Source organism: Periophthalmus magnuspinnatus, chromosome 8 (assembly GCF_009829125.3).
Source record: "Periophthalmus magnuspinnatus isolate fPerMag1 chromosome 8, fPerMag1.2.pri, whole genome shotgun sequence".
Lineage (NCBI taxonomy): Eukaryota > Metazoa > Chordata > Actinopteri > Gobiiformes > Gobiidae > Periophthalmus > Periophthalmus magnuspinnatus.
Window position 1 is genome coordinate 8,410,897 of NC_047133.1, and position 64,150 is coordinate 8,475,046.

Sequence of the window (64,150 nt, forward strand, 5' to 3'; positions counted from 1 at the left end):
TCTCTTTTCTCCTCTTTCTCTCTCTATGTCCTCCTCTTGTTCTTCCTTTCTCTCATCTCCTTCTCTCCTTTCTCTCCATCTTGTTCTCTCTCCCCTCTCTCTTTCTCTCTCTCTCATACCCCTCCCTCCCTCTCTCCCTCTCCCTCTTCTCTCTGTCTCTTGTACCCCCCTCTTCTCTCTCTCGTACCTCTCCCTCTCTCCTCCCCTCTCTTCTTTCTCTTGTACTCCCCTCTCTTTTGTACCCCTCCCTCTCTCCTCCCCTCTTCTCTCTCTCTCTTGTACCCCTTCCTCTCCTCTCTTCACTCTCTCTCATACCCCTCCCACTGTCCTCCCCTCTTTCTTCTAGCTCTCTCTCTCTCACACTCCTCCCTCTCTCCTCCCCTCTTTTTTCTCACTCTTTCACACCTCTCCTCTCTTCTCTCTCTCATACCCCTCCCTTCCTCCCTCCTCCTCTCTCTTATCCTTTCTCTCTTTCCCTTTTATCTGTTCTGGTTCATGCTTTTGTTTATAGGTTCAGGGTTTTAGGTTCTAGTTTTCCTCTGTTCTCTCCCTCTCTCCTCCCCTCTCTTCGCTCTCTCTCTCTCTCATACCTCTCCCTCTCTCCTCCCCTTTCTCCTCTCTCTTCCCTCCCTCCTTCCCTCTCTCTTATCCTCCCTCTCTTTCTCTTTTATCTGTTCTGGTTCATGCTTTTGTTTATAGGTTCAGGGTTTTAGGTTCTAGTTTTCTTCTCTTCTCTCCCTCTCTCCTACCCTTTCTTCTCTCTCTTCCCTCTCTCTCATACCCCTCCCTGTCTCTCTCCTCTCTCCCTCCTCTCTCTCTTTCCCTTTTATCTGTTCTGGTCCATGCTTTTGTTTATAGGTTCAGGGTTTTAGGTTCTAGTTTTCCTCTGTTCTCTCCCTCTCTCCTCCCCTCTCTTCTCTCTTCCCTCCCTCCTCGCTGTTATCCTCCCTCTCTTTCCCTTTTATCTGTTCTGGTCCATGCTTTTGTTTATAGGTTCAGGGTTTTAGGTTCTACTTTTTTGCTCCATTCACTTGAACTGATGAAAAACATACAGAGCTGTGAATGTCACTGTGTGCATCCACGTGTCAAATGAAAACCAATCTTTTCAGTTTTTTTTTTTAATACCTTCTTCCTGTGACTCAGATTTGCAGGTCTGAAAATTGCAGGACACGTGCAGCATTGAGGAAGAAACTATTTTACATTTCATTTCTATTTCCTCAAGGCCGTACAGGCTGATACATTCTAGAGTCCTTCATATTAGTGTTTTGAACAAGGCAACACTTTATCAGGTGAGATTTTTGTTTCATTTTCATACACCTGGAATGTAAAACCTTTTGCATATAACAAACAACGAAGTTAAATCTGTCAACTGGACAAATCTTGTAGGAGTGAAGACGTTTCGCTGCTCATCCATCCATTCTTCAGTTCTGGTCAGATTACTGGTGGCCACTGCCTTTTAAATCTAACTGAGGGGAGGGGCTAACTACACTGAAACTGTAAACAGCTATTGTCTCCAGTTTCTGCTGAACCTACCCTGTTCATCCCTTAATGACCCTGATATTGTTCTCATTTCTCATTGTTCTGGGTCTGAGGATGGAGTTGTAGATGGGGGAGAGATTATGTCTCAGGCCCCCATTTCTGTTTAAGGAAGGATTCTCTTTCCTAACAAAAATAGCTTCCTTATCTCCTCTCTCAAACCATTTCTTTTCTCTGGCTAAGATCTGAACTTCACTATCTTCAAAGGAGTGGTTAGTGGCTTTAAGATGGAGATGCATGGCGGACTGGGGTCCAGAGGAATCTCCCGCCGGTGTTGGTACATCCTCTTATGGAGCAGCTGTTTAGTTTCTCCAGTGTAACTCTCACTGCACTCTTCACTACACTGAATGGAGTAGACTACATTACTTTGTTTATGGCTCGGAGTTTTGTCCTTAGGGTGAACCAATTTTTGCCTTAAAGTGTTTGTGGGTTTGAAAAAGACAGGAATCTCATACTGTGTGAAGATTCTCTGAAGTTTTTCAGACACACCCGCAGTGTAAGGGATGGTAACACCTCTCCTTCTAGGTTCAGATTCCCTGTTGTCCTGTTTTTTAGCTCTTAGATCTATTGAAGGCCCATTTTGGATGTCCACAAGCAGAGAGGGCTTTCTCCACATGTTGCTCCTCCTTTACTTTTCCCTCTGTGTTTGTAGGCACCACTAGAGCTCTGTGGTGTAGTGTCCGGATCACTCCGAGTTTGTGCTGCAGTGGATGGTGTGAGTCAAACAGCAGGTATTGGTCCGTATGAGTAGGCTTCCTGTAAACTTCTACCTGGAGACGCCTGTCCTCTCCTATTGTTAATGCACAATATAAAAAGGCCAGTTTGTTCTCCTTGGCTTCTTCCCGTGTGAACTTGTTAGGATCCACAGCATTAATATGTGCAGCTGTCATCCACATATCGAAACCGATGTGTGGGGGACGTACCTGGAAATGAGGCCAAAGCCTCCAGTTCAAATTGTTCCATGTATAAATTAGCCGTGATAGGAGAGACAGGTGAGCCCATGGCACAGCCGTGGATTTGCTTGTAGAAGGTTCCTCTAAACTGGAAATATGTGGTATTGAGACAAATTTCCAGCAGTCTGCAGATATGGTCTGGTATCAGTTTAGTTCTCTTCTAGCTTAGTATCCTGCAGTAGCCTCCTCTTTGCTGCCTCCACCGCTACTGATGTGGGGATACAAGTGAAAAGAGAGGTCACATCAAATGAAACCATGGTCTCATCTGAATCAAATTGAAGATGCTTGATTTTGCTCACAAATTCAGCTGCGTTTTCAATATGGTGCTTCGTGTTGCCCACCAGAGGAGCCAGGATGGTCTTCAGATGTTTGGCCACATTGTATGTGATGGAATCAACACTACATACACTGGGTCTGAGAGGTACTCCTTCTTTGTGGATCTTAGGGAGGCCATAGATACAAGGAATGGAATCACCAGGATAGAGTCTGTAATACAGCTGTCTATCAATGGCTTCCTCCTTCTCCAGCTTCTGCAAGCAGTCTATGATTTTCTTCCTGTACCCACTGGTAGGGTCTCGTTTCAGCAGTTCATAGGTGGCGGTGTCACTGAGGAGGCTGTTCACTTTAGCCTCGTAATCAGCTGAGTTCAGGATCAGGGTGCATCTCCCTTTGTCAGCTGGCAAAATGTTGATGCTGTGGTCCTTTTCTAGTGCAGTGAGAGCCTTCCTTTCCTCTGATGTTATGTTGGAGGGAGGAGGTTTGGCGCTGCTCAGTGCGGCTGTTACTTTCAGTCTCAGGTCACCAGCTTCTGCCTCTGTAAGCTTATTGTTTCTAATGGCTGTTTCTGCTGCTGTAATGTAGTCCACTGTGGGGATCTGATTGGAAGTTACAGAGAAGTTCAGTCCTTTGGAAAGTACCTCTCTCTCTGACTGGGTACGGTCACGGTCTGACAAATTCTTCACCCAGTATTCCCTGTTTCCAGGATGGCTGAGTCCATCCCTTTTCCTCCTGTCGCTCTGATTCCTTTGTTCCTGTAGTAGCCTAAACGTCCTAATGTGCCGTTCCTTGGTTTCCTCATGTCGTTTCAACTGCCCTATGGCTATGAAATTGTAGATCCTCTGAGCTATTTCTTCTGGGACTAAGGTGGCTATTCTGCTTTTAAGCTTTCTATTTTAGACTTCAAGTTATCAATAAGAAAAAGCAGACGGCTGATTCTGACGCTGAGTTAAGCTGGCTGCTCTCTGCCCTGGTTCAGGCGCTTTCTTCTGTAATACCTTGGCTATGGATCAGACCTGGACGACTGAGGGTCTACACAGAGATCTTTTGCATATAACTTTTCTTGCTTGCTTTGCCCTGTGGAAACTTTGCTGCTTGGCTGAAAATGTTCCACAGTATGGCATTAAAAAGGGGGTGTTAGGTAAAAAAAGATTTGGAGCTTTCTACCATATTATAACGTTGTTCCCTGATTAAAAACATGCCTGAAGAGGTTTTAGATGTCATTTATGCTTGTTTGAGTAATTTAGTGATCCCACCATATGGTTAGCTGTAAGATTCTGTACAAGGCTCCACCCACAAGCCTACGTCACCCATGCTCCCACGTGACAATTTTCCATAAATATACAAAAACATGATACAAAACTGTACACAGCAACTTGACAAACCTGATGTGATGTGCAGTAGTTTCATTAGTGAGATGCAGCTGATTGTGTTTGTGATAGCGCTCTGAAGGGGGAGTGACTTAGCGTGGAGAACAAAGGAAGGGGGAGGGACTCATAAAACATGTTAATATACCAGTGGATATAGCATTTTCAAAACAATAAAAGGTAACATGGTTATCTAAATATGTACTTCCTGGTTCTAGTCAGGATCTGAGCAGCAGCCATTAAAAATATCACCAAAAGTATTCAAACCAAATTGTATCAAGGTGCACCACAGTGGAATAAAACCAAGAAGTGATCTGTTTCAAAACAAGACCTGCCCCTGATTTGAGACCTGTCATTACAATAAACTCCTATTATTAAGTTTCACATGACGCAAGAACATTCCACAGGCCAATAAGATTTCATACAGATGGAAGTAGCTACAATGAATATCACTAAAGGGCCCATATTACACTATTTTCTGACCTTGTGATGTCATGTGATAATACAGGAAGTGCCCACTGTGTTTTTAAACTCCATACACCTTCACTAGAATCTTTCGGATGATTTCAGCTCTGGAGTTGCCCATCTCTACTGAACAAAAGGTGAAAGGCAAATAATAATAATAATAAAATGTTACTCGAACATGTGTGAGGGAAACAAAACACAACTCCAGGTCTGTTTTTGAGGAGATAAAAACATTATAACATCACTTCTAGAATCTGAGATCGTCCAATTACCGTAGCTCGCGCACTCCGTCGGCTCTGTGCGGTTTCCAGGGGAGAGCGGGACGTCCTTAGGAGCAGATGTGAGTGACTCTGCTCCAGTCGGGACATTGGTGTGGGAGCCCGGTATGACCTGCTCTGAAAAAAAAACTATGAACTTTCTTTCTCTTATCTATTTTTAATGAGAACAGCATGGGGCCCTCTGCTGGCACCGTCACCTCACAGCATCACACCTTTGTGTCACATACGGGCCGTACTGTACGAGGTAGAGGTAAGAAATACTGTACTATTATCTTTATTTTTACTATTAAAGGTCCTATATTACGCAAACGTGAGTCTTGTGCGATTTAAGCCATGTTAAAATGCTGTTACCTCCGCAAAAACATAGCTGTAGTTGTGTTTTGTTTCATTATTTTTAGTCTGTGTACATCGCCAAACCTCAAAATGCTCTGTTCCACCTTGTGATGTCATAAAGTGGTAGTGTTGGTTTCTGTTTGAGAGAAGAACGTCACATCTGCTAACGTAATAGTGTGTGAGGGCTGTTGTTGTGTCCTTAGGCAAGACACTGCACTGGCTATAGTACGAATATGGGGTTCAGATTGGTAGCCTCGCTTCTGTCAATCTGTCCCAGGGCAGCTGTGGCTTCAATAGTAGCACTTGCCATCACTTAGTATACAGTGAATGGATAATGCATACAAAATTTTACTTTACTTTACAACTTTGGGCATCTGGACTGTTTAAGAAAAAAGCCTTTTTATTATTTTTTTCCTGCTGTTATTTCGTCTACTTCAGATAAACACCCTGTAAAACACGCAGCATGTTTTAAAAGCAACTAAAGCAGCCTATGCTTTTTATTAGAGGCTTTATTGGATTAGAAGCACAAAGTGACAGCCAGGTGTGAGGCCCGATTCTACGCACGGTTTAGGATGAGAACTATGTGGAAGCAACTATCCACGGCAGTGTGTTGTGTCATGGAATGAAGTGACAGTGGTTGGAGTTACTACTACTAATATTACTATTACTACTACTCCTGCTGATACTATTACTGCAGCTGCTGCAACTACTACTACCACTATGACTACAGCTACTACTACTACTGTGACTACAGCTACTACTACTACTACTGTGACTACAGCTACTATTACTACTATGACTTCAGCTACTACTACTATTACTGTTACAACTACTGGTGCTGCTACTACTACAACTACTACAACTACTAATGCTGCTGCAACTACTGCTATTCAGCTACTACTACTGCTACTTCTTCTACTACTACTATTACTGCTTCTGGTGCTGCTACTACTACTACTACTACTACTATGACTTTAGCTACTACTACTACTACTACTACTATTACTACCGTTACTACTACTGTTACTACTATGACTTCAGCTACTACTACTCCCGCTACTTCTACTACTACTACTATTACTATTACAGGTCTCTAACAGATCAACCTTCCCATTTTCTCACCTAAGTTTCTCTAAAATCTCTGTGCACTTTTTAACTCGTCCCATTGGAAATCAGCTTATATAGATTTCCGGGTTACTAACGAACCCTAAATGATCAAGAACGACCAGGAAGTGAGGGGGATTGCGGGTGAAACGAGGTCATCTTGTTTATTTGGCACTGGGCGGCGGCCATATTGGATCTCCATGGGTCACAGGGGACGTTTGCTAATGCCTTTTTAGCGTGACGTACTTAGAGTTGTCTTTTTCAGACGCAGCACTGGAAACAGAGCCGCGTGGAGGGTCCCTGGTGTGAGCTTGTCTCGTGAGAGCGGAAATAACAATAAAGGAATCAATTAAAATCGATGAGAGACATGAGGGACGTCTCAGCCGCTTTTGTCCTAGAATCGCTGTTACCGCCCCCTGTCTGTTTCTTTTTGCTACTGAGCCGCTTACCTGATTATCAATGACTCCACAGCATGACAAACAAAAGTAGAAGAACAACAGTTACGTGATTGATCGCTTTAAAGGTGCATAATGTGACTTTTTCATCCCTATGGAGATGTCATTGCTTTCTTTTCCTGTAATGTTCCGCAATACATCATTAAACTATCTCCAACAAAGCGGAGTTGTTATGCAAAATCGACTTTTCAATAAGAAAAACTACTGTACACTGAAATGAAGTAAATACTGCAGAAGTTTAATGACTTACTGTGAAATTGCTTTCCAGATGAAGTAATTAAATCGTCATGGATACGAGCAGGTGGTGTACGCTACAAGAAAAATTACACAATGTACCTTTTAATGCCCAGAGGGTGGCTTGGCTTTTGTAAATAACCGATGCTGGTAAATTTTGAATCCAGAGCGGCTGATGGGCCCTGAGCTCTGCCAATGTTTTGGGCCCAATATTGATGAGTTTTACCAAATCACATGGAATGAAATGACCGTTTACTCACTTGTACCGAGGAAGTGCAAGAAATACTGTGGATGTGGCAATGACTTTTAACATCCTGCAAACTTATTAGAGCTTTTAGACCTAGTTAGACTTTTGGAGCTGATTGCTAATTCTTATGGTGCACTATGTAACAGGTTTAATGCTATACCATGGAACATGCATAATGCTACATGGAGACCATAGACTGTATAAAGAAATGGATTGAGCAAGTATGACGTCACTCGTAGCGTCCAGCTCCAGAATTTGGAGGTCCAAGTTCCATATTTGGAATTCTGACCACGAGTATCATAGCAACCAAAGAGCCACGAGTATCATAGCAACCAAAGAGCCAATCCAGGGCGAGGTTGTTGAAGGTAACACCCTTTGCTAAGTGCCCGCTCCGTGCTAAATCAGCAATGTGGGCGCTTAGCAATGCTGTCACTCAAACTTGTTGCTAACTCTAGGAAAGAAGGCGCCTGATGTGTCTGTTATTAATGTTCATATCTTGATTAATGGACAAAATAGTGAAATAAAAACACCAGGATCATATAGAGTGGGTTAATACAAACATTTTTAAGACCAAAATGATGAGTCTGACAGCAGCGGTTACAGAGAGAGGGGCGACAGGTTTTCAATAGAAAGTGAATTGGAGCCAGAGTCAATGAAGCTGGAAAAGCGCCCGTGCTCATTTTCTGTGTGGAAATGTTTTTGGCTAGCAGGTTAGCTATGTGCATATATATATATATATATATATATATATATATATATATACATATATATATATATATATATATATATATACACATATATATATATATATATACACATATATATATATATACATACACATATATATATATATATATATATATATATATATATATACACACATATATATATATATATATATATATATATATATATATACACATATATATATATATATATGTGTATATATATGTATGTATGTGTGTCTTTGATAGAGACAAAAAGGTAGCAGTACCTTCAGCAGAAAAGTTACACAGTGCACTTTAAAAATACATATACTGTTTCAATCAGAAGATACATTTCATTGTTGTTAGCTAATGTTTTATAGTCGCAGTTGCCTTGAGACATTCTAATAGAAACGTGTTTGCCTTTCCAATCACGCATTATTTCATACACAGATGTATTCACAGGTTTCAGAATGATTAAGAATTTGGACTGTTGCCATAGCGATTAAAAACTCAAACTAAATACTGTATCGTTTGGATGGAAAAAGTCCTCAAGATAAAGCCCATAAAATGCCACTCCTCGCCCTCGCTCTGACCTGGCATCTTGGTACTGCCCCTCCCTCCCGCCTCATTTGAACTCACTCAGAAAAATGGGGTTTGATTCCTGTTTGGTCCAAAGTGCTCCGCTGGCATCGAACACGGATCCATACACGAGGAACGCATCGAAATGGGACGCAAACAACTCTCCAGACAGCGGCTCAGAGCGACGTGAAATATGGTCCAGGCTCTGTCACTGAAGGATAACTGAAGATCTGGACATTGGCACAAGTGCTGTGTAAAGGCAACAGGATCAGCGAGATGGATGGTTTGGACGGGTTTGAAAAGTGCTTGTGTCTCGATGTTCAGAATTTGCATCTGTAGAGCAAATTCTTCGACAAGATGTTATTTGACCTTAAACAATACTGTATATATCCTCTTAAAGTCCTTCCAACTCTGGTCATTATAGGCGCGGTATTCTGACAGACATTGACTGAGAAAATTGCAAGTCACTCAAAGCGCTTTATCAAGGAACTACTCGCACATACTTTCATGTATACAGACACTGGAGGTGGGTAAAGTGTCTTGCCCAAGAGCACAATAGGTAAAGTGTCTTGCCCAAGGACACACAGACGGCATTCATCTGTGGGAGCTGGAATCACACCGCCAATCTGACTGGTGTTTATGTTGATAGTGGGACTTGGATCGCCAACCTTCGAATCAGTGGACAAACGCTCTACCAACTGAGCCACGGAGCTGAGCTAGGAAAACACTTTTGATTTTCCATCGGTTTCATTTCATACACGTTTAATTCTAACTACGCAGGTGTTCACTTAGGGCATTTTACAAGTCTTATTTTGGTCAAATTCTCCAATATTTAAGAGGTACTTTTTGTGGTAGAGGGTGCACCACATTGTCTCTTGTCTCCACAACGACATTACTGTTCCATATTATTGCATTAAATTTATCAAAAACAGGTGAAGTTACAGGCAGATCTGTGGAGAGGCGCCCCAGCACAGAAACAATGCTTATACATGATAACATGCACTGTATAATCAAAAACATCCTTCATCCTCAGACCCAAAGCAAACAAAGAAAACAAAGTGAACAATAGAGCTAGCCAGTGAGCCCATTATGGCTGAAACTGTAAACAATAGATGTTTACAAATTAAGTGTAGTTAGCTCCTCCCTTCAGACAGATATAAGGCAGCGTCCGCCAGTAATCTGACCAGAACTGAAGAAGCGGCTTGGACGAGCAGCGAAACATCGTCATTCCTTAAAACTTTTTGTCCACTCGACAGATTTATCTTTGGCTTTTACTATTCCAGGTAAAGCGATAACAAGCAAGCGGTTGACATTTCATCAGAAAAGTTACACAGTGCACATTTAAACTTGGGCCAAGAGATGGATTCTGTTACTAAGATAGATAAGTAATCCCTCAGTGGGTCAAGTCTGATCCATAGCAAAAGAGAAATAAAATCTGTCAACTGGACCAAAGGTTGTACGAGTGAAGACGTTTCGCTGCTCAACCAAGCTGCTTCTTCAGTTCTGGTCAGATTAAAGCAAAAAGCAAAACAAAGCGAACAAAGAAAACAATAGGGCTAGCCAGGATGCTAATAGGTGTGAAATCACTCATTGGGGGCTTGAATGACTGTGCTAAGTAGGACTCAGGCACAGTGCACACTTAGGGTAGCACCATATTTAATTCAGTTCAATTCATTCTTATTCCGGACTCATGGTCCATTTTTTAAAACAGATAAGGACAGTGACAATACAAACAGTAAACATTTAAGTTAAGTTTTAAAAAGAACCGTAGCAGTGTCTCCACATCTTGCACTGATAGCGTATTGCATTTAATCTTATGTTTGTGAGTGACATTATTATTTCATTTTCTGACTGATTCAGCCTTCAAATAAAAGTGTATATTAAAGTTCTTAGTACAGCTTGCAACGTATCCACTTGTGCATTGAAAAACATGGCACTTGTCCATCGCGGCCTCCTCAAGAGCACCCGTAAGGCGTCATTATTAGCCTTTGGAGACTGTTTCTTTTTTGTAATCCAGAGTCCAGAGGTGGGCAGTGTATAGTGATGTACAATATGATTTAAACAACATCCGCTTTACATCATCAGAACATGAAACAAATTTGAACATAAGAGTATTAGCTTGCGCGTACAACATCTTGCAATAGACCTAGCCCACAAACAAACTGTACGCAATAGGGTTTTTAGTTTCAGACAGATATAAGGCAGTGTCGAGCAGAAATCTGACCAGAACTGAAGAAGCGGCTTAGATGAGCAGCGAAACGTCTTCACTCCTACAACGTTTTGTCCAGTTGACAGATTGTATTTCTCTTTTGCTCCGTTTCTAATGTTGATGCGGGGAAAAAACAGAGCACCCCCACACGAAACAGCACACCCACTCCACACAGAAACGCTCTATAAGATTTGTCCCCATTTGTGAACCGGTGTTTTACAGTAAAGAGAGCGAGAGCCGGGGAGAATGTGCCAGACTCAGAGCTCCTATGTGATTCACTTTGACTCTGTGTAACTCTGTGTACCTGTGTGTGAGTGAATGTCCTGGTGTGACTGCTGCAGAGCCAGTCCCAAATGAGAAAGACATCAGGTTATATAGTCCACAACTCTGCAAAGATATGACTAACAAACTGCAAAAACAACAGGGAGAGACAGCATAAGTGTGTGTGTATGTGTGTGTTAAGAGAGGCACAGAAAGCATCTAAAATATAAGCTTTAAAGGTGCAGTGTGTTACTTCCTGGCTGGACGCTGGAGGGTACGCCACCTGTTTGTTTCCATAGAGATGCTATTGTTTTTCAAGAACATTAAAGCATTAAAGGTCCTAACTTTTTTGAGCTTTATGCGCTGTTATAATGTTGTTACCTCCTCAAAAACATACCTGGAGTTGTGTTTTTGTTTCATTCACACATGCTTGAGCTCTGTTCCACCTTGTGATGTCATGAAGTGGTAGTTTTCAAGTTAACATCTACATTTTAACTTTAAGGTTCAGTAGAGATTGGGAATTCCAGATCTGAAATCATCCAAATGATTCTAGTCAAGGTGTGTGGAGTTTAAAAATACAGTGTAGCACTTCCTGTATTACCACATGATGACATCACAAGGTGGAACACAGTGTTTTCCGCTTGAGATAAGTTCACTCTACTGTTTATATGCAGGGTTTGTGTGTTAAACATGTGCGAATGAAACAAAACACAACTCCGAGTATCTTTGTGATGAGGAAACGACATTATAACAGATCAGAAAATGGTGTAATACGGGGCCTTTAAATTTTATAAACTTGACCTCCGTGTGGCCCCGGGTTCTGAGCTTGTTTGTGTCGTCCGTCTGCGGGATTAAGCAGTCGATCCACGTTCGGTCGCGCTCGTAATATCTGCAGTTTATCATTTTGAGTAGTAATAGTATAGCGGTAAAAGTACTAGCAAATATTTTTTTCCTTTTCTCCGTTCGGTTCCTCTCCTGCTATTGAACAGCCGGGCTCGTTCTCTGGCCTCCTGCCTCAGACCTGTGGCGGCGAGGAGGCTGTGGGTCTAATTAAAGTCCAGCTCTGTGAAGTATGTGTCGTTTAGGAGGATCTATACCTCTGTGTGTGAGAGCAGCTCTTTAGTCCCACTCTCATTCACTCAAACTGCATTAAAGGCGCCGTTAACCCCCCCCCGCACCATCTGAGCATCTGAGCTGAACCGGGCCCGCTCAAGACCAGATCAACATTCAACTCTCAGATTGTGCTTTGTTAGGACTTTTTAGATCTGCTTTCACTTGTCGCAGCAGTTTTCAGACACAATATTTCTGCTTGAGTAATTCTTGGTAATGCTGCTGTATTACTCTTAATTAAGTAACATATTGTACAGTGTAAGAGTACTCTTAATTGAGTAAAAGTTTTGATTCCTCTTCCCACTGTGACTAAGTTTATGTTGACAATAGTAGTGGTGCTTATCTTAAAACATAATGATCCACTGGTTATGGGGTGACTCAGTTGGTAGAGCATTCGTCCACTGACCTGAAGTTTGGCGGATCGAATCCCGCACTCGACATAAACATCATTAACCACAGATGAACGCTGTTGTTGTGTCCTTGAACAAGACACTTAACCCCCAATTGTCTCTGTACACAGGTGTATGAATGTGTGTGAGACCATTTACCAAAGATTTTTCAACCTTATTTCAGAAGTTGCTGTGGGCGCCGCCATTGTCTTTTGGGTTGTATTACACTGCCTGGCCAAAAAAAAAGTCGCCATCAAAAAAAAAAAAGGTCACACACTCTAATATTTCGTTGTTCCGCCTTTAGCTTTGATTACGTCACACATTCGCTGTGGCATTGTTTCGATTTCGCTTCTGCAATGTCACAAGATTTAATTTCATCCAGTGTTGCAGTCATTCTTGACCAAGATCTCACATTGTTGATGGTTGAGTCTGACGCTGCACAAAGCTTCTCCAGCACATCCCAAAGATTCTCAATGGGGTTAAGGTCTGGACTCTGTGGTGGACAATCCATGTGTGAAAATGACGTCTCATGCTCCTGATCCACTCTGTCACAATTTGAGCCTGATGAATCCTGGCATTGTCATCTTAGAATATGCCCGTGCCATCAGGGAAGAACAAATCCACTGATGGAATAACCTGGTCATTCAGTATATTCAGGTGTCAGCTGACCTCATTCTTTGAGCACAGACTGTTGCTGAACCTCGACCTGACCAACTGCAGCAACCACAACATATTTGCTTAGTTAAATCCAGGTGGTGACTTTTTTTTTTTGGCCAGGTAGTGTATTTTGCATGAGTCTGCCCATTTCCTATACGCACTACAGAGCTGTTTAGCTTCCCAGACAATCGGTGCATTACTGTCTTGTTGTTGCACTGAACATTTGACACAAATCAAGCTACTGTATGTAATATTTTAGTGTCAAAACCTTTCCCAAATTCACCATAGAAAGGAACGGGATTCCTACATAAACGGAAGTGTCACCCCAAAGCAAGCATGGTTTAGTGGGATTTACGGAAAAAGTGGGTGGACTGAATAGGGTCTATGTAGGAGACACAAGCACAATATGTCTTCTTTAAACCTTTCTTTGTCCAAGGAGACAAGCATGTGACAGCACCAGACCCAGTTACTAATGAGATCTATGGAGAGGAGACTCCGGTCACAGTAAGAATCCATGTTGTGTCAGAGTGTTTTCTTTAGCAATAAGACACCAGTAGTATATAAGTTAATGCTATACTGTGGAACATTCCAGACACGGCAATAACAGAAGCAGAACATATTTTATTTATCATTAGCCTGTTGGTTTTTTCCAGCATCTTTTACTCTTTCTCTTGAGGTGAATTGTCGTGCCCATACACACAGCAGTAGCATGATTTTATCTGGGATTGGAACCAGCAACCCTTTCCAACAAATGCTTAAATTACTGTCACCCCCTCCATTTGTTTCATTTTTAGGTTTCAGTTTTCATCACTTGCTTTTGTAGCCTGGCGTAACCTCACCTGACACAGCACCACCATCTTACATAATGGGTCAAAACGCTACGAGGCAACAATATGGCTCCAGACGTGTGTGAGCTCAGGTGAGGAGGAGGAGGGGGGAGAGGAGCAGAGAGAGGAGCAGGAGGGGGAGGAGTGGGGGAAGAGGAGAGGGAGGAGAAGGAGGAGGGGGAGGAGGGAAAGGAGGAGTAGGGGGAAGAGGAGGAGGAGCAGAGGGAGGAGCAGGAGGAGGTGAAAGAAGAGGAGGAGGAGAGGGTAGGAGGAGAAGGAGGTCGGGGGTTGGGAGGGGGAAGAGGAGGAGGCAGGAGAGGGACAGGAGGAGGAGGAGGAAAAGGGGGAGGAGGGGGGCAGGAAGAGAGAGGAGGAGGATAAGGAGAAGGAGGGGGAGAGGAAGAAGAGGAGGGGAAAGGGGAAGAGGAGAAGAATGAAGAGGACAAGGAGGAGGACAAAGAGGAGGAATGGGAGGAGGAGCAGAGAGGAGCAGGAGGAGGCGAAAGAAGAATGAAGAGGAGGAGGAGGAGAAGAAGGTCGAGGGTTAGGAGGGAGAAGAGGAGGAGGCAGGGCAGGAGGAGGAAGAGGAAAAGGGGGAGGAGGGGAAAAGAAGAGGAGGAGGAGGTAGAGGGGGAAGAGGAGGAAGGAGAGGGGCAGGAGGAGGAAAAGGATAAGAAAGAGGAGGGAGAGAGGAGAGGAGGAGGATGAGAAACGTGCAGAGGAGGAGGGGGAGGAGGTTTTGAGCGATGTGATTGGTCATTAGGTGAACAGGGGGTCAGCGGTGGACCCTGGAGTGAGGACAGGAGCTGCACCTGCCTGCACCTGTCAGAGAGGATCAGTGTCTGAGGTCACTGAACCAATGGAGTGAAAAGAACTGAAAAACACACAGGCAGCAAACGCAACACGCACACGACCACAGAGCCCTATGTTCTGCGTCTGGGTGGATTTCCTCTGGTCCGCTCCAGTTTACCAGCCCAAAACATGCGCAAACGGTACGATCCTGCAGCAAAGGTCACGAGATGGTCCCTCACTGCTCCTGACGAGGTGCTCCGGTGGCTTTGAAGGGATGGGTCAAATGCAGAGGACAAATTAATAAAGTACCTTCACCCTAAGTGCATCACAGTAGGCGAAAACGGGGGTTGATCAACAAAATGGCGTCTTGAAAATAAACGATCACTCAACTTCGGGCGAGTAAATGGTGACGGGAACCAACTATAACATGGGTAAAAGTTCTGAAAAGTCCATTTTGCAGAATAGGTTTGATTTAATGCCAAACTGAGTAACATTTCAAGCTAGTTGGCAATAAATTTTCCATGCAATTGATGATGCTATTTTTCTTTAAAGGTGCATTGTGTAAATTTTCACCAATTACATCAGTTAGACTCTTTTTTTTTTTCAAATCCAGCTTGCATTTTACGTCAATAAAACATTTCTCAGATAAAAAAAGTATACAATGTGATGCATGAATTCAAGCTGTTACTGCCATAAATGTTCTTATTTTTTGTATAAGCATGGGTGACGTAGGCTTGTGGGCGGAGCCTTGTACAGAATCTTACCGCGAAACGCACGGAGGGTTTAAGTAGGGCCCGGGAGAGATCACTAAATTACTGAAACATGCATGGATGACATCTTTAGGTATGTTTTTGATGAAGAGACAATATTCCAACATGGTAGAAAGCTCAAAAAACATCTCAATCCAATGAATTCAAACTGTCACTGCCATAAATGTAAATACCACACATGACTCCACATTACTCAAACGCGATTTGGAGTTCGAAATAAGCAAATATAATAAAACAGATTCTCATGTTGAACTATCTATTGGTGGAGTCGCGCTGGAGTGAGCAAAGTAGTACAAGTCTCTCTGGAGGAACACTCTGTTATTGAAAATCTAGCCCCAGTTTTGTGAGCGTTTATCTAATGTAATCTGCTTCCTGATGAAATGTGGGTTCAGACAGTGTGTTAAGTGGACACGGTTTTAAAGATAAGTGCATGGACGTTTGAGTAAGTTTATGTAATTCGAAATAAGGGCTTGCATGTGAGCCCAGATAGTCCGGGTGTAGAACTGGTTTGGTCCTGTTCTAGTCCTGGTTTCGTCCTGTTGTGGAATAGATTTTGTTCCAGATTTAAGTCCCAATTTGCACCCAGTTTTAATATGATGATTTCCATATATAACTATTTTTAGACACAATTTTTTAAGTATCATCTTTTCCTCCATAAGCATTTCAAAGCGCGTCACATCAAGGAACCGCTCACAAATTCACACACCTGGGGGAGCTGGACTCGCACCGCCAACCTGTGGGTCAGTGGGTCGGTCGTTTATGTTGAGAGCGGGATTCAAACCGTCAACTTTCAGATCAGTGGACAAACGCTCTACCAACTGCACTACTGTTACCACATTATAGCCACACCTGCCCTGGGGTAGACTGTCAAAAGCAAAGGCTGCCAATCTGCACCAACAGCCCCTCCGACCACCGCCAACATTTATACTTGGCAACGTGGGTGAAGTGTCTTGCCTAAGGACACGACAACAGTTTGGACTAGAGCCACTACTTCCCACCTGTGGCACCTGGTATTCCCGGCGGTCTCCCATCCAAGTATTAACCCGGATATTTAAATTAGGACTGAATGATCTGGGAAAATGTATGTTTTAATGATGGGATTCTGTTTAAAGTTCACATTTTAAACCACTACAAACTGAAATATGAACTGACAAACTAAAACAAGAATCACATTTCAGAAGATGTTTGTATCAATCTAGCAGTTTTTATGCAGAATAACACCAGATGGAGACACAGGGAGGGCATCTGACACACAGGAACACTTCAGAACATGTTTGTACAGATCTAAACTCCAGAGTTAGCAGCTTTTATGCAGAATAAGACAGAAGATTTTGTTATGCTACTTTTCTAATTGCATCCATTAATCTTGCAGCCCTGATTCAAACTTGCACAACAGTCTTGCCCAAGGACACAACAACAACAACAGCTAGAAGTGAACCACCAGCCTTCAGGTCCAAAGGCAAACGCTTAACCACTGAGCCACTGCCACATAACGTACGACTAGCACAGAATCGCAGCTGTTTTTGTGTGCGTTCTAAAGAGATGGCTTGAGCTCGTACACGTCTTTACAGCCGTTTCCTTGGAGATGGTTGAGCTGTGACTGTAATGAAGCGGTCGCAAAGGTGTAATCACTGACTCTGCGATATAAATCCATTATTACCATGGCCAAAGCTTCAAACACCTGGCGACTGTTTCACCCTTTAGAGCGAAAACGTTAAAAAAAATTGACCAGATCTAAATCGGGGCCTATCCTCACACTAAACTTGAACTAAGCTAATAGTTAAACAAACAGTAAAACGAGACTAAATATGAACTAATCCAAGTCTAAAACTGGATCTAACTTCAGTTAAACTCAAGTCAAGTTTATTTCTATAGCAGATTTAAAACAACTTAAGCTGATCAAACTGCTTCACGTAAAAAGTCAACAAAAAACAAATATACAGATAACACATTACATCGGAAAAGAATATTAAAACCAAGATTTCCTGTCTATCTTGCATTAAATACCAGGGAGAAGAGGTGGATTTTCGGGCTAATCTTAAACTATGTGAAAGACTGAGAAGATCTGACAGGCAGGGGGCGCTGTTCCATCGTCTGAGCACCCTGGTCCAGCCCCACAAACAGAGAAATTACAATTACTTCAAAACAAAATCTGAAAAAAAAAACAAGACTTCTTATGGATTACTACACTGCAGTAGCTCTAAAGTTAGCACCTGCAGCACAGTTTGCTAACCGTGCCTTCACATCTCTGTACATTATACCTGTGGGCTTTTTGTTGTGAGCGCAGAGTTAGTTTGGTTTATGGACAGTTGACAGGTGCGGTCCTGTCAGTCCCCTCTGGTTAGACAGGGACAGACACAGCGCTGTATGCCTCCTCCATCTTCTGTGCCCAAAAGGGACGTCCACATATCTGTACAGGAGACACACTGTCCTAACTCTGAAAACTCAACATCTGATTTGAAGTGTAAAACTGATATCGCACCCAGTTCTATCCAGTTCTTTTCAGTGGTTTGTTGGGACTACGGGATGTTAGCAAGAAGACGTCTATTTCTGTCATTTGAGGTTTTGACCTGAGGAGTTCTTGCCTTATTATTTTTGTATGTTACTGTCGACGAAACGTTAATGATTTGCTTTGATAAATAGCGTTTTGTAATTCACGTGTTGTAGTAAAAACCTTAAAAATATAAAATCAACAGAGAAGTTGTCTCGGATCAAAGAGTCTTGTTTATTGAATCAATTATGCACAATTGTCAAAGAGCTGTTGTGTTTAATAGTGTCGTCTTGCCCTCAGCTCACAAATGAACATACAAACAGTGTATTTATACCATCAAAACAAAAAAGTACCAGTTTAGTCTTGTAGCTCGAGGCCGGTGGACACAACAAACAAGAGATACAGCCATGCATAACAACAGATGGTATTATGAAGGCTGGGTTAAAGAGATCCATAACAATACAAGTAAAGATTTTGAGTAAAGAAAGCTATAACAGCACACTTACCTACTCGTATCCATGGAGACACACCTTGACATCAAGCTTATGTATCTTGCATTCATTCGATTATAGTTGTATTGTTGCTAAAAAAAAAAAAATGCTATGAAAAACATGCGTCTTACTTTGGGCAGGCTCACCTTTCCATAGATCTGACCTGTAACTTGGTCTGGTGACTTCAAAAGGGTAACGTCTGTGTAATCCCTCGTCGTCCAGGTCTGATCCAGAGTAAAAGCCAGAAGTCAAATCTGTAAACTGGACAAAAAAGTTCAGTTCTGGTCAGATGGTGGTGGAGCTGAACTGAAGAAGAGGTTTGGATGAGCAGCAAAACGTCTTCACTCCTACAACTTTTTGTCCAGTTGACAGATTTAACTTTGACTTTTACTATATATATATATAGATCAGACCTGGACGACTGAGGGATTACACAGACGTCTTCGCTCCTACAACTTTTTTGCCCAGTCGACAGATTTTACTTTTGGCTTTTACTTTCAAAAGGGTAAGTTTAATTTCATACACTGCGAAACATTCTACGCAAAACATAAACATCTCTATGGAAGCATGTGGCAGACCCTTCACTAGAAAAGTTACACATGTGTGGCTTTGCTCGGTTTCCACTTTTTAAAGGCGCCATTTTGAGTACTTTTTATTCAAAGGATTTCAAATTATGCAAGGAAATGTTAAAGGTCTTTGTGTCCTTGTGAACTTTAAGCCATGTTGTAATGTTGTTACCTCCTCAACAACAGACCTAGTGTTGTGTTTTGTTTCATTCACACGTGTTTGAGTGACACTTTATTATTAGTCTCAAAGCTCAAAATGCTTTGTTCCACCTTATGATGTCATGAAGTGGTGGTTTTCAAGTTAACAGCTTCCTTTTACTTTTAATTCACCAGAGATCAGCAATTCCAGGTCTGAAATCACCCAAATGATTCTAATGAAGGTGTGCGGAGTTTAAAAACACAGTAGAGCACTTCCTGTATCACCCCATGACATCACAAGGTGCGACAGAGCATTTTGAGCTTTGGAGATGATAAAGGATTAACATGGTCAAACGTGTGTGAATGAAACAAAACAAAACTCACGGGCCTTCACGGTGATTTCACATTTCACTACACTTCGCCTGTCGACGGGTTTCAGAATGATGAGAAATTATGACCGTTGCCATAGCGATTAACTATCTAAAACTAAAATATTCCATCTGCTAAATGGGAAAAAGTCACGAAAACGAAACCCATGATTACATCTAACAGTATTTAACCATCCCTCCTTTTCTTTATAATGAGTGTCTCTAATTAGCTGTTTTTTTTTCCGGAGTGTAAGCAGATCCCAGGTCAGCTTTGGGAGCAGTGCATTCCCCTGTGTTAGAGTAAAACAGACTGGACCTGTCTCGTGCTTAATGTGAGGCTACAGGAGCAGTCTAATCTCATCACTGCTGCTCTGCGTCTGTGTCTGTGTCTGTGTGAGCTTATCGTTTAAACCAGGCCTGCTCCATGTGACCTGAACATACAGTGAAAACATGAGCGCTAAGGGACTGTGTTTGCAATTTTGGGGGATTATTATTTTTAGCTTTAGTTTTGCGCACGTTTCCTTAAGGCTTTTTTTCCCCCCCTGTGTTGATACTTTGCAGCTGGTGTCATCAACATTTCCTGCGAGTGTGATGCTAACTGTAGGCACTGCTCTGTCTGAAGCTCTGTTACTCAAGTTAGACTTTAATCTGAGGTTTGTTTTAACATAATCTGATTTATGTGGGGTGATGACAGGTGAGCTGATTTGTGCTGTTAAACAAGTCACTCTTGAATATCATTACAGTCACAAACTAGCTAGCATTAGCCAACAGTTTTTCAGTTAGTTTCTCAACTTTTAGCTGAAAATTGAACACCTAAACAGGAAAAAGGGGAAGAAAGGAAAAAATAAATAAAAGAGAATGGAGACTCAACCCTGAAACTGAATGTCTAAACTAGTTTTAACTTCATCACTATACTCACTCACTCACTCACTCACTCATTCATTTTACCTGCTCAATAATAAAACATTAGCTCATTGTAAGACCCCAGCCCGCCCCCTCAACCCACCCCCTCAACCCGCCCCAAGCTCTGATCTTGTTTTATTTCTGTTTCTTGTCCTCTGCTTTGTACCAGGTTTATCGTTTTCTTGTCTGTTTCTTTGTCGTCTCTGCATGTTTCTATCTCTTGTCAAGTCCTGTTATGTTTTGTACTGTGGTGTTTTTTTTCATAAATAAAAAAAACAAAAAAAAACACCTAAACAGAACCATGAACGCTCGTATTGATCAGACTCCTGAAAACGTGCTGCTTAAATCCATTTTGTGTTTTTCACTTGAGTTTTCAGACTATCTAAAAAAGTTTTTGACAGCGTTTGCTAATGTGTTGCATTCTGTCACCATGGTAACTGCTGAACATTCCACCATAGGTATACAGGTAGAACACCCCCAGCTTGATGTCACTACAAAGTATCAACTGACAGATTGCACAAGTCTCCAACAAATGTGGTGTACCCCAAGGAGACGTACTGTCCCCACTGATGTTCTGCAGAGGTCTGATCCTTCTCAGCCAAATCGTAACGACGCTGGCTACAAATATGGACTCAAGAATTGGGCCGACATCAGCGACTTCCTCTACGTGGATGACATCGAGCTGTACGCTAAGAATGAGTGAGGCACGGACTCACGGATCCACACCACAAGGATCAACAGCACAGACACTGGAATAACTTTGGGGCTTGAGAATCGTAGCCGAATGGTGACAAAGAGAGGGAAAGTAGTCCACACAGAAGGTCTCTCACTCCCAGAAGGAACCAGAGCAGACACTGAGGACAGTTACAAGTACGTTGGTGTCCCACAAGCAAATGGCCAACCTTGAAGAGGCAGCAAGGAGAGCGGCTACGGCCAAATAGCTCCTATGAGTAAGACAAGAAGTCCTAAGAAGTCAGCTAAAATGCAAGAACAAGACCTGGGGAATAAACAGCTCCACCCTGCTGGTAATCAGGTACACAGCAGGACCAAAGGAGGCGATACAGACCTCAGACGTTAAGACACAAAAGCTCCTGACCAGCCCTGGAGGGTAAGGAAGGAGGCCAAGGACGAATGAGGATTTTTCTGAGTTCGATCCCCGTGTAAATCCTCCAGCTAAGGTAGTTCTGACCAAGCTATTTATACTTTCTCCTTCCACGGTTTCAAAATAAACCACTCCATCTTCGCCATCGTTGAGCTGGTGATAATGAACAACAATTGTGAAAGGTCGTTGGAGAGGTTGAAAACGAGATGATGCTGCTGATATGGATTATAAAGCATCTATTTTTCGTCTGTTTTTTTGTTTGTTGTTGTTGTTACATTGTGTGTTGCCAAGTAAAAAAAAAAAAGTCTTCCACAGTGAGTTATTGTCAAAGGAGGCAATTATTTTAGTTTTTGGTGAAAGCCCAAAACGCCATCAGGATTTATTTTCTGTTGTTTTGTTTTGCTTCTTTTATTTCCCCCAAATCAATTCGTTCTTCATTCCGTGAATCACATCTGCCACTTGTGAAATTTGCTTTCCAGGTCCAGACTTTCTGCAGCCACATTTTCACTTTTCAAATGAACCAAATTTCATTCAGACTAAGACTGAAATGTGTTTTTATTGCCAGAGGACTGGGTGTTTGACCGAACCACATTTTGACCAAGATTTTGGGCAGAATTTCATAAATTCCAGCCAAAATATAGAAGCGAATACCAAACAGATGTCATATTGTTTTAGTAACTTGTATTCAGTGGTGGAAAGAGTATTGAACATTTTTAACTCACCAAAAAGTAAAGATACATGGCTAAAAAGTTACTTAAAAGTACAAGTACTGCTGTCAAGATTGTTGTGCTGTGTCTGTCTGAATAAAAAGCAGCAGACAGTCGTGCATTGGGTCAGTTTGGACTTATACAGTACTCCATAACTTTTACAACTTAAAATGTAACTTTACAGTATTTTTTGAAGTACATTTTTAAAACCTGTAGTTGTGATAGAGCCTAATTCTGTCCATGTAATTGTAATCTACTCAGTTAAAGTAACGTGAGTATTTACAGTCACTTTCCAGCCCTGCATATGTTTGACTAAAGCCACAGCTGCCTAGGGTCTGAATGATGTGGCTGACAATCTGAGCCAACTGCCTCTGTGATCACAAACCACTCAGTAAAGGTAGGTAGTAAAGGTGGGACAGATAATTTTTTTTTCTCCAAGTATTGCTTTGGAGATGTGCAAAATTAGAAACATAAATTGTAAAAATATTATTAAAACGTTCCAAAAAGAGGCTGCAGTCTGGACTTACAACTAAAGGTATAACTTGATAGTTCTGCACTTTTCTGTTTAATTTTACATTCAGTTTTTATGCAGTATTTTCACCTCAACATGGTGCTAAACTAAATCAACTATACTGATTTGGTAATTTGTCAAAAATTGCCTACGTGGATTAAGTGGATTAAGTATTTTCACTGCGCATTGGGCAATCATTTCAGATACAATGTTGTAGTTAATGAACACTGTTGTTTCGTCCTTGAGCAAGACACTTCACCCAAAAATGACAGTGTTAGAGCGACTGTGGGTCTGATCGTGGTCAGACGAGACGCCATCGGCACAAAATGACAAAATGACAGCCACATTTGCATCAGTCTGCCACAGGGTAACATGCTGCCAAATTTATTACCACCCATTTACAATTTGTTGTTTATTTATATTAGTTTTATTTCAAGTTGATACTTCATATTGGTAATTTGTTTTAAATCTGTCCTAATCTATTCCATAAGAGATTAGCCTCTGCACATCTAATTTTATCTTGACTTTTTCTTGGACTTGCACCAAGTTAAATCATTTTAAAATATTTTTTTGGTTTTCTTTCAAATGTAGTTTAAATATAATATTATTAAAGCATTTAGTATTTTGGTGACGCATTTGACCCCGGGCTTCCATATCTTTACACCTGTTTTGGATAACGACACTTCTATTGTATTTAAAATGTATTATTTATTTATTCCCCCTCATTGAACCACCACCTTAACATGGTGGCGGGGTTTGAGCACCTGAATGATCCTGAAGATATGGAGGAGGACTATCGGACTGCCTCAAATTCTTCAGATTCTGGCAAACTGTCCGGCACCTCAGGAGGAGGAAGCAGTGCTTCACCAACACTGTTTGCAGTGCGGGCGGAGAGCTGCTGACCTCGACTGGGGATGTTGTCGGGTGGTGGAAAGAATAATTTGAGGATCTCCTCAATCCTATTGTCACGTTTTCCGAGGAGGAAGCAGAGACTGGAGACCTGAAGTCGGACTCATCCATTGGCTGAAATGGGTCTACCGCTCGGCTCGCCCTTAGAGATAGGGTGAGGAGCTCAGTCACACAAGCTCGGAGTAGAGTCATTGCTCCTCCAAGTCGGGAGGAGCCAGCTGAGGTGACTCGGACGTCTGCTCAGGATGCCCCCTGGACGCCTCCCTGGGGAGGTGTTCCGGACATGTCCCACCAGGAGGAGGCTGGCCTGGGAATGCCTTGGGGTTCCACCAGAGGAGCTGGAGGACGTGTCTGGGGTGAAGAAAGTCTGGGAGTTCCTGCTTTGACTGCTGCCCCCACGACCGGCCGGATAAGGGGAAAAATGGCTAGATGGATATTTATTAAAAAAACAAAAACGTTTTAAATATAGATTATTATTTAAGCGCATTTTCGTGACTAATTTACGCGCGCCATCCGTATTTTTACGCGTGTTCCAGTCCGGTTTAACGCAGGAATGACGGCACCTCCTCAGCGCTGTCTCACGGTATAAACGGCCTTGCCCCATATAGCCTCCTATACAGTAGCATCTTTACATAGACGCATTGTATTAGTATTCAGAGCACAATGGAGAGGGAGAGAGAGAGAAGGAGAGGAGGGAGGAGGGAGGGGAGGAGGGAAGGAGGAGATAGTGAAACTGGTAGAAAAAAAAAACACGAGGTAAAACAGACTATACGAAGGGGGTAACGTGACAGAGAAAGAGAGAGAGGGACAGAGAGAGAGAGAGAGAAAAAGAGAGAGGAGGAGGGGAGGGACTGCTCATTTCTTGCTTCCCAGTGTGGTGTCCCGTTAGTGGGGCTTATTATCGGCGTTTCCCTGCCTGCTCGGAGCCCACGGAGGAGGCGAGAGGGAGGAGGAGGAGAGAAGCTACTGGGATGCCGCGCAACGCTTCTGCATCTACGGAGCAAAACCCGATCTGAGCCTCGTAAAAAAAAAAAAAAAATTCGCACGACGGTTTTCCCGCGATAGTACAGAGCCAGGGAGACGGCGGGGACCAGCGCGCATCGGTTCCAGGTAAGCAAATCCCATGCAATGTCGGTATTATGTGCGCGTAACGCCGTTTGAGCATTAAAAGGTGCATCCCAAACCGCGTCCCTGCAATGTACGGAGCCCCAAACGTGACAGCGCGTGTATATTTTCCGTACAGCTCAAATGATTTTTGCATCCCGCGCCTGTTCCATATTGCGCTGCCGTGCCGACGGTCGCATTTGGTTACTCTTGGTTCATTTTTCCAGGCTTGCACTTGCATTGGACGTGTGTGTGTGTGTGTGTGTGTATGTGTGTGTATAGACTGTATGCTCTATGGACGCTGTATGGTTGGCTACAGGGAAACATGGCATCCCGTAGGGTCTGAGCGCGAGTGGTGCTATATCAAAACGTCGCAGCTGATTAACTTTTTAGCCATAAGACAAATGGAGGGGAAAAGAGAGACAAATGCAAGGGGGATAGACGCCGATAACACGCACGAGGAGACGTACGTAATGCCCCCCCTTTCGTCCACCCACACGCACACCCACAGTACCCCACCCAGAGCAGAACAGAATATTTGAATTACTGAGGTTGAGTCCTGGTTTAGTCTAGGTTTTTTTTTTTTCCTGGTTTGTTGGCCCACTTATGTCAGTGGAAGTCCCAGGTTTTAGATTTGGTATAGACTTGGTTTAGTCCCGGTTAAGATCAGGTGTATACTTGGTGGATCCTGGTTTAGTCTAGAGATCTATAATTTAGACCTACCTGGTTTGGTCTTGTTCTAGTTCTAGTTTAGTCCTGGTCTAGTCAAGGTTTAATATATTTTTTTTCCAGGTGGTAAAGTCCTGGTTTTTACTCAAAATATAAGGTTTAGCCCTAAGATCAGCAAAGTTCTCCTGCTTTAGTCCTGTTTTAGTCCTGTTTTAGTCCTGTTTTAGTCCTGTTTTAGTCCTGCTTTAGTCCTGCTTTAGTCCTGTTTTAGTCCTGTTTTAGTCCTGCTTTAGTCCTGGTTTTGTTCTGGTTTAGTCTGTTTTTCTTTCTCTCTGGGTTAGTCCTAATTTCATCTTTGGAAATTCCCGGTTTAGTCCTGGTTAAGATCAGATGTAGACTTGGTCAGATCCTGGTTTAGTCTAGAGAGTTATGATTTAGTCCTAGGGTAATAAAGTCATCCTGGTTTGTGGATCCAGGTAGGTCTGTTGAAGTCCTGGTTTCGACCTGGTTCAGACTTTAGGTTGGTTCTGGTTTAGACCTGTTGTAGGCTCGGTTTAGTTTCGGTTGAGTCCTGGTTTAGACCTGGTGTAATCCTGATTTGGTCCTGGTTTAGTATAGGTTTCTGTGGTTTCTAAGAAGTCCTCCTGGTTTGTAGGATCATTTGAAGTCGTAGTTTTGAGCTGACTTAATTCTGGTAGTACTCCAAGTGCTTGTCCTAGTTCGGTTCTGGTTTGAGCCAGGTTTAGGTATGATGCAGACCTACGTGGTTTGGTCCTATTCCAGTTCTAGTTTAGTCTTGGTCTAGTCAAGGTTTTGTCCTAAACATCAGTAAAGTTCTCCTGGTGTAGACCTGGTTTAGGTTGTGTTCAGACTTGTCCTAGTTTGGTCTTGGTTTGAGCCTGATTTAGCTTTGGTTTGGTTCCAGGTTTTGTACAATTTCAGCTCCGTTTGTTCTATGGTGGTTGTCTAAGAATGAACGCAGCCTTGGTCCCAATGTAGACCTGTGTTTTTCTCTCCAGTATAGCCGCGGTTTAGACCTGGATTTTGCTATGGTTTTGTTTTGGTGTAGTCCTGGTTTAGTCTTGATGTATATCTGGATTTTTCTTTCTTTCTTGTTTAGTCCTGTTTTGGTCTTTGGAAATTCCCAGTTTAGTCCTGGTTTAGTCCTGGTTTAGTCCTGGTTTAGTCCTGGTTTAGTCCTGGTTTAGTCCTGGTTTAGTCCTGGTTTTGTTCTGGTTTAGTCTTGGATTAGTCCTGATTTAACCTTGATGTATATCTGGATTTTTCCTTTTTTCCTTTTTAATCCTGATTTAGTCTTTGGAAATTTCTGGTTTAGTCCTAGTTTATTCCTAGTTTAGTCCTTGTTCAGACCTGGTTTAGTCCTGGTTTAGTCTGTTTTTCTTTCTTTCTGGTTTAATCCTGATTTCATCTTTGGAAATTCCTGGTTTAGACCTGGTTTAGTCCTATTTTTTTCATTCTTGTTTGCTTCTGATTTGGTTTTTGGTACTTTGGTTTAGTCTTAGTCGTATCCACTTTAGTCCAGACCTGGTTTCACCTCTGTTTACCACTTTTCCAAAAGAATCAATCCATTAATCTGTTTTATATCTCACCGAATGAACCCTCCCTAGCCCTGTATATAGACTACACTGTACAACCTCTGCATGTACTTTCACTTTAGCTTAGCCCGGGTAGCTCCAGTCCTGGTTGGTCTATTTCTTGCCCCATGTTATAGATAATTTAAATGGTTGCTGCTCAAAATGGCCTTGCATGGAGCGGAGCTGTAGAAAACCCACATATACACAACCCCGCTAAGAGAATGCTGCACTTGTTTGATGGCAAGACGTATGTTTTACGGCTGAACGATTCGGGAAAAGTTGGGAAAACAATATTGCTGGACTAGCATAGTGATTAGATTTACGATTTATGTTTTAACAGGTTCAAAGTTGACGTGGTAAACAGGTCTGGAAGAATTGATGGAAAGACTGAAATGTGACACATGAGGAGGGCATCTGATACACAGACATTTCAGAACATGCTTGTACAGATCTAAACTACAGGTGGAGAGGTTTTTATGCAGAATAAACCCCCATGGAGACAGATGGGGGGGCATCTGACACACAGGGAGGGCATCTGACACATAGGAACATTTCAGAACATGTTTGTACAGATCTAAACTACAGGTGGAGTGTTTTTTATGCAGAATAAACCCCCATGGATACACAAGCAGGGCATTTGACACACAGGGAGGGCATCTGACACATAAATACATTTCAGAACATGCTTGTACAGATCTCAACAACAGGGAGAGCAGTTTTTTATGCAGAATAAACCCCCATGGAGACAGATGGGGGGCATCTGACACACAGGGAGGGCATCTTACACGCAGGGAGGGAGGGCATCTGACACAAAGGGACATTTCAGAATCTGTAGTTTAGATCTGTACAAGCATGGAGAGCAGTTTGTTATGCAGAATAAACCCCCATGGAGACAGATGGGGGGCATCTGACACACAGGGAGAGCTGTTTTTATGCAGAATAAGACTTTTAAGATTTCGTTGTTTGAGGAGGAAATTATGATACTTTAAAATTGTAGTTTTCCATCCAAATTTTGATTGGATTGCGAGCCCTGGCAGCCCTATGTTTGAAGTATTAAGGTAAAGTAAGGTAAGGTAATTCTAAGGCCTAAGTCACATTATGTAATTTATTCGTTGGGAGGGGGTATCCAGGAGGCAGGAGCTATTATGGGATAGGGCAAATAGGAGCAAGCTCTGGGCTGAGGAGAGGGAAGGCCATTACCGCTGGTCAATAGACATTAATATCTCAGACGTGGTCAATCTGGCTTTGGGAGGGAGCCGTCTTCTGTCCCGTCCAAACATTGTACCCACTGTATACACTTCACACTGGAGCAGGCGAGAAGCCAGGCGCTATGTGCAAGATTAATCACAATCACACTGAAATCGCAGTTTAGTAAACAGTAAAAGGTCACATTTTAGATTGAGTTTTTCCACCTTCAAGACATCCAGACGCACAAACATTCACACACACATTCATTCTAGAGATGGACCAACCGATACATCGAGCTGATATTTGCAGTTTGTAGCGTATCGGCCTTAAATCTCCAGCAGAGGACGATATTTAGTTTGGCCAACCAGCTGCCTCCATATGCAAAAGGAGTAGATGCTTACAGCTTTATTTAAACACTTTAGTCCAGAGAGGGTAGTGCAAAAATTTAACTACGCTGGTCTCTCATCTAGTTTGTAGTAAAACATGGTCGTGGACGGGTTTGTACTAAATTCAGATGAGATAATTTGGGCAAAATTTCCAAAATCGGACCAATATATCAGCCATTGGTTTCTCTGGATCCTAAATAATCTGTAGTAGCATTGGAAAAACCCGTACTGGTCGATCTCTAATTCATTCAACAGTGTGCACAGTCACTGGGGGCGAGGTGGGTTAAGTGTCTTGCCCAAGGACACAACGGCAGCATGTGAGGGAGCTGGAATCTCACCACCAACCAGTGATGTTTATGTCGAGAGCGGGATTTGAACGCCCAATCTTCGGATCACTGGACAAACGCTATACAACAAAAGCTCAGATGCCTTCCCTGTGTCTTTATGGGGTCTTATTCTGCATAAAAAAAACAGCTAATCCTGGAGTTTAGATCTGCACAAACACGTTCTGAGTTGTCCCTGTGTGTCAAATGCCCTCCCTGTGTGCCCATGGGGTCTTATTCTACATAAAAACTGATAACCCTGTTGTTCAGATCTGTACAAACATGTTCTCAAATATGAATCTTGTATTAGTTTATCATAAAAAAACGAACAATTTTGGAGAAAGTAGCTTGCTCTAATTGGTCTAATCAAAATTTTCTGGAAAGCATTATGTTTAGCTTAGCGATTTATGTTTTAAAAATTGGTTTCTGTTCAAAGTTCACATTTCAAGCACGCCCAGAATAATTGATAAAAAGACTGAATTTTTTTATTTATTTAATGTGTCTTTATTTATACGGGGAAACCCAAAGACAGCACTTCGACTTTTCGTCTTTTTCATGCCCTGTTCAAACATACAAACATAATATAAACAAACAAAAAAACAAATAAGTATATGCGTTTGAGTAAGTCTGCATTATTACTCTGTTTACATCTCCAAAGCTCAAAATGCTGTTCCTCCTTGTGATGTCATGAAGCAATAGTTTGCACCTTAACACGGCCACCTTTTCTCTTTTGTTCTGTAGAAATGGGCAATTCCAGGGCCGAAATGATCCAAGTGAAATGGGCACAACAGTATTATGTCCTCAGGTGAGGTTTGAACCAGCAACCGTCTGGTTTTTAGACTAATTCTTAACCCACTAACACAGCTGTCTAAAGCAATCGTGTTCAGCCATGCTTCTTTTCATGTGCGCATCATTCGGACACAGGCGACTGAGCTCCCCAGTGCCCTGATGATGGAGTGTGTGTCTGTTTTTCTATAGGAAGAAAAAAATAAAAATAAAAACAATAGAAGAAATAATAAGATGTGGATGTGGCGTGTGATCTGTTAAAGAGACTTGTGATGGATGACCAAACCAGGATTAAACCAGGATTAAACCAGGGCTAAATAAAGGCTAAACCAGGACTAAATAAGGGCTAAACCAGGACTAAACAAGGACTAAACCAGGACTAAACACGGACTAAACCAGGATTAAACTAGGATGAAACCTGGGCAAAACCAGAGATGAACCAGGACTAAACTAGGACTGAAACAGGGCTAAACCAGGACTAAACCAGGACCACACCAAAGATAAACCAGGACTACACCAAAGATAAACCAGGACTAAACCAAAGATAAACCAAGGCTAAACCAGGATTAAACTAGAACTAAACCAAAGCTAAACCAGGGCTGAACCAGGACTCAACAAGGATTAAAGCAGAACTAAATCAGAGCTAAACCAGGACTAAGCCAGAGCTAAACCAGAGCTAAACCAGAGCTAAACAAGAGCTAAACCAGAGCTAAACCAAAAGTAAACCCGGGCTAAATCCGGACTAAACCAGGGCTAAACCAGGGCTAAACCAGTAATGAAAGTAGCTCAGTTGGTAGAGCATTGAGCACCTTGAAACTGAACACGTTCTATAAAAAAATGTGACCATGTGTGGATTGAGGTGCATTATGGGTATTTTTATTTATTTATTTTTTTTGTCAATGAAAATCAGATTTTTTTATTCAGTTTTAACATTTTGATTTTATAATGCTGCAGTTTTGTTATAAAAAGCTCTTTGGGCATGTGTTTTCAGTTAACAACTAGAATTATTTTAATAGCTGACTACTGTTGTGGAAAAACTGTGGACTACTGTGTCGTTTAACCAGTGAATGAAAATGAAGTGAAGGCCTGAGTCAAAAAGTTGTCTTTGTGTTGGATTTTAATCATATATATCAGTGTATATATAAGTGGACATGGCTAACCTGCTAGCCGTTGCGTTCCAAATAGGAAGTGATCATGGGCTCGCATCTGGCTCCATCGACTCTGGCTCCAATTCACTTTCTATATTGTCAGGCTCATCATTTTGGTCTTGAAATGTTTGTATTAACCCGCTCTTTATATGATCCTGTTGTTTTTATTTTGTGATTTTATCTGTGACCCAAGATATGAACATTAAAAACAAACAACTTTGCTCCAGATTCGCCCGTATAACCACTAGCCTCGATGAGCTTCATTTGGAGTTGAACACTATGGGTGATGTCACACTCACTTACTCCACTTCTTTATACAGTCTGTGCTCTTAATACATTGGAAACGGGGACAACACGGAAACTCTCAAATTAGATTTTTACACAGAGAAATGCCGAGGTCAGACACAGAAGTGAGTGCATCAGCAGTGGCATTTTTACCAGTGCATAGAACAGGACCTGATGTATCGGATGTGTTTTTCCATTACACTTCTCACGGTTAGTTCGGAGTGCAGATTTTAAACCCATCCCGAGGCGTTAACATCTGAGACAAGACTGAAAAATGAACTTCTAAACTACAAGAGGAAATGCTTGTAGAGGTCTAAGCTACAGCGTTAGCAGGTTTTATGCATAATAAAGGTCCTATATTACACAAAATGGACTCGTGTGAGCGTGAAGTCATGTTATAATGTTGTTATCGCTTCAAAAACATACCTAGAGTTCTGTTTTGTTTCATTCGCACATGTTTGAGTAACACTTTATCATTAGCATGTCTACATCTCCAAAGCTCAAAATGCTCTGTGCCACCTTGTGATGTCATGAAGTGGTAGTTTGCAAGTTAACAGAGCTGCTGAAAATGATGTCCCTTAAAAACTTTTTGCACTTGAAAACACACCGGAGTAGAATGCTGTCTCATCAGTATATAAAGGAACCAGGAGAAAGCGGTAGATAGAGAGATGACAGAGGAGAGGTGGACGGAGGGGGAGCAGGCGGAGGGGGGGAGGTGGAGGTGTGACAGAGGACTATCAGGGTCACGACAAACAAGTCCCACTGCAGACCTGAGGGACCTTAAAGGCGAAGTCTCATCTATTTTAGGCTTGGACTTACTAACCGCCAAACCACAACCACGTAAAGCGCGGAACTACTGTATTTCATATTAAGATAGAATAAACATACAATTTGAGTAGTTTGATTGGTGCGCGACTCTACAGAATTTAAAGGCATCGTGTTTAAAGAGGAGGTATTTTACTTACTACGGGGTATTAACTGCTAACACGTGACATATTTAGATCACCGTGTTACCTTTTATTGTTTTGAAAATGCTATATTCACCGAAAACAATGCAATAACATGGTTTATAAGTTTAATTTGTGAGTTTCCCCTTCCAGTTTTGCGTCATGTTTTTGTATATTTATAGAGAATTGTCATGTGGAAGCGTGGGTGATGTAGGTTTGTGGGCGGAGCCTTGCACAGAATCTTACAGAGATCGCTTTTACTCAAACATGCAAGAATGACATCTAAAACCTCTTCAGGAATGTTTTTGATGAGGGAATGATACGGTTACAACTATACAAATATATCATGAATCAGAAATTTTATATTTTTTATGGGTGAATTACATTTTTATTGAATGATTTTGGTTTAAATTGTTAATCACTATGGCAACAGTGCTAATTTCTCATCGTTCTGACACCCATGGATGGAAAACTTTTGCTGCATGCCTTGGAAAACTGGAGAATCATTTTTTTAATATATATTTGATGTTATATTATTATTCAGCACAGTGAAGATTATTGCTGTCGTCATGGCGATGAGAAAGCAGGTCAGACTCTGCTTCTTCAGATTGTTAAATGCTGCTCTTCTCTCTATAAGTTTAAGTCTCATATTTGTTAACAGTTGGGTTAAAATCCTGTGGTTTAGTCGATTCGGTCGATGGAGTCTTAGTCAGCCAAACTTTGTGTATCATTTTTTTTAATAAGGATTTATTTGGGACAACAGCAGGAAGGAATCGCTGGGATTAGCTGTGGGATTAGAGTTGTGAGTGAATCCTGTGTTTAATCTGCCTTTTTGTCCCATAGAAAAACATTTTTCCCAAGTACTTTTGTGTATAAATGTGTTTATATAAATAGTTGTTTTTTGCGCGAACTCACATGCAGTAATTCAACCTGGAAAGACTCAGACATGAAAGAGAAGTATTCGAAGGTTTTATTAAATGAGTTGTGTTTGACGCTCAGACCCCGACAGAAGACACTGCAGGTGAGGCCGATGTCTGCACTGTGGAGGTGGTAGAGGTGAGGCCAAGGTCTGGACACTGGAGGAGGTAGAGGTGAGGCCGAGGTCTGGACTGTGGAGGTGGTAGAGGTGAGGCCAAGGTCTGGACACTTGAGGTGGTGGAGGTGAGGCCAAGGTCTGGACACTGCAGGTGGTAGAAGTGAGGCCGAGGTTGGAGAGGCCGGAGTCTGGACACTGCAGGTGGTGAAGGTGAGGCCCATGTCTGGACTGTGGAGGTGGTAGAGGTGATGCCGAGGTCTGGACACTTGAGGTGGTAGACGTGAGGCCAGAGTCTGGACACTGGAGGTGGTGGAAGTGAGGCTGGAGTGTGGACACTGGAGGTGGTAGAGGTGAGGCCTAGGCACATGAACAGGACGACGAGATGATGCAGACGCTGGGGAGGAGGAGGAGGAACGCAGCACAAACTGAAGTGGCCGTGCGTCTGGAGGTTTAAATCAGGCAGACTGGGAACTGATCGGACGAAGAGAAGGTGCGACGAGCAGTAAGGAGGAGTAACAGGAGGTGGTGATGAAGGCCGAGGAGCAGGTCAACTCTGGAGACGTGGTGAGCATACTTAAGTCATTTGTAGTATTTTGAACACAGTTACGTGGTCAGATCATAGAGATACCGAATAGTTTGAGAGCTTTGGCCGTGCCCCCTTTTTAATCGACGAATCGATCAGGAGCACATGTCTTGACAGCTCGATGACAGCTCCACTTAACAGAATTATCACTGAATAGAATTTGAATTTTTGTCTCGTTTTTGTCTCATATTACGTCGTCTGCTGCCCTTGTCTGGTGCCGACAGCCAGTGAGTCATCATTGTTGACTTTAGAGGAGCTTATTCAAACAGCCGGAGCCGTTCGAGACGAAGTAAAGAGGCTGCATGCAACGCGGACTCGGACTCACGGAGTATCGGCTCCTGCTCTGTCTGGAAAAATCATTACAATTGACTTTTAATATTCACAATTAGAGAATGGTGAAGGTTGAAAGGGTTTGTGTGATGTAATGTTCTCTGCACTGAGATCAAAATATGTTCACATCATGAGTTTGTGGGGTTCATTGACACCTGCATCCAAACTGGAACAAAGCCTGTGATTAAACCAGGGCTAAACTAGACCGGGGCTAAACCGGGGCTAAACCGGGGCTAAACCGGGGCTAAACCGGGGCTAAACCGGGACTAAACCGGGGCTAAACCGGGGCTAAACCGGGGCTAAACCGGGGCTAAACCGGGGCTAAACCGGGGCTAAACCGGGGCTAAACCGGGGGTAAACCAGGGCTAAACCAGGGCTAAACCAGGGCTAAACCAGGGCTAAACCAGGGCTAAACCAGGGCTAAACCAGGGCTAAACCAGGGCTAAACCAGGGCTAAACCAGGGCTAAACCAGGGCTAAACCAGGATTAAGGCAGGGCTGAACCAGAACTAAATCAGGATTAAACCAGGACTAAACTTGGAATAAACCAAGACTAAACTACAATCAAACCTGGACTAGAACAGGGCCAAACTAAGTCTGCATTAGACTTGACTCAAACCAGAACCAGATAAACATAAACGCCTCTCATTGCATCAAACCTCGCCGTTCATTGTGATGTAATTTTAACGTGAGTATCAGATCAGATTATTGCGTTCTCTGATTATTCCGGTTGTCTGATTTCTCTGGCTGTGAGATGAGAAAGCGCCCCACATCGCTCAGGCCTGGTTTCAGTGTGTGTGGATGTACAGCCCCGTGTCCTGTTGTGTCCGCTGTATTTAGAGCCCAGCCTCCAGACACTGTTGACTCCGGCTGCCTCTTGTCAAGCGCATCTGCTCCACTTTGTGCTTTTGGGTTGGGCTGTGGGCCGGCAGCAGCTCGCGATGGATGGAGCACTCAGTTTGGTTACTTGAGTTACAGGGGTAAAAAGTTACTTGAGTAAAAGTAAAAATATTAAAGGGCACATGTTACACTATTGTTTTGTCTCTGTTATAATGTTGTTTCCTCATCACAAACAGACCTGGAGTTGTGTTTTGTTTCATTCTCACGTTTAACACACAAACCCTGAATATTTAGTCTGAGCTCTTCTCTCAAACAGAAAACACTCTGTTCCACCTTGTGATGTCATCAAGTGGTAATACAGGAAGTGCTCTATTGTGTTTTTAAACTCCGCACACCTTCACTAGAATCATTTGGATGATTTCAGCCCTAGAATTGCCAGTCTCTACTGAACTAAAGATAAAATGTAGCTGTTAACTTGAAAACTACCACTTCATGACATCACAAGGTGGAACAGAGGATTTTGAGGTTTGGAAATGTAGACAGACTAATAATAAAGTGTGACTCAAACATGTGTGAATGAAACAAAACACAACTCCAGGTATGTTTTTGATGAGGTAACAGCATTGTAACACGGTTTAACGCTCACAAGAGTCAATTTTGCGTAATATAGGACCTTTAATCAGTACCAGAGTAGAAATTCCTGTCAAAACACAGTTAACTTATTTCAAAATGGATCCGATTGTGCTGTGTGCCTGTTATTTATGCGGCAAGTAACCGCTAAAAAGCTTGATGTAAATTAAAGTCTGTAAACTGTGTCATTACTTTAGTTATTCTGTACACTGATAATGTCAAAAGTATCAAACTAGATACTCATTTGAGCAGGTATTGATACTTAAAAGTCACATTCACAGGACAAAAATGATTCTTTCCTGAAGCTTTTGAATGATCTTGAGCTGTATCAGAACAAATATAAGACACATAGACTAGTACACGCCCATGGACCACTATGGAACCTACTGGACGACTGAGAGATTACACAGATATAAGGCCACATGGGAATATTAAAGAAAGTACTACGATCTGTCCACTTTTGTAAAGAAACTGTACACACGATAAACATTGACCCCCAAAAAATATAGTTCGAGTTTTCATATATACAGTGATAAGTTGATATAGTATAATAATCATGACAGTTCTATACATTACACACATTTCGTAAAGTTGTTAGCGATTGGAGGAGGTAACTCGGAGGTAACATTGAGTCCACTCTTCCTGTCATTAGCGGTTTAGCCATTAGCCGTTTAGCATTTAGCATTGTAGCGGTCTGCAGTCATTAGCCTCTAAATGAGACAGAATTAATTACCCCTGGGCCACCTGCGAGCGCATACCAAACCTCCTCGCCATGCAGTTTAACACGCCCAAACACAGCTAAAAGACCAATTCTAGTGTGACATTGGCTTAACGACTCCATTTGATGACTTTGAAATAAAAACAAACGTCGCTTTATTAAAAATCTCCTGCAGGTGCGTAAGGCCCAGTGAAGACGGCTCAACAGCGTCATCCGTGCTAAATCCCGTTAGCTGCTCCGGCTTTGTTTTCCCGCAAAACTTTAGCAATTATGAACGTTTGACTGTGATCCTTTTGAAAATCCTCGTGTCCAAAACAAACGGTAATTAGCCTCAGTTCAAATGGAAGAGACTAGAGTGGAGCAATTTAATAATCAAATGATACAGTTTTATGCTTTGAGAAATTTAATATCGGCACGGTGAAAGGTGTATGGGTTTCAAACTGAACATTTAAATCAGACCCATTGTGCAAAATGGACTTTTCAGAGCTTTTAACCATGTTTTAGTTGTTTCTTTCTCATTTTTACCCTCTTAAAGTTGTATTTGGAGCGTTTTGTGCGTGTTTGAGCAATCTTTAATCGACAATTTTCAAGACATTTCGCAGATCGACTCCCATTTTCATCACTACTGGTACATGCCCACTGTGACGTACTTACCTCATTCTCTAGTTTTATTTTCTTAATCTGTGACACACATAAGATTAAACAGCCTTGTGTCGTTATTTTGGTACAAATTAAAAAAAAAATCTAACTGTTTATGGCGACGTCAGTTCACATTGGGCACGGAAGTTAGTGGAGTTGAGTCTTTTATTATATGTTTTTAGATTAGACATTGAACTCTGTGTGTGCATCTCTCCTCTTTTTCTCTCTTTCTCTTTTTCTCTCCCTCCTCTCTCCCCGTTTCCCTCTCTCTGTTTGCTCTACAGCCTCCTCCTTCGCTCGCTCCTCTGTCCCTCCTTGCTGTCGATCTCTCCATCCCACAGCTCCTCTCTGTCTCTCTTCTCACCCTTGCTCCTCCCTCGCTCCTCTCTTGCTCTCTCCTCTGTCCCTCCTTTCTCTTGATCTCTTTCTCTATCCAACAACTCCTCTCTCTTTCTCTCTTCTCTCTTTCTCTTCTCACCCTCTCCCCTCCCTTGCTCTCTCCTCTGCCCCTGCTGTCCATCTCTCCTCTCTCTCTATCCCACACTTTCTCTCTCTCCCGTCTCTCTCCTTTCTCACTCTCCTCTCACTCCCCCCATCTCTCTTCCTTTTTTCTCTTCCCCCCTCTCTCTCCCTCTCTCTCCATCCCTCTCCCCCTTTTCTCCTCCTCCTCCTCCTCCTCCTCCTCCTCCTCCTCCTCCTCCTCCTCCTTCTTCTTCTCTTCTTCCGCCGGCAGCAGCGTTCAAACTGCCTTATCACTGTAATTCCCAAATCCGAGCGGGCGTTTGATCCGTCTCTCTCTGATGCAGCCTCCTCTCATACATTTCCACATCTCTCCTACCGGATCCGTGTCACTGGAAAACGTGCCCCGCGGGTTTGATCAAATTCGCGTCTCGCTGCCTGATCCGTGTTTGTTGTTTGTATCTATTTTGTTTGGAGCGAAACTTTCAACCGCCGGGTGTCTCTGGTGAAGCCTGTCAAGCCAAAGAGGAGCAATCCAATACTGCAATACTAAAATAAGAAGGGATGGTACTACTCACTCCATCGAGCCGGCTCCGAGTACAACAGGAAGAGCTCTCGGATTCATGTAACGGGATATGAGGACAAGGCAGAGACGCGGAGACAAGAGAAAAAGACGCGTTTGTTTTTGCGATTTTTGTATGTTTTAAATGGCCCATATTATGCTCATTTCTGTTGTTATTATGTTGTTTTCTCATCACAAACAGACCTGGAGTTGTGTTTTGTTTGTGTTCATTCATACACTCTGTTCCACCTTGTGATGTCATCATGTGGTAATACAGGAAGTGCGCCTTTTGTGTTTTTAAACTCCACACACCTTCACTAGAATCATTTGGATCATTTCAGCTCTGTAATTGCCAATCTCTACTGAACTACAGGTAAAATGTAGCTGTTAACTTGAAAACTAAGTGACATCACAGCGTGGAACAGAGTATTTAGAGTTTTGACGCTGTAGACAGACTAAAAATAAAGTGTTACTCGAACATGTGTGAGTGAAACAAAACACAACTCCAGGTCTGTTTTTGAGGAGATAGAGACATTATAACATGGCTTAAAGCTCACAACTCAACTTTGTGTAATATAGGACCTTTAAAGGTGCATTATGTAACTTTTCTGGTGGAGGGTCCATCACCTGCCTGCTTCCATGGTGGGGTTGTCCAAAAAATATTCATTCTCAGATACTAATCAATACTTAAACTTAGGGATGCACTGATACCGATACTGTTGTTGAATATTGGAGCCGATACTGAAAAATTAGATGGATCGGGTATTGATTCCGGCTAATTTTTCAGTATCAGAGCAGAGGAGAGGGTCAGATGGAGCAGAGGATGAAGAGGAGAGGGTCAGATGGGGCAGAGGATGAAGAGGAGAGGGTCAGATGGAGCAGAGGATGAAGAGGAGAGGGTCAGATGGAGCAGAGGATGAAGAGGAGAGGGTCAGATGGAGCAGAGGATGAAGAGGAGAGGGTCAGATGGAGCAGAGGATGAAGAGGAGAGGGTCAGATGGAGCAGAGGATGAAGAGGAGGAGGTCAATCCCAATCATATAACTTAAACCTTATGAGAATGAACATGTTTTGAAAAAGTCCAGCACATACAGTGTTATTGTGACATAATATTAGGTTGTACTAGACTCGTGTAGTGGAGCAGTTTGTTTTGATGTTGTCCATTGATCGGAGCTGTGTGCAGACCGTGCTCCGAGGATGAGACTGTAAGACCAGAGCTGATGCCAGAGCTACATAGGAAATTCAACTTTTGTTTTTCTCTGCTCACTCCCCCTTTCAGAGCGCTACACAACACAATCACCGCACATCCCGCTAATGAAACTACTGCACATCACATCAGGTTTGTCAAGTTGCTGTTTACAGTTTTGTATCATGTTTTTGTACATTTATAGAGAATTGTCGTGTGGGAGCATGGGTGATGTAGACTTGTGGGCGGAGCTTTGAACCGAATCTTACAGCTAACAGTAAGGAGGGTTTGAATAGAGAGATCACCTCTTCAGGCCTGTTTTTGATGAGGGAACAACATCATAACATGGTATAAATTATGTTTTGCGTAATACTCCCTCTTCAAAGGTCCTATTTTTGACTTTTCATAAGTTATTTGGTCACATTAGCTTTTGTTTTTTTGACTGTTTGTAATATTGCACTTATATTTATGTGTTTTACAAGTATTTGAGTCCTGATATTTGTTTGCAAACCACAGAGGATGGAGCAGGAACTTTGACTTTGTGACTCAAAATGGTGGTGAGTTGAGTTCAGTTTAAATTAGAGCTGGACAATATCGTTTTTATTTAGAGCTTTTCCACCTTCAAATCGCTCAAACACTTGGGGCGAGATGTGTCTTGCCCAAGGACACAACAACAGCATTCATCTGTGGGAGCTGGAATCGCACTGTGGGTCACTGGATCTGACTGCTCAACCAATAATGTTCATGTCGAGAGCAGGATTTGAACCTCCAACCTTCAGATCAGTCGACAAACACTCTACCAACTGAGCCACTGTTACCCTGTATGATGGTGTTTTAATATAATTCCTGTTGTGGATAAAATTCACATCATGTTTCAGTCGTTTTCTCTTGAACGCTGAAGCAAAGACACTATTTTCCCGCCCGCTCCTCCTAGTGGCCGACTTCAGTAATGCTCCGAGTGAGTGACAGGTGGAATTAACCAAAGAACTTTTACATGTATCTTACTGAAATCAAAATCATAGGAAAACTGTGGGTATTCACTTATTGACATATCGTCCATGTGTAGTTCAAATTACCGTAAATTTCGGACTACAGAGCGCACCTTGATATAAGCCGCACCAGCTAAATTTGAAGAGAAAATCAATTTTGTACATATATAAGCCGCACCTGAATAAAAGCCGCAGGTTTTCATATTGTAACATGAGATATTTACACAGAAAGACGGTGCACCGACACGCTTTTTTTTAAACTGTGCCTGAAAATTGGCACCAACACGACAACAACACGGGATGAACACATCTGCAGGTTTAGAAAATAAAGCTGCACCAACACGGAAAATCTGCTTTTATTTCCTCTGAAAACTTTTGTCGTCTTTTTACATTGACCAAGTTGGATTCATTGATGTCGAGCTTACGTGCAGTGGCTCTATTTCAGGGGTCGGCAACTCGCGGCTCCGGAGCCGTATGCGCCTCTTTCCGCCTCATACTGCGGCTCTGCGTGGCTTGGGAACTAACACAGACACAGCTCAGTCCTGCGTAAAGAGCCCTGATTTTGAGACGCTGTGCGCACAGGGGTCAGGAGCAACTTTGGCCCGTCCCTAATGACACACTAATAAGCTCGTCCGTAGATGTATCATGAAAATCCTGCTGGAAATCGCCACAGAAATCTATTTGATGTAGTAGCAAGTTTATTATCTGCTCTTGTCTCCGCGGTGACGTATCACGTATAACACATCAGACACGACGCACAAAAGTAGAGCCACAAGCGAGTGAAAATGAGCCAAAACAAAAGTCTTTGGAGATCTTTTTAACAAAGGGGAAAAGGACAACTGAGGAGCCAGAAGAAGAGACTACGACCTCCAAGAAAAAGAAAGATAAATTTAACAGACAATGCCTACTTAAAATCTGGGTTTGTCGCTACAGGTGACTCTCACGCACAGTCCGCTCTGCGTAACATACGGGAAAAGCAAATAAGGCAATGAAACCTTCAAAACTGCTTTGGCACATGGAGAATAAGCACCTGGGATTAAACGATACGCTACGAGTTTTTTTGTTGTTGTTTTTTTAAAGAAACTGCGGAGCAGAGTAGACATAATCACATAATCAGCGCGATGCATGATGCAGCGGTTTGGTGAGTTGTATTTTTTTAATGCACTTAAGTTGTTTTTGCCATATTTATCTGCCACGTGTAGAAGGCTTGTCCGTGAAAGTAAAACCTACATTATTCCGTTACATTATTGTTATTATACAGTGTTATCTTCATTTTAGATGTCAAAAAGTATTTGCGGCTCCCAGTGTTTTATTTTATGTGGAAAGTGGGTCCAAATGGCTCTTTGCGTGTTAAAGGCCGACCCCTGCTCTGTTTCCTTTCTGTTTCTTTATCTTAAAAACTGCATCATATCCATTTCATGATGCGCAAAATGATCGTTCAAAATCAAAACTAGTGAATTCTTCAGAGCAGAATCTTTCCCCACGTCTGTCTCACTTTTACGTTTACAGCTAGAGAGCGCCCCCCAGGGGTCGTTATCCAGTAAAATTCCATATATAAGCCGCACTGCTGTAAAAGCCGCAGGTTTCAAAGCGTGGAAAAAAAGTAGCGGCTTGTAATCCGAAATTTACGGTAGACTAAATCGATAACTGCTTAGACGTTTCGTGAAGACAATTTGAACTGTGAAACGATCAGAAATGGTCAGTCGATTGGATTTTAGCAGTGATTGAACCTCATGTTAACATATTCATGGGTTTCAGACAAATTCTTCCCTCCTGATTCGAAACATTTTGTGAGGACGTTTCCCTATTCCAGATCTTGATTTGAACAGGCCAATCGCTCTGAGGGCTGTTAACTTGGAATCTGTGAACGCATTTGTGAAGGGGAACACGATTTTAGCACAAAAATAGACTTTTAAACTGTGCGTGAGACTTACGGGTTTCAGATTTGTGATAATGCAACCTGTCTTAGCTTCAGCCTTTTTTACGTTACATTTATTAAAAGTGCTGTACCTGGTCTTTACTCTCTTAACAACTGGGGAAAAAAACCAGAGCTACTTCATTTCAAAGAGTTTGCAATGGTCCAAAGTTACTCCTTGCTTAATTAGTAACTTTACGTTGATCAAGATTAAAAACATGACGATATGAATCAATTATGTGGACTTCAATACAGTACAGCTATTGTCTGGCATTTATCGTCTTGCATTTAGTCTCTGGAGGGACGGATAACCTAAATATCTCCCATGATCCCTTGCAGCAGTGCTCTAAACAGACTGGCAGCATATTGCGGTGCCCTCGACAGCTTGGTGCTCACACGCAGCCAGCCGTACGCTTCACGCTTCAGTTAGGCGCTCTATTTTTGTCTTCAACGACGACAACGTGTCAAAGGTCCTGCTGAAATTTGGTTGTTAAGTTGAGGTAAATATAGACAGGAGCGTTACGGGAACATTATATCACCATCCCATTTGAATTGACGCAGTTACCAACAGTTTCGCAGAGGTTGCAATAGAATGCCCTCTACAAACAAAACATCTTGCTTGCTTGCTTATTTTTATTTATTTTTTTATTTATTCGTTTTAATTTATTATTTGTATTTATTTATTCTGTATTTATTTATTTTTATTTATTTTATTTTATTTTTTATTTTATTTTATTTTATTTTTTATTTTAATTAAATTTTTTACATTTTTTGTTGAAACCTTAACCTTAAAATGCAACCTGTCAACTGAATCCTGATTTTAAAAGTGATTTTTAAAACTAAATCTAAATCTAAACACTCAGTCACACAAACAGGAGCTCGGAGTAGAGTCGCTGCTCCTCCACATCCAGAGGAGCCGGTTGAGGTGGCTCGGGCGTCCGCTTCCTGGAGAGGTGCTCCAGGCATGTCCCACAGGGAGGAGGCCCCGGGGAAGACCTAAGAAATGGATTATCTCTCTCAGTTGGTCTGGGAACGCCTTGGGGTCCCACTGGAGGAGCTGGAGGAAGTGTCTAGGGTGAGGGAAATCTGGGAGTCCCTGGTTAGACTGTTGCCCGTGTGACCTGGCCCAAATACACGGAAGAAAATGGATGGATGGAGAATCACAAAATCCCAATTTGTCCACTGATCTGACGGTCAAATCTCAACATAAACATCACTGGTAGAGCAGTCAGATCCACTGATGTACAAGTTGGTGGTGCGTTTCCAGCTCCCACAGATGAATATTGTTGTGCTCTTGGGCAAGACACTCGACCCATGTTGCCGTCAGTGTCTGTGTGCACTAGTGTATGAATGTGAGTGTGAATGGGTGAGTGGTTCTTTGATGCAAAACGCTTTGAGTGTCTTAAAAGTGGAAAAGCGCGATATAAAAATTTGACTATTTACCATTTATTCCAAAATTGTGCAGCCCTGTATATTTTTGTCAAGTTCCTGAATCATGAGCTGTTCATTTTGCTTTGTTTACATCCTGGTGTTTTTGCAGTTTTGAAAAGCAGTGGTTGGGAATATCTGATCTTTCTGTAGTCCCAACAAAGAGGATTATAGTTTTATCCTTATTTCGATACCACAATTTCCAACTCAATACAAAGAAAAAAAATCATTACTTGGTTCTGATTTTAATACCCAAACATGATTTTTTTTTCGACAGAAGAAAGTTCAAACAGACAAAATAACAGTTGTTTCTTTTATTTATCTTGGCTTCATACTTTAGATCTAATATTAGTTGGGTGTTGATTTTTGGAGAGAATTTTTTCTTAGTCAGACAAAATCGATACATCTGATAAGAATCTGTAATGTCTCTGCCTTATGGAGTGAATGTGAGGCTTGTCCATCAGCCTCCTGTGCTTCCCGTTCCTCTTCCAGATCAATGACTTCTGAGAAAAGCTGCAGCCTCCAAGAAGACCAGAGATTCTTCTGATCTAAATTATATTCTGCAGCCAATCTCGTACTCGGCTTTGGTGTACAATTTCGGCTTCGTATTTTACTTCTGTGGGGTATTAACTGCTAACACATAACATATTTAGATCACCGTGTTACCGTTCCTTTGCTCTCCATGCTAAGTGACTCCCCCTTCAGAGCGCTATCACAGCTACTAATGAAACTACTGCACATCACATCAGGTTTGTCAAAGTTGCTGTGTACAGTTTTGTATCACGTTTTTGCACATTTATGGAGAATTGTCGTGTGCGAGCATGGGCGACATTGGCTTGTGGGCGGAGCTTTGCACAGAATTTTACAGCTAACCGTAACGAGGGTACGAATACGGCCCGGGAGAGATCACGCGGATGATGTCTAAAACCTCTTGAGGCATGTTTTTGATGAGGAACCAACATTATAATATGGTAAAAAGGGTTAAAAATAACTCTTTAATCTCTCCATCACTTTCCAGATGTTTCGGGGCTAGCATGAATAATTTAGCAGGTGCTTATCTTTCAAAATAGCACCCCCTGCTGGTAATAAAGTTAAGTGTATTTGGGCTAGACCTGGTTTAACCTTTTGCTCCAATCACCATGAGAGCTGTTACTGATTCAAACGCCCAGAGTAGAGACGAAGCTATATTCATGTGGTTTTTTTAATGAACAGATCATTCTAATGTTTTTACAGACCAAACATTTGCAGTTGGCCTCAGGAGCTGACCAACGCCGCTGAGAAATGATTGAATATATAAATGTGAGGAGAGAAATACAGCCAGGCGAAGATGGAGCGTAAGACAGCGCTGTGGGAAGATCTGGTTAATATTTGATGTTAATTTGCTAATTTGGACCATTCAAATGACGTTTTTGATTAGCTTAGGCGACAGTAGCTCAGTTGAGCGTTTGTCCACTGACCCACAGGTTGGTGGTTCGATTCCAACCAAGATTCAATATGATACTGATGTGTTAAAGATAATTATGATGAATGGTCTTTGGCTCATGGGGCGACAGTAGCTCAGTTGGTAGACAAAGGCTGGCAGTTTGAATCACGCTTTCAACATAAACGTCTTCGATTGAGCGGTTAGATCCACCGACCCATGGGGTCGTTGATGGTGCGATTCCAGCTCCCACAGATGAATGCTGTCATTGTTTCCTTGGCCAAGATTCTCTACCCATTTTGTATTGTTTAGTTCAGTCAGTTAATCGGTTGATTGAGTCTTAGACTAGCAAAATGTGTATGTGTAGTATCATAATATCGACCATCCATCCATTTTCGTCCACTTACCCAGGGCCGGGTCGTGGGGGCAGCAGTCTAGGCAGGGACTCCCAGACTTCCCTCACCCCAGACACGTCCTCCAACTCCTCCCATGATACCCTAAGGCGTTCCCAGGCCAGCCAAGAGACATAGTCCCTCCAGCGTGTCCTGTGTCAAGCATTATAGTATCAGTCATTTTATTTAGATTATAATGGCGTATATTGGACAACAACAGGAAGGAGAAGAGAAGGATTTGCTAAATACTGTGTTTGAGTGAATCCCTTGTTCAATCTGCCTTCTTATCCCATATAAATACACTTTTTCCTAGTACGTTCTATCGTAATGCTGTAGTTACATTTGCATGAACTCACTTGCAGTAATTGAAGTATTTTGAATGCAGTTATGTGGGCAGATCAACGTTTGAGAGCTTTTCTGCCACACCCTCTTTTTAGTCAACTAATCGATCGGCAGAACGTCTTCAGTCGACCATCAAACCTAATGTAGAAAAGAGTAGCACTTTGCAGTATTTAAACCATGCTAACCTCTTTAGCATTGCTGCGTGTTCTTAACTAAAGCCATTACTTTTGTATGGCCTGGCAATCTCTGAAAACATCAAATATTAACTAGATCTTCACACAGCGCTGACTTACGCTCCATCTTCGCCTGGCTGTATTTCTCTCCTCACATTTATATATTCGATCATTTCTCAGTGGCGTTGGTCAGCTCCTGAGGCCAATCACAAATCTTTGGTCTGTAAAAACATTAGAATGATCTGTTCATTATAAACCATACGAATAGAACCTCGTCTTTACACTGGGCGTTTCAATCAGTGACAGCTCTCGTGGTGATTGGAGCAAAAGGCCAAACCAGGTCCAACCCAAACACGCCTAACTGTACTGCCAGCATGGGGCGCTAGTTTGAAAGATTAAATTATTCATGATAGCCTTGAAACATCTGAAAGTGGCTGAGAGATTAAAGTGGCTGTACCTGACTTTTTTCATGTATGAAGCAAAATTCATCTTGTTCCAGTACAGAGAGTCTATTTTGTAAAATCATCATACAAGAATCAGGAAGTGCGCTGTTGTGAAAAGCGCTTATAAACTCATTGCAGGAAATAATCCGGTTTGTTAGGAATGCATAAGGTAAGTGAGGAATGACGTTGGACCATTTTGCACCACTGTTACAGACGTGAAATAGTCCTGTTTTGTGTGCAGGTTTGAACACACCGTGTCATGTTTATTACATTGTGCTTAATAACCTTTAGACCAGTGGTGTCCAAAGTGGGGCCACGGGCCATGTTTGGGCCTGCAGGGGGCCTGATATGGCCCATGAGTGGGTGCTGAGATTTGTAATGAGTATCTAGTTAAATATCTATTTTGATTCAATTTTGCTCTGATAAAACTGTTGGGAGATGACAGAGAGCCCAAAGCAGTCTGTCTTATTAAACAGCACAAGAACTGAAGATAATTTAACCATAAATATCTTCGTGGAAAACTTTTTACATGGAAAAGCCTCAGAGAAAAAACGTTTGGACGCCCCTGAGTTAGACATAAACTTGTAATATTGTGGTTTTGTTGTATTGTCCTGGTGCTGTGGTATGTGTTGTGTTGTGATGTTGTTGGTATATTGATTTGGTGTCATGGTGTTGTTGTGGTATTGTTGTGTTGGTATTGTTATGCTATTAGTGTTTTGTTGTTGTGGTATTGTTGTATTGTGGTGTTTTTTGGTATTGTTATAGTATTGTTGTGTTGTTGTGCTATTGTTGTCTTGTTGTGATATTGTTGTGTTGTTATTGTTGTATTTTTGTTATGGTGTTGTGTTGTGGTGTTGTTGTGTTGTTATTGTGATACTGTTATGGTATTGTTGTTGTGTTGTTGTTATGGTGTTGTTGTTATTGTGATACTGTTATGGTATTGTTGTGTTATGATATTGTGTTGTTGTTATGGTATTGTTCTTGTTGTTGTAGTACTGTTCTTGTTGTTATGGTACTGTTCTTGTTGTTGTGGTATCGTTCTTGTTGTTGTAGTATTGTTCTTGTTGTAGTGGTACTGTTGTTCTTGTTGTAGTGGTATCGTTCTTGTTGTTATGGTATTGTTCTTGTTGTTGTGGTATTGTTCTTGTTGTAGTACTGTTCTTGTTGTTGTGGTATTGTTCTTGTTGTTGTGGTACTGTTCTTGTTGTTGTGGTACTGTTCTTGTTGTTGTGGTATCGTTCTTGTTGTTGTGGTATCGTTCTTGTTGTTGTGGTATCGTTGTGTCAGTGCCGTGGTGTTGTAGCATTATTGTGTGCGTTTGTCTGGTCCCCGTGAGGCGTTGCTGCGGTGTTGTGATGACTCTCCACTGGAGCGTGTCCCAAATTGAATGAAGTGACCCAGATTCACTTCCTCTTCTCCTTCAAAGACCTCTGAACTGTCTGAGCTTCATTCTAGCAAACACGACTCTCCAAAAACACCCATTCTACGGCTGTGCAGACTGAAAGCAGGCGGGGGAAGCGGGGGAAGCAGGTGAAGCGGATGAAGTGGGTGAAGCGGGTGAAGTGTCTGGCCCAAGAGCACAAAAATAACTCGTGATAGCTGTACGTCGAGGATTAGACCGCCAAACTATGTGTTAGTCAGTAAGTGCTTCAATGAACTAACTTCTGTAACTTATCTGATTTTCTGGGTACACCAGTCTTCAAGGTGACGTCATTGCATTGCGTAGAATGTTCCAGAGTATGGCTTTAAACTATTATCATTATTTCTGAAAAGACTAGCAGGTGAGGCCGCAGTTAGAATGTGGGGTGTTAAAGTGACTTTGGTCAATAAAAATACCTCTTTAGAAATACAAAAATATGGTAAATAGTCACATTTTAATATCACGTTTTCCCATTCACACACCTGGACACTGGAGGCGAGGCGGGTTAAGTGTCTTGCCCAAGGACACGACAACAGCTTTCATCTATGGGAGCTGGAATCGCACCGCCAACCTGTGGGCTGACGGACGTGCCCGCTGTACTGACGATGTTTACTTCGAGATCGGGATGCAAACCGGCAAACTTCATATTAGTGTGCAAACGCTCTACCAACTGAGCCACTGCTGCCCTTATATACATAGAAGGAAATACATGGAAGTTATCGTTTTAATGCTGTACAATGGAACATTCAAGTCAAAGCAATAACAGATCCTCCACCGGAAATGTTACACTGCTGACCCATAGTGTGTTGTGATATCTTCTGAAACCTAGTAATGTGATTGGCCGAGATGTGATTAGCTGAGATGTGATTGGCCAAGATGTGATTGGCTGAGATGTGATTAGCTGACATGTGATTGGCCGAGATGTGATTAGCTGACATGTGATTGGCTGAGATATGATTGGCCGAGATGTGATTAGCTGACATGTGATTGGCTGCGATGTGATTGGCTGCGATGTGATTGGCCGAGATGTGATTGGCTGCGATGTGATTGGCTGAGAGGGTGTGTATGAATCATGTCTGGCTCTCATTGTGGTTAGGAGGTGACATTGCGCTCCCTCCTGTCTGTCTGATGACCTCTGCGCCCTCTCTCTCTCTCTCCTCTCTTTCATCCTCGTTTCCCTCCTTCGTTTTTCTGTCTCTCCTCGCTCCTTATTTTCTCTCTTACTCTCTCTACAATCATCTCTCATTTGCCCTCTCTTTTCCCTCCTTTCTTTCTCCCTTTCTCCTTTTCCTCATCATTTTCTCAATTTCTTCCTCTCCCTCCCTCCCTCCCTCCTTCCGCTCCCTCCTCTAAATAGTATATACTGTGTAATGTAAATACTTCAGTTTGTGTCTTTGTAAACAGCACGAGGTATGGATCAAACTGAAAATGCTTTTGACGTACACAATAAAATCCTGTTAAAAATCGAATCTCCCTCCTCTGTTTCTCCATCTCCCCTGTGCCACCTCTCCCTCCCTCCGTCCCTCACCCCTCCTCTTCCCTCGGTTCTTTCTATAGCCTTGTGAGTATTGATCGATGCTCGGTCAGTGGATCCGTGGGGGAGGTGTGGAGACGTTGTACACTTGTATAGTATAGTGGCCTGATCATCGTCACAGGAAGAGACAGATCTCGCTTCACTTTATATAACCTCGACTCTCTTTTCTTTTCACTGGGAAAACTCTATCCTCCCTCTCTTCTCACCTCCCTCTTCTCTCCCATTGTCTCTCTCTGTCTCACCTCCCTCCCTCTCTCTTCTCTCCAATCCTCTCTCACCTCCCTCTCTTCTCTTCCCATACCTCTCTCTCACCTCTCTGTCTTCTCTCCCCATACCTTCCTCTCTCTCATCTCCGTCCCTCTCGTTTCTCTCCAATCCTCTTTCAAATCGCTCCCTCTTTTCTCTCACCATATCTCTCTCACTCTCTAATCCCTCCCACTCTTCTCTTCCCATACCTCTCTCTCCACCTTCCTTCTCTTCTGTTCCCATACTGCTCTCTCTCCTCCCTCCCTCTCTTTTCTCCACATACCCCTCTCATTTCTTTCTCTTGTCTCCCCATACCTCTCTCTCCTCATTCCCTCTCTTCTCTTCCCATACCTTTCTCTCTTACCACCCCCCTCTTACCACCCTCCCTTTCTCTCTTCTCTCCCTATACCTCTCTCTCCTCATTCCCTCTTTTCTCTTCCCATACCTCTCTCTCACCTCCCCCCTCTCATTTTTCTTTCCATACCGCACTTTCACCTCCTTCCCTTTCTTCTCTCCCCATATCTCTCTCTCCCGTCGCTCCCATACCTTTCTTTCTCTCACCTCCCTCCCTCTCTCTTCTCTCCTCATACCTCTCTAATCCCTCCTTCTCTTCCCATACCTCTCTCTCGCTCTGTCTCACCTCTCTCCCTCTCTTCTCTCCTCATACCTCTCTCTCCTCCGTCCTTCTCTTTTCTTCCCATGCCTCCCTAGCTTCTCTCCTCATACCTCTCTAAACCCTCCTTCTCTTCTCTTCCCATACCTCTCTCTGTTCTCTCCTCATAATTCTTTAATCCCTCCCTCTCTTCTCTCTCCATACCTCTCTCTCCTCCTTTCCTCTCTTTTCTTCCCATACTTCTCTCCTCCCTCTTTCGCTCTTCTCTCCTCATACCTCTCTCCTCCGTCCGTCTCTTCTCTCATGCCTCTCTAATCCCTCCCTCTCTGCTCTTCCCATACCTCTCTCTCTCTTCTCTCCTCATAACTCTTTCCTCCCTCTCTTCTCTCTCCATACCTCTCTCTCTTCCTTCGTTCCGTCCATAGTCTGTATATATAAATGGACATATCTTGTGTTGTTGTGTTTCACATATGACGTGATCCTGGGTGTGATGTGCTTCTTTCGAGCTCTGGCTCCAGTTGCTCTGTTGTATTTATATTTATATTTAGATGATTAATGCTCTCGTCTTTGCGTCGCATCAGCTGCAGGCTTTGTTTTGTATGTCTGATTGCATTGTCCCTGCCAAGTAAATAAATAAATAAATAAATAAGAACAAAATAAACATTCTATTGAAAAACTGTTGCCCTTTTCTCTGTAACTGCTGCTGTCAGACTCGTCATTTTGGTCTTAAAATGTTCGTATTAACCTTCTCTACAAGGTCCTGGGGTTTTTATTTTCATATTTTATCCCTAAATCAAGATATGAACATTAATAACAGACAAATCAAGTGCCGTCCTGCTAGCGTTAGCAACAGGTTTGATTGACAGCGTTGCTAAGGAGCGAGTACATTCAACAACCTCGCTCCTGATTGGCTTTTTGGTTCGCAGCCAGATTTCCAAATATGGTCCCTGGTTGCAGATTAGCTGTTATAACTGCTAGCCTAGCGTTAGCAACAGGTTTGATTGACAGCGTAGCAAAGTGCCTGCCCTCTGCCAAACCAAAGCGGTGTGGACAGGAAGGGGCATTACCTTCAACAGCTCCGTTCCAGATTGACTCTTTGGTTGCTATGATACTCGCATTCGGAATTCCAAATATGGATCCCGATGTTAAATTCGCCGCTATAACCGTTAGCCTCGATGAGCTACATTTGACTGGAGGTGAACGCTATGGGTGACGTCGCACTCACTTAGTCCACTTCTTTATACAATCTTCATATGGTTTCTTCATATTTCCTTCTCTCTGTCTTTCCCTCATCTTTCCTTTTACTTCTATTATTCCCTGCCTTTCCTTTCTTTCTCTTTCACCCATCTCTTCTTTCTTTTCCTCACCTCTTCATGTTGTCACGGTACTAAAATTGCAAACTCGATCTCGATACTAAGGAATAGACTCAGTACCGATTCCGATACCACAATGATAATAAAAACTCTCTTTCTTTAGACAATAGAATGTGATTTTCAACATTAAATAGTAGTATTTTCTTTTATATTCCCATGTGGACTTATATCTGTGTAATCCCTCAGTTTCCAGGTAGGTTCCATAGTGTTCCATGGGCGTATACTAGTCTATGTGGTGTTATCACTCTAAAGATATTCAGGAAAGGTTCGTTTCTGTCCTGTAAATGTGAATTTTTTAGCATCAATACCTGCGAAAAATGAGTATCTAGTTCTGACACTAGTTTTAGCATCGATTAGCATCCGATTTTAGATACTTCTGACAACCCTAGAAGAGCCAGATCCGGCTTCTCTTTATATAACTGGTCTGTGTTTTGTTTTCACTTGGACTCAAAAGCTTCACAGACTATAACTGCTGCTTACTCACTGTCTCTGCGATTTCACGCGCTGAGTAATACGACCTCACTGCATAATGTGACTTCCTTTTGACTAGAAATAAAAATCCAGGGCTTACACAAGTAACCCACCACGCTGCTGGTTCATTGGTTCTGTACTGTACAATGTAAACTATAAAGATCCGATATTACGCAAAACTGACTCATGTGAACTTTACGCCATGTCAGAACGTTGTTACGTCCTCAAAAAACATATCTGGAGTTGTGTTTTGTTTCGTTCTTACATGTTTTTGCTCCACTTTTCATCGCACAAGTTTCCATATTAGGTTTTACAAATCATTACGGGGGCTAATGTATTAAAAACAGCAACTCAAACATGGTAGGAGGCAGGGAGTGTGTTTGTATCGAGGGATGGGACGATACACAATAATATCGTGGTAAAAGGGTTGACAATAATCATTCGTGGTGATTTTTCATATAATCGTGATAATCGTCAACAAAGATAATCGCCAAAATGTACAGAAAAGACTACTTCTCCCTGATGATCTCCTCTTGATCACTATTGTTTTCACTTACAACAAAGTACAACCTATTCATAATATTAAAGTTATAGTTACTCATATCCAGAGCATTTTTAAACTATCAGCAACAATAATTACCTTGATATAATCGTTAATCGCAATTACTTTGGGCATGATAATCGTGACGCCGCATTTCAGTATCGTCCGTACTTGTATCCATATAAGACTCTAAATCAGGCGTCTCCAACCTTTTTCCTCCAGCTACTAATGTTAGCGGTTGCAAGAAATTGAGTAAATATTAGTGCCACGACAAACCTTATATGGAGTACATTTAGATACGTATAAAACATAAACCATTGTTCATTTATTAGTCCACAAATTTAGCCATCGAAATGATACATATACAATGGTTATTAATCAAATTTTAGTTATTCAGTAATATTCATATAATTCAGAATAATTTGGCATAGCTCCATCAACCAAAAATATCTGTGTAAAACATTGTGTAGCACTTCCTGTATTACCACATGATGACATCACAAGGTGGAACGGAGTGTTTTCAGTCTAAATATACAGGGTTTGTGTGTTAAACATGTGTGAGTGAAACAAAACACAACACAACTCCAGGTCTGTTTGTGAAGAGGAAACATAGACAGACCCAAAAGACTGAAACTAAAACTGACAAAATGATCTGGTTTACGTGTCTTGCCCAAGGACACAATGACAGCATTCATTTGTAGGAGCTGGAATCGTACTGCCAACCTGTGGGTCGGCTCTACCAGCTGAGCTACTGTCGCCCATCCTAGTTCGGCCTGTATATCGATGTAATAAAACTATGTACTTGTCCGGAAAAGTCTCAGAATGTTTGAATTTTTACGTAAACAAAGTTGTTCAGTGTTTACTTGAGAGATAAGTAAGAGCTACTTTACACATTTGGCACTTAAACCTAGCTACACAGGATATCTTGGTGTTTTATAGTCCTTTTCCTATGTATCGTGTTATCTGTATATTTGTTTACTTTCTATGTGAAGTAATTTGGCCGGTTGAAGTATTTTTATTGCGCTATAGAAATACCCCGGTCTTACTTTTGTTTAAAGGGAATAAATGGTGTTTTCAGTCTCTTCTTAACGCTCATCATTAGGTTACTATTTGAATTGATACATGCCTGTTTGAGAAGTCAGATTGTCCTGCATTTGAGAGAAAAATCCAGTTTTCACCTACCCCCTATCTCCGCCCACAGCTCTGTACTTACCCATGATGATTCAACCAATTAGAGCTTCTGTTTGTATTATTAAAGCGAGTGTGTTCACTGAAAACAGCCCACATCTTTTGCCCGTGTGGCTCTTTTTACTTACAGAGTCTGAAATATTCCGTAGTGTTGCTTTACATCATGAGTCTTTTTGTTTAAGGCTGTGGTCGCTGCTGCTGTGTCACTCTCCTTCCTCTCGTCTGCTCTTGCTCTTTTATTGTCTGGCCTTCAATTTAATGTCTGACCTCTCTCTCTCTTTTTCTGTCTGGCTCTCTCCTCTGTTCTCCCTCGTTTCCCCCCGCCTCCCCTCTCCCTCTTTTTTTTACTCCCTCCCGTCTCTCTCCTTTCTCTGTCTCTCACACACTCTGTTCCATCTTTGCTCCTCTTTTTCCACCCCATCTCTCTGTTTCTCTCTCTCCCTCATGCCGTTCTCCCTCCCTCACCCCCCTCTTCTCTCTCCCTCATCTTCTGTCCCTCATCCTTATTTTCCCTTACCTTTCTCTCTCCCCCACTCTCTTTTTTTCCTCATCTCCTCATACCCTCCTTTCTCCTCTCTCTCTCTTCCATCTCTCTCTTTCACGCTATCGTCCCTTGTTTCTCTTTCTCCCCACTTCCCTCTCTCTCTTTCATCTTTCTTCTCTCATCCCTATTTCCCCGTCTCTCTCCCCCTACTCTTTCCTCCATCTCCATCTCTCTCTCCATATATATGTGTTTTTCTTTCACTTCTCCCCCTCTCTCCCCTCCCTCTTCTTCTCTTCTTTCTCCCTCATCATCACTCCCACATCGCTATTTCCTCATCTCTCTCTCTTCTCCTACTCTTCCCTCCGTGTCTCTTTCTCTATATATCCTCCCTTGTTTTTCTTCTACCTTTCCCCCTCTGCCCCTCCTTCCTCTCTTTATCTCTCCTTCTACTCTTCCCTCCATCTCTCTCTCTTTCTCTCTATATCCTCCCTTGTTTCTCTTTCACCTCTCCCCCTCTCTTCCCCCTCGTTCTCTCCCCCTCTCTCCCTCATCTTCCCTCCCTCATCCCTATTTCCCCGTCTCTTTCCTCCATCTCTCTCTCTTTCTTGCTATATCCTTCCCCGTTTTCTCTTAACCCCCTCTCTTTCCTCATCTCACCCCCTCTCTTCTCTCTCTCCCCCTCCCTCCATCCGTCTACGTCTTCCATTTTTCCTCACTCGTTTCCGGGTCTTGGCATCAACGTTCCGTCTGACCCGTGCCAAATGCCCATTCCTCTGATTGAGATGCCCGGTGTTTGTAAAATCCACTCTGACGGATGAACTTTTATCTTAATGGGGCCGAGAGCAGACGGAGACATTTTGTGGCTCTGCTGGTCAAATTGTTTTGTTAAGTTTACTTTTTTTTCATTCACTCAGAGGAAATAGAACAGGTAAATCAAAGCTCTTTTTCTCGGAAAGTATCGGCTATTCTAATTTGTAAGAAAATGTTTAGAGTTTTGTGCTGTGGGCGACTCCTGCGGCTATTTCTTCAATCAGTGGAACAAAAGAAAGAATCAAGGTGAAAGCGGCTGGGCTAAATAAATCGTGTGCTTTATAGAGAAAGGCCTCCATGAATTATATACACAACTCAAACTCAAAGTGGGGTATATGCAAAAAGCTATGTTTTTTAAGCTTTCTACGATATTATAATGTTGTTCCCTCATCAAAAACATGCCTGAAGAGGTTTTAGGTGTCATCCATGCATGTTTGAGTCATTTAGCGATTTCCCTTGGGTCCTATTCGAATCCTTTTTATGTTTAGCTGTAAGATTCTGTCCAAAGCTCCGCCCACAAGCCTACGTCACCCATGCTCCCACACGACAGTTCTCCATAAATACAGTGGTCCCTCGCTATGTTTTTCATGCTTTTTTACAGCGTATGATCGTGCATTGTGTTCTGCGTCCTGATTGTTCTGCGTCCTGATTGGTTGTTGGACTGTAGACCATTGTCCATCAGTCTCCTCTGTGCCGTGTCTCCTGTACAGTACAGAATGTGTTCAGACAAATTAACATAAACGTTTGATCGCAGTGTGACTCTGAAGTGCTGCATGTTTACATTACAAGTTTTCTCCCTGACAAAACCTGCAATGTCGATGAAACGTTCTGCACCGACAAAGACGCCGACGAAGGTTTGAACTTTGAGAGAGTTTAAACGAGAGAGAGAAATGTGAGGAAATGTTTAATGCCTGTGTGAGAAAAGTGTATTAAGTGTGTGGTGAGGGGTTTTACAGCTGCAAAACATATAGAATAGTAAAAAATAAAGCTGATACTTTGTGGATTTCGCCGATTGGGGGTTATTTTCAGAACATAACCCCCTCGATAAAAGAGGATAAAACTTGTTTCTTTTATTAAGTCGTTTTAGATGAATATTGCTATTTAAAAACGTGTAAATTATAACGTAATGATCCACAGGTGTCATAGATTATAACTTTCACTGACAGAGGAAAACCCAAGCTGATCACTGACCATTACACGTAATTGAATCTCCTCTTGATTGAAATTGATTGCACGACGATTGTTTTAGTAAATCAGTTTTACTTTGTGGATAACTGGTGAAGGATCGCTCCCATTGACCGGTGTAATTTGATGGGGCTCTTGGGTAAATCTGACCTTTGACCCCTTGGCACGGTCTGCAGTGATGAGTGGAGGTACTCGCAAAAAAACAAAACTAAAAACAGTGTTTCTAATGAGACTCTTTGTGGTGTCATTGAGCCCAGTGCACCTGCTCCATTGTAAAAGAGGCAGGGTCAGTGTTTTCTCTTGAGCGATGTTGGTAAAATGGAGGAATGAATCTAAAACTTAATTATCCAGTGACGATTTATGCCCTAAACAAAAATCTATGCGTTTGCCAAAATATTTGTTAAATTTTAATGCAGATTTACGCACCTACATATGGCATTTATTCTATTTGTTTTTATAGCTCAGAAATGCTTGAGAAACCTGTGGAATGGGCTTGCCTTTTCATAGCTCTGACCTGCCATCTGGCCTCGTAGCATGACTATTAGTTGACAGATAAGTTACACTTTATTGTCCCTGCTGGAAAATTTGTCCTCATATTTGACCCATCCTTTAATGCACATGTGTCAAACTCAAGGCCCGCAGGCTAAATGTGGCCCTCCTCATCATTTTATGTGGCCCTCGACAGGGTAAATTAAAGGTATAATGGTCTTAAAATGTCATTTATCAGGAGACATTCAGTTACACAACCACATTTTTTTTTACATCTTTGCAAATGCATATGTAATATTTGTAACTTGAATAACTAGTGAATACAGAAACAGTTCATTAACAATTTTAAAAAGTAATTACATTTATTTTACTTCTGGCCCTTTGACGGCAGCCATTTTGCTGATGTGGCCCTCTGTGAAAATGTCTTTGACACCCCCGCTTTAATGAACCGGGAATTGAACCCAGAATCTTCTTGCTGTGAAGTGTGGAGCCCAATAGAGACCGCCATCTCCGGTTCTGGAAGTAAAATTTCCAATTTCTTTTCCAATTCTAAATATTAAGAGTTCAATATTTGGCTAACCAGCTACGTGCTAACAAGCTACGTGCTAACTAACATCCATAATGTAGTTGCAGTCCAAAAAGCAAATTTAAAATAAAAGATTCTGCAAAATGTTTTAATAACTTATCGTTTTATGAAGTTTCAGGAATAGATTTTAAATAAAATTACAGGTCTTGTTCTGATTAGTGACCACAGAGCTCATTATCCCCGAGCAAACTTTCGAACTTTTAAAATAAAGTTTTTTTGGAAAGTCTGAGAAAAATGAAGAAGAAATTTACTTCCAAGACCAGGGGGCGTGCGGTCACTGTTGAGCTCCATCAATTTTTGCAGCCCTTCCGTCCAGGCTGCTATTATTATCTTTCATTCACAAATCTCCTTGTTTTCTGGTGTTGCTGCTTTCAGATTGACAGATAAACAGACCATCCAGACCGTAGACCACATGTCAAACTCAAGGCCCGCGGGCAAAATGCAGCCCTCCCCATCATTTTATGTGGCCCTCGACAGGGTAAATTAACAGGTATGATGGTCTTAAAATGACGTTTTATCAGTAGATACGCAGTTACACAGCCATATTTTTACATCTTTGCAAACGCATATGCAATATTTGTAACTTGAATAAGCAATAAATACAGAAACAGTTAATTAACAAGTTTAAAAAGTAGTTATATTCATTTTATTTCTGGCCCTTTGACTGCAGCCATTTTGCTGATGTGGCCCTCGGTGAAAATGTGTTTGACGCCCCTGCCATAGACCGAAGTGGATTAAATGAGTGTGACGTCACCGTTAGTGTTCGGCTCCAGTCAAATGAAGCTCGAGGCTAGCGGTTATACGAGCGAATTTAGAGTCGAGATCCATATTTGGAATTCCGACTGCGAGTATCATAGCAACCAAAGACCCAATCAGGAGCGAAGATGTCGAAGGTAACGCCCCTTCCTGCCCACACCGGTTTGCAACGCTGTCATCAAACCTGTTGCTAATGCTAATGAACTGATGTCAGAGAAAGAAGGCGCCTGATTCGTCTTGATTTACGGACGCAACGGCGAAATAAAAACAACAGTATCGCTTAGAGCAGGTTAATACAAACATTTTAAGACCAAAATGACGAGGATGACAGCAGCAGTTATAGAGAAAAGGGCAACAGCTTTTCAATAGAAAGTGAATTGGAGCCAGAGTCGATAGAGCCGGAAGCGCGTCCATGCTCACTTCCTATTTGGAACGGCTAGCGTGTTAGCTCTGTCCATTTATACATACAGTCTACGGTCCAGACCTGACTGACAGACCTTTCATTTGAGTTTTTCCGTTTGGACAGTGAACACATTGGACACGTTTGGACATATAGGACATATTGGACATATTGGTCAGTGGACAGTGGACAGAGGTGGTTGTGGAGTGATACATGTCCCGGCCTAATGCACTGTGTGAGTGATGAGGCGGAGACAGGTGCAGCTTAAGGAGCGCTGGCTTTAAAGAGAGAGAGGGAGAGAGACTGACAGAGTGACATACATCAAGAGATCAATACACCTCCTCTGTGTGTGAGAGGGGGTGAAGGAGAGAGGAGAGACGGAGAGACGGAGAGGGAAGAGAAGAGAAGAGGAGGGGGGAAAGAACGAGGAGAAACAATGAGACAGGGACTAGGACTGATCCATCCGATTTCTTCCGGCTAAATGTCTCTGTATAGGGATTTTTAATAGAGTCCAAGGGCTGTGCAGAAATATATTTGGATATATTTTCTGACACTTTACAAACTTTCTCAAAGCCCTGTATAGTTTGTTTGGTCATTGAATATTATTAACGTTTGGCTGTAATATACTTTTGTAGTCACACCTGCCCTAGGACTGACGGATGGAAGAGTGGCTGCTGATATGCGCCAATGGCTTCTCATTTCATGTATGTATCAGGATTTATCAAATGAATGATCACAGTATTTTCTGGGCTATAAGTCGCTCTTTTTTTCATAGTTTGGCCGGAGGTGCGACTTATACTCAGATGTTATTTATACGTGAGATATATGTTTTTTTCTTCATTTTTCTGCATTGTTTGGTTGGTGCGACTTATACTCCGGTGCGACTTATACTACATAACGGTACATTAAAGCAGACCTATTGTGCTTGTGTGTGCTCTATAGTTAGAATCTATGACATCCCTGGATAATTACGTTAGAACAGGGTGTCCAAACTATGGCCCGGGAGCCAAATGCGGCCCTCAGACCAATTTTTATTGGTCTGATGGACGCAAAATCAGTACTTTTTTATGGAAAATTTGAGTAATCTAACCAATATAGCTTAAATAACGTCACATTGCATTGTCATACAGACCTAATATTAATATTTCAAGCCTTATTTATGTAAGTATGAAGTCAAAACTACTACTACTTTAAATACACCCATCTGGATTATCCACTGTATTGTCCACTAGCCCTCTGTGTGGAATATTTTTCAAGATATGGCCCTCGGTTTGGGCACCCCTGTGTTAGAATTTGCACATTTTCAATCGCAATATTCATCTAAAACGACTTAATAAAAAAATAAGTCCGCTCACAGGAAGTGCTCCACTGTGTTTTTAAACTCCATACACTTTCACTAGAACCATTTGGATGATTTCAGCCCTGGAGTTGCCCATCTCTACTGAACTAAAGGTAAAAGGTAGCTACCACTTCATGACATCACAAGGTGGAATGGTGCATTTTGGCTTTGGAGATGTACAGACTAATAATAAAGTGTTGCTCAAACATGTGTGAGTGAAACAAAACACAACTCCAGGTCTGTTTTTGACGAGGTAAGAACATTTTAACATGGCTTAACCCGCACAAGAGTCAGTTTTGTGTAACGTACGCTAGTGCTAATCTCCTTTATCGTCTGCCTTCTGCTAACAAACCTAACTAAATAGCGCGTGACAATACCTTAACCCTCCATTTTGGTTTCACAGTCTCCTCTCCAGACTTTGGGGAGGCACGTTCGGTAAAAGTCCAAAGCTTCAGCGTTATTAGAGCAGCCTTTGCATAGATCTGTCAGAGCTCCAGGGGGCAGAAACTGTGGAGTTGTTTGACCTGTTTTAGAGTGGGACAGAATGAGAGCATATCCAGACGAGATACTGAGGAGAGGAGACACAGATACCGCAGACAGGCCAGTCTAAATGGAGTTATTCAAGAACACAATACGGGCAGCTGTTTGGGGCAAAAGAACTCACTTTGGTGCAGATTTACACGAGAACTGTCAGAAACTGGGATCTATTATTCAAAACTTTGAGCTATTTTTGAAAATGAAATGCTTTTTTTGTGATGTGTATCTGAAAGTACTGAAACTGGTATTGGTAAAGGTGCACTATGTAACTTTTCTGGTGGCGTGCACACATAGATTGTATAAAGAAGTGGACTAAGTGAGTGTGACGTCTCCCGGAACTTTCAAATGAAGCTCATCAAGGCTAGCAGTTATAGAGGCAAATTTTGAGCCAAGTTGCAGGTTAGGAATTACGATTCAGTATCATAGCAACCAAGGAGCCAATAGGGAGAGAGGCTGTTGAAAGTAACGCCCCTTCCCGCCCCTAGGAGCGACCACAGGGAGAAAAGAAGCCTGATTTGTCTGTTATTTCTGTTCATATCTTGATTTATGGACAAAATGGCAAAGTAAAAACACCGGGATCATGTAGAGCGGGTTAATACGAACATTTTAAGACCAAAATGACTAGACTCGTAGCAGTTACAGAGGGAGGGGCCACAGTTTTTCAATAGAAAGTGAATTGGAGCCAGAGTAGATGGCTCACTTCCTATTTATAACGGGGCAGCTAGCGGGTTAGCTATGTCCATTTATATATAAAGTCAATGCACACCGCCTGCTTCCCTCCATGGTGAGATTGAGATTGTAGCTTTACCTGGATTGTTCCACAGCATTGCATTACACTTATCTAACTTGCATTTATCCAATTTCTTTTTTATTGAAAACATTTATACCAGGGGTGTCCAAACTTTTCTCATTAAGGGCCACATATAAAAGCTGAGGCCGATTGAGGGTCACAGACTGGTCACGAATACAGAGAATACTTCAAATCTGTGTTATTATTACAATTTAGACTGAACCACTAGACCTTTATTCATACTTACATCCTCAATGGGACACATTCAATATTTGATAAGGGCTTGTTAAAGTAGATTTTCAGAAATGTTCAGGAAAAAGTGCTGTTTAAGGTAATATGGACCAATTCACCTGGAAGCTTGAGGGCCAAGAAAAACTGGTCTGAGGGCCGCATTTGGTCCCTGGGCCACAGTTTGAGCATGCCTGATTTATACCTTTAAAAACATGCATTGTCTCTGAGAGTGGGCTTGCCTCTTCACAGATCTGAGCTGTCACTTAGCCTGCTGGTTTTGATAGGGATGTATTCGTTTAGATTAGTTAAGAGACAAGCAAGTGACCAGATTAAATATTCAAAACTTTTTAAAAAGTAGTTTTTTTATACAGGGAGAGCCCAATGAGAGCACTTTGACTCTTTTTCACGGGCACCCTGTTCAAATACAGAACAAAAAATATATATACCTTTTTAATAAAATGAGAAAATACAAACAAATAAGTCAGTTTAAAACAGTAAAAACAGGCGCGGGTGTGAATATATGTTTGCTACCAGATTATTAAAGTGCAATAGCAAAAATACACTCAAATATATAAAAAAGGCAGAAAAACATGCGTCGCTACTGTGAGCGTGCTTGCATCTCCACAAACCTGACTCTTATTTGACCTGGAGGAGGGCCTCTTCATGCTTGTTTCCATGGAAATGCTGTTTCTTTGCATATAATCTTCCACAGTCGGGCGTAAAACTTCTTTATATAGAATAGTTTGAAGTATGGTTTTAACTGTTTCCATGGAGACGCCGCGCCACCTCCAGAAAGTTACATACCGTTCCTTTAAAGCGCCGGTATTATAAATCTATAGGCACCTGGAGCTATTCTTCGAAGCTATTTCAGTGAGATCTTTTGGACGATATATGGCCCACCTTTAAGTGCAAGTCATGCGTGTACATTTGCATTCATTTCATATTCGGGTGACCTAGTTTCTGTTCTCTCCGTGTCTGAGCTTCTCCGCTGCATCGGCACCATTTTAACGGCTCGCTTTCTCTTCTATGTTCAGGTGATGCTGCAAAACTCCAAAAGAACCGTCCCGAAATCGGCCGCCATCTTTGTACTGGCGAAAAGGGGGACACGCAACGGCGGTCGATGTGAGTTGTTCGGTCCAGGCCAGTGAAAAGGCTCGTGTCTCTGGGCGTTTGGACAAAGCAGGACAGGATCTTCACGTCTTCTCCATCTTCTCCAAGACACAAGCTTCATGTAGAGTCTGCAGCGGTTCAACATGGCCCAGACCTCCATCACTCACACCCAATAGAGGTAAGAACACGAGAACCTATTCTACAAAATGGACTTTTCAGAACTTTTAAACATGTTATAGTTGTTTCTTTCTCATTGACACTCTTGAAGTTGCATTTGGACTGATTTGCGCATGTTTGAACAACCTTTAATCGCTTATTTTCAAGCCGCCATTTTGCAGATCAACTCCTGTGTTCACCATCGCGCTCTGTACAGTGGTCCCTCATTTATCGCGGGGGTTACGTTCTAAAAATAACCCGCAATATGTCTGTGTAAACCCTCAGTCGTCCAGGTCTGATCCATAGCAAAAGACGAAGTTAAAATCTGTCAAAATTTTGTCCAGTTGACAGGTTTTAACTTCGTCTTTTGCTAATAACCCACAACAGGCAAAATCCGCAAAATCAGCTTTATTTTTTACATTATTATATATGTTTTAAGACTGTAAAACCCCTCACCACACACTTTATACACTTTTCTCACACAGGCATTAACATTTTCTCACATTTCTCTCAAAGTTCAAACCTTCGTAGGCGCCTTTGTCGGTGCAGAACGTTTCATCGACATTGTGGGTTTTGTCAGGGAGAAAACAAATTGCAAACGTACAGCACTTCAGAGTCACACTGCGATCCAACGTTTATGTAAATTTGTCTGAACACATTCTGTACTGTACAGGAGACACGGCACAGAGGAGACTGATGGACAATGGTCTACAGTCCAACAGCCAATCAGGACGCAGAACACAATGCACGTTCATACGCTGTAAAAAAAGCACGCAAGATTCCACAAAAAAAAGAAATTAATCTGCGAAAGGTGAACCGTGATATAGCGAGGGACCATTGTATATGAAAAAAAAAATGCTACTCGCTAGTGTGATCTGCAGCTCTACATCTCTTTGTTGTGATAACGTTCACAGCGAGGTCAGCTCCCATTGGGCGCCGCAGTTTTCTAACGCAGAAGTCAGCGAACTTGTTTTTTTATTAAGTCGTTTTAGATTAATATTGTGATTTAAAATGTCCAAACTGTAACATAATGATCCACAGGTGTCATAGATTATAACTATACAGCAGACGCAAGCACAGTTTGTCTGATTTAACAATGTGGTGTGTACGGCTGCGAGATGAAACAAAATTGAATTGAAATTTGAATTTAGATGGAATTAGCAAATCGCAACGGCTGCATTTTATTAAGTAGCATCATTTCCTCTACAAACAATATCCAAAAATCTCCTTCTTATTCCTCTTATTCTGCATAAAAACTGCTAACCCTGCTAACTGCTAACGGAATAATGCTCTGAAATGTGATTTGCCAGTTCACATTTCAGTCTTTTTTGTCGGTTCTTCTGGGCGAGTTCAAAGCAGAATCCTATTATTAACACAACAACATCATTTGCAATTCTAATCACAGTCTGAACGCTCGTCCGAAAAAGCCCTGCGGTGTTTGCACAGGGAGAGGTGCGAGATACTTCCAACGTGGACAATATCACATGTGGAATATGGGAAAACTGAGGACGTAACTGATGCCATCAACATTCCCTAGGGGTGTGATGCTAACTAAAGGCACTGCTCTGTCTGAAGCTTTATTAGACTTCAATCTGAGCTTTATTTGAACACAATCTGATCAGAAAGAGCTGATTTAGTTGGAA

At 42.1% G+C, this 64,150-nt stretch overlaps 1 pseudogene; it reads right to left on the reverse strand.

The window, feature by feature from the left end:
• Positions 1-1,595: 1,595 nt before the first annotated feature.
• LOC117374728 (uncharacterized) lies at positions 1,596-33,774 on the reverse strand (annotated as a pseudogene).
• Positions 33,775-64,150: the final 30,376 nt, after the last annotated feature.